The 70,764-nt window shown below is 38.3% G+C and overlaps 6 protein-coding genes and 1 pseudogene across 13 annotated transcripts; 5 read left to right on the top strand and 2 right to left on the bottom strand.

Moving 5' to 3' along the window:
* Positions 1–861: 861 nt before the first annotated feature.
* LOC137717361 (UDP-glycosyltransferase 73B4) lies at positions 862–2,974 on the bottom strand. Its single transcript, XM_068456706.2, has 2 exons — positions 1,866–2,974; positions 862–1,431 (listed from the first exon to the last, which is right to left on the bottom strand). Exons 1-2 carry the CDS (start codon positions 2,872–2,874, stop codon positions 1,010–1,012), a joined length of 1,431 nt encoding a protein of 476 aa, XP_068312807.2. The 5' UTR covers positions 2,875–2,974; the 3' UTR covers positions 862–1,009.
* An 11,098-nt stretch (positions 2,975–14,072) lies between these two features.
* On the top strand, positions 14,073–16,556 carry LOC137725940 (trifunctional UDP-glucose 4,6-dehydratase/UDP-4-keto-6-deoxy-D-glucose 3,5-epimerase/UDP-4-keto-L-rhamnose-reductase RHM1-like). The gene is made up of 2 exons (XM_068464819.2): positions 14,073–15,775; positions 15,956–16,556. The coding sequence occupies exons 1-2, from the start codon at positions 14,237–14,239 to the stop codon at positions 16,397–16,399; spliced, it is 1,983 nt and encodes a 660-aa protein (XP_068320920.2). The 5' UTR covers positions 14,073–14,236; the 3' UTR covers positions 16,400–16,556.
* Positions 16,557–22,755: 6,199 nt separating this feature from the next.
* Positions 22,756–24,229, top strand: LOC137713036 (putative sarcosine oxidase pseudogene; annotated as a pseudogene). The gene has a single exon (XR_015957355.1). The product of XR_015957355.1 is annotated as a putative sarcosine oxidase pseudogene (transcript).
* Positions 24,230–24,688: 459 nt separating this feature from the next.
* On the bottom strand, positions 24,689–36,242 carry LOC137728724 (uncharacterized). Of its 6 annotated transcripts, none has more exons than XM_068467477.2 (10): positions 35,976–36,242; positions 35,470–35,606; positions 34,579–35,200; positions 28,520–34,437; positions 26,914–27,808; positions 26,102–26,778; positions 25,858–25,999; positions 25,653–25,734; positions 25,416–25,551; positions 24,689–25,109 (listed from the first exon to the last, which is right to left on the bottom strand). In XM_068467477.2, the coding sequence occupies exons 2-9, from the start codon at positions 35,518–35,520 to the stop codon at positions 25,449–25,451; spliced, it is 8,490 nt and encodes a 2,829-aa protein (XP_068323578.2). In that variant the 5' UTR covers positions 35,521–35,606; positions 35,976–36,242; the 3' UTR covers positions 24,689–25,109; positions 25,416–25,448. The 6 variants fall into 6 exon arrangements, with proteins under 6 accessions (XP_068323578.2, XP_088543061.1, XP_068323602.2 ...); XM_088686935.1 differs by having other exon boundaries at positions 28,520–34,426; positions 34,583–35,200; XM_068467501.2 differs by having other exon boundaries at positions 28,520–34,426; positions 35,976–36,198.
* An 8,766-nt stretch (positions 36,243–45,008) lies between these two features.
* Positions 45,009–46,985, top strand: LOC137744923 (putative WRKY transcription factor 17). The gene is made up of 3 exons (XM_068484743.2): positions 45,009–45,925; positions 46,333–46,458; positions 46,575–46,985. Exons 1-3 carry the CDS (start codon positions 45,177–45,179, stop codon positions 46,723–46,725), a joined length of 1,026 nt encoding a protein of 341 aa, XP_068340844.2. The 5' UTR covers positions 45,009–45,176; the 3' UTR covers positions 46,726–46,985.
* Positions 46,986–49,475: 2,490 nt separating this feature from the next.
* On the top strand, positions 49,476–57,969 carry LOC137714953 (uncharacterized). 2 transcript variants are annotated; one of them, XM_088686180.1, is made up of 4 exons: positions 49,476–50,074; position 50,607; positions 55,034–57,355; positions 57,481–57,969. In XM_088686180.1, the coding sequence occupies exons 1-4, from the start codon at positions 49,712–49,714 to the stop codon at positions 57,843–57,845; spliced, it is 3,051 nt and encodes a 1,016-aa protein (XP_088542306.1). In that variant the 5' UTR covers positions 49,476–49,711; the 3' UTR covers positions 57,846–57,969. The 2 variants fall into 2 exon arrangements, with proteins under 2 accessions (XP_088542306.1, XP_068310233.2); XM_068454132.2 differs by lacking the exons at positions 49,476–50,074; position 50,607 and having other exon boundaries at positions 55,024–57,355.
* Positions 57,970–59,768: 1,799 nt separating this feature from the next.
* On the top strand, positions 59,769–63,214 carry LOC137743129 (exocyst complex component EXO70A1). Its single transcript, XM_068483032.2, has 2 exons — positions 59,769–60,249; positions 60,582–63,214. The coding sequence occupies exon 2, from the start codon at positions 60,589–60,591 to the stop codon at positions 62,620–62,622; it is 2,034 nt and encodes a 677-aa protein (XP_068339133.2). The 5' UTR covers positions 59,769–60,249; positions 60,582–60,588; the 3' UTR covers positions 62,623–63,214.
* Positions 63,215–70,764: the final 7,550 nt, after the last annotated feature.

The raw sequence follows: 70,764 nt of genomic DNA, 5'->3' as shown, positions 1-70,764 counted from the left end.
GGTAATAACTGGTCTTTAAATCGAATTAGCCTTTTTATAAACTTCTTTAAAAAATGATAAAATGAACAGTTTGAAATTCGATAAATGAAATAATTACACGTCAGAGAAAGAGAACTTCCCTTTTTAATTAGTAGGAATGATGAAAGTATTATCTAAAAATTATACAGAGTGCAGTACCCAAAAGCGTCTTTGCCAATGTCCACCTCTCACGGATCAACTACGATGGTGCTTTCGATGCGTGTTTGGGGATTAGGGGTGTTCGAGTGGTGGTAAGGGAACCGGAAGGGGAGTTCTCTGGCAGGCTTGTTGGTTTCGACAGATGTCCTCACTCGATCATGTTGAGACACCAGCATGTTCGGAAGGTTTGTGCTTAAAGGAGGACACTACAGATGGATTGTTACCAGTCAAGGCCCATAAGGGAGGACACTCCATTGTTGAGACACCCCCTTTTTTTTTTTATTATTAAAAATGAACTAGTTGGTAGCTTCGTTACGGCAATTCACTTTTTCAAGGCCAGGAAAGACTCACATAGGTATTTCAGTCTCTCTCTGGTCACCATTGTGCGATTCACCATTTCCAGGAGTTGAACCCAGGACGTGTCGTGTGGAATACAAGTCTGGAATTCACCTCCAACCATTGGGTCCCCGGGGTGGTTATTGTTGAGACACTCCTTTACTTTCTCCCATCCCTTGCAGAATGTACAAGTACAAAAGTTAAGATGGATAGCTTTAGTTAATTGCAAGTGGTGGATTGTTTGAGCTGATAGTTGGGTTTTTTTTTAATTCATTGTGTCTCGGAATTAGACTCTCCCTCTCATCTTTAACGTCGATTAATGTAAATATCATTTATACTAAAAATTACTTTATTGGCAATTCAAATTTCCAATCGAATAACATAAGAGAATCGAGAATCGTTTTAGTATGTTGCACACATGTGTACACTTCCATATCCTCTAATGAAGTTTTTTATTTCTCGGAATCGAGATTTGGATAAGACGAACTAATCTAACCTATTGAGCATAACATGCACATAGTTGGTCAATAAGCTTTTTTAGGGCTTGATTGGACGAACCACCTTCTTGAACCACACGCCAAGCTACTCTTCCCAAAGCTTGTGCTCTCTCCCTTGCATCCCTTCCCTTCTCTCCTCCCATCAATTCTCTCACTCCTTCACAAACTGCCTGCCTCGAAACCTCAATTCCTGACCCCAAATCATGGCTCTTTCTAATGCCAAGTCCAGCCCCAAGTCCTTCGGCAATAAGCTTAGCATTCAAAGACTGCTCAGCTATCATAGGCCAAGCCAAGATTGGCACTCCGGCAGATATACTTTCAAGCACTGAGTTCCAACCACAGTGACTAAAAAACCCTCCGACTGCTCGGTGTGATAGTATTTGGCGCTGGTCAACCCATTCCCTTACGATCAATCCCTTACCTTCAAAGTTAAGTTTTAAAATATTAACATAACATTAATGTAGGAAATTGTTATTGGCACTCCAAAAATCTCATTTTGCACTCTAAACTTTCTATAATTAGAAAGAAAAATACACTTGTGAGAAGTGCATAATGAAATTTTTAGAGTGCTAATAACAATTCTCTTAATGTATTGGATTCAAAATTATTGAGAAAAGTCACAAATATATCAAGATCAAACATATCAGAATTTTGGCATGTAGACTGAATAATCAAAAGAAAAAAAAATTCAAGAGATATAAATAAAAATAAAAAGGTGTGCGGAAATCATTTCTTTTAAATATACTTTAAAAACTATATCTAAAAAATATTCTATCTAATACCGTTGCTCTTTAAAAATACATGATTCGATATAATAAGGAGAATACTGAAATTTCATATCATAACAAGGCTTACCGTTCATCCTCTCTTCAAGTCCATTTGTTGGAGACCACGTGGTTGATCGAACCACCAATAAAAATGGAACCCCAGCCTCCTCCAAGCCCAAGCCGACTTCATCAAGTTGAGCATCTGACAAGTCTGCTTGCGTGCCGAACGAGACATATAGCACAGAGCCTAGAGTCACTTGGTCATTGAGCCATTGCATTAACTTGCTGGGTTGGTTGTGGCTGATGTGTTTCTCAACACCTTCAACTTTGTCATACAACAGCAAAGGTCCCAAACACCAAGCTCTAGCTCCATTTTCATAGAAAGCTTCAAATGAAGAAACAGTTCCGCTCTCTATCTCCTCAAAGCTGTTCACAATAACCCCCCAACTATTGATGTCAGCTTCTCCCACAGCGTCTATGAATTGAGAAAAAGGGTCCTTCTCATCAGTTGCTTGAATGAGTTGAGCAGGTAACTCCGAGACACTTAGATCAAAGGGAAGCTTGAGACCTGGCAACTCTATGGGGTCGAAAACCGACTTCCCCTTCGCGTGCGGCATGTGCACGCACACAGCTTTGCATATAGCCATTGATAAGACCCCCATGCCATGAAAAACCAACCTAGGGACCCCAAAGGATCTGCATGAAGAGAGAGTCCAACCCAAAAAGAAGTCAGAGATGACACAAATGGGAAGGGATTTGGATTCCCTCATTCCTTGTAGGACTTGTTCGAAAGGGGTTTGGAGTTTTTTGGTGGCCATGAGGAAAGGGACATAGAAAGCCATGGATGGAAGTTGGGAGGTGTTTTCACAACCTTGAGGAAGGCCATCGATGGTGGGAAATGGGATTTCAATCAAGTCTATATCTTGGTAGTTTGCTAGGTGTTGGGCAACTGATTTTGCATTTGATGGAGTTGTGATGATGGACACCTTGATTTTCCGGTGGGAGAGAGCTTTCGAGAGGTCCAGTAATGGAAGAGTGTGGCCGTAAGCCATGAAAGGGAAGATTACTACATGGGGAGTTGATGGTGCTGATGCCATGGTTTGATCTCTATTTAATTCTCTCTTACCAGAGGTTCTTGTATATGTAGCGTATATACATTTATAGATCTAGTAACTGCCGTAAGGTGTGTTATGCATATCATATCATTTATTCAATGCAGTTTATGGATTGCCCAAAAATATAATATTGCAGTTTATGGCTTGCCCAAAAATACAATATTGTAGTTTATGGCTTTATATGCACATGTATAGTTAATGGTAGCACATGTATACTTACATGGAACTCTATCCTCGTGATATCAAAATATAATTGAAAGGAGATTTAGTTACCAAAACGTTTAGGTCAACATATACTAATAGGATATCCTACTTAAATAATACGATAAAAGTTGATAGGAAGAATGACAATAATTCATAAAAGACACTTGTAAGTGAGAGGTCTTAGATTCGATTCTCACCAGAGACGAACTTAAACCACATTATTACTAGTCCATTATGAGGCTTATCGCATTCTTCCACTCCTAAGTATATATATTGTTTGTTAAAAAAAAAACACAGAATTGGATTGTTTAATTAGACCCCAAAAAGTGGAATTTGGGAGGCTGGTTTGCTTTTGTGGAAACAGTTTTGCTAAAAACGTTCTAGCCATAAGTGATTTTATTATAAAATGTCACAAATTTGATTGAAAATAAGTACTTTTCACGAAATCACTTGAAAGTGCTTCAATGACCCAAACTTTTTTTTTCTTTTTTCTGTTAAACGTAATCAGAATCACTTTTGGTTCTTAATAAGCATTTTAGCCCTTCCATAAGCAATTAATCTATAAAAAAAAAAACATTTAGCTTGGAATGTAAACGATGTAAGTGGTGGAGTTCCTTTGAGGTTAGGATCTTCTTCTTCAATCCATTACATCCATGTTCAAACTCTATTATTCATGTTTAATACATTTCAATCATTTGAAGGGAAAAGGAGAATTCGCGAGGCCAGCAGCGAAAGTTTTTTCAATTTTAATTACAGTCCAATATTGTATGTGGTCCTAGAAGACCCCTTCTTATGTAACTAAGACCATCTCCAACCGAAGGGTCCAGAGGGTTAGAGGGTTGAAAATAGCCAGAAAACCGTCTTCAACCGAGAGCCAGGCCAAATGGCTCGTGGGCCCCACTGGACAAAAAAGGGCCAAAGGGCCAACCGGCCGGCCCAAATGAGCTAGCTAGCAGGCCCCGGGCTGGGCTCCATTTTGAATCCCCAACAGTTACCTGACGCCAATTACCGTTGGTTTTTCATTATTTATTATTTTTTTGGGCCAATATATTTTTAAAAAATTCTAAAAAATTCTCATTTTTTCCTATAAATACCTAAGCCATTTCTACACCATTCCTCACAAATTTTTCACCATTCCTACACCATTTCAATTCTCATATTTTCTTACCTCTTCCAATAATATTTCCTTCAATTTTTTCAATAATTTTCAAATGGCCTCATCTGCAATGAAGGGTAGGGCTTGGACCCGAAACGAAGATGAAGCTCTTTGTAGGGCTTATAGATGGGTCTCAGAAGATAGTGTGAGGGGGAGTTCTCAAACAAGTGATGGTGTTTGGACTTGTGTGTCCAAAAAATACTTAGAGTTCTACGAAGGGATCACTCCACCGAATACCCAAAACCACGAGAGTTGTTCTTCAAGATGGAAGAAATATCTTTAGCCAAGTTTGAACAAATTGCATCAAGCACTGTTAGCAACTGCAAGTAGACATGAAATCAGCGCCAATTACTACAACGAAGTAAGTGTTTTCACAATTTATTTTAAATATTTAATTATATTACATTTAATTTCATAAATTAATTTCCTTTCATTTTTATACTTATATTTAATTATATTACATTTAATTTCATAAATTAATTTCCTTTATTTTTTGTAATTATATTTTCTAGATACGCCAAGTGGAGGAATTGTATATGGAGGGCAGCTCGAAACCCTTTCAGCATCACAGTTATTGGGAAATTTGTAAATGGTAGGTGTTATTTGAAGATCCACCTCAACATAAAGTAGGTCATACGATGGTGTTCAGAACTGCATCCTTAACTGTAAATATGGATGAAGATGGATCTCCTACCATTCAACAAACCAGGGTAGAAAATCCATCTTCGGGCGAAGGTTCCATACCTAGGGCTATGGGACGAAACAAGGCCCGAAGGTTGAAGGAAAAAGGTAAGGCAAATGATGACTACACTGTTCAATAGGAAGTGGCAGCCTCATTGCGATTAATGGCGAAGCAAAATGCCTTTGTCGCGGAAGAAATGAACCGTAGGCATGAAGAACAGGCCAAACAAATACAAGAAGAGATGAATGATAAGAATATGGAAATGAACACTTCGAATTACAGTCCAATGAGTAAGACCTATTTTGATAGAAAAGAAAAAGAAAAAGAAATTATGACCCGACGGCAGTTGTTTACCTCCGACTGTACTCCTATAATGGTGGATGATGAAGATCATGATGATTATAGATATTAAATTTAAGTTGTTGTAGTTTTTTGTTTTAAGTTGTTGTAGTTTTTAAATTTAAATAATAAATTATGTTTGGTCCCATGGCCTTTTGGTCCTCGGTTGGTGACGGTTTTTTATGACATGGCTAAAACAAGCCCTATAGCCCTTTGACCCTTAATTGAAGATAATCTAACTGTCTTAGAGTCATCAATGGGATGTGTCCTCGGGCAACATGATGGGTCAGGCAGGAAAGAAAGTCTACCACCTCAACAAGAAGTGCATGAATGTTTCGTCCAGCCCCCAACCCCAGAGATGCGCATCATGCATGCATGCATAGATGCATGGAAACCTCGTTAATGTTTACCCAAAAATATGTACAAAATCAAATAAAATGGTTGAACCACAAGCTAATGGCCTATTGGTAATAGACGAATTGCGAGACTTCCTTTAAATTAAAAACTGGAAGTCTTAGGTTCGAAATCCGCTTCTAGTATGGAAGCCAAACTTGTAGCTAGGGAGAGGCTGAAATGCCTTTGTGAGTTTTCCCAACCCTCAAAATGAATGTATAACCGTGACTTACCACCAGTTGTCCTCCTTTAAAAAAAATAAATAAATAAAATGGTTGATTTTGTGGCCAGATTTGCAAGTCAACGTAAATTAGTAAACGAATAATACAAGAATTAATGCCTTGGATGAATGAGAAATAAATGTTATTCTACAATGCCTTCATGACCCCGTTACTATAAAAACTTTGGAGTACCACTCTGTTTCTCTTTTCTTTTTCTTTTTTAATCATGAATAACAATGTCAAATAAAGGGTCTCAATTACGTCTTATGTAAATATTCACATACGTTTCACTAATAATATTTAATTTATCTACTATTTTTTCATCATGTAATAATTTATATAAATATAGAGAAAATGTTCTCATGTCAGTTGATACAAGATGTTCCCTTGTCAACAGATAGAATACGGGCACGTTTACTATGAATCGTAAATCTAAGTCGTGGATCAAGTTGATTTTGGTTAGATTTTCGTGGGCTAGATATTTATGTTAGGGGAAATAAATTAGTGGGGATTGAACGCACACCAATTTGCAGAACGGTTATGAGTGAGGATTGTAAATCTACAATACATATTCAAACAATAATGGACTAATGCAGGGAACAGCGTGGTATGAAAAAAAAAAAAAAAATGAATATATAGGATACATGGGTACGGTCCACCATTCCAACTGTAAAGAGAGAGGTTTGAAAACCCTAAAAAATTTGCTTCTAGCACCAGCTTACAACATAAACAACTAGAAAAACAAAGTAATAAACTCTTAAACAAAAGCAAGGCACCTTAAACAAGTTTACAACTCAAATTTCAATATGATAATTCAAACAACTTCTGCTCCTTGCATCATGAACTTAGTTTTCTAAATTTACAGTCTAATTTTCACAATAATGTATCATTGAATGGTTCGAAAAATCAACAGTTAAATTTTGCTTGCAACAGTTAGACTTAGGCTTGCAACAGTTAAGTTGTGCATAAAACTCGTAACACTGGATAGTATGTAACATTATAGCCGAACCCCTAATGTTATAAAACAACATTTTCATATATATTAAGCAAACGATAATTTCTTCCAAGAACGCAAGGCCGCCCTATAATTCAACTAGTTGGTTGTCCCTGTCTATAATTGACTAACTAAACAAAGTCAACTATTGATTTATTATTGAACACGTTACTCTACCTAGTGCTGTTGTCCCCATGGTTTGTATAGGGGTAAAGGCCAAAACCCCACTTGCTGTCTACACCACTGTCACCACATGATATGCAGCATGCTTAATCGACCGTTTACATACAAAGAATATTCAAACACATATATAACATAAATCACCACGAAATGACTCAGTAGTTGGAAACGAATTTTAAAGTTGTATTCTATTTGGTACGTCCTGAATTCAATTTATGACGCTGGTGAATCACATAATGATGGTCAGAGAGACTGAAATGCCTCGTCAGTCTTTCAAATCATTAAAAGAATAGACTGCTGTGGTAAAATTACTAGTTAATCTATTTTTGAAAAAAAATAAAACACATATCTAGCACAGTTGATCGTACCAAATAATTTAAGGGAGAGAAAAACCTTTAAAATGACCCTCCCTATTGTATACATATTTTGATTTCACGGTTGACCATTTCACATGGGACCAAAGCAGCTGGCCATCCTGCGCGACAAAATCCAACCACGCATATCTACGACAAAATAAAACACAACTTAAATTTGTTGTGGGTGTTTGTGTAGCTTCTGTGGGAGAGCACTTCGTGTGATAAAATAAACAGATTCAATTATGATATTTATAGAATTAAAATAAACTTTTTAGTTTAAAATGATATCTGAAATTTACACAATTCATTATTTTGGTTTGTGAGATTTAAAATTGATAGAAGTAATCTATGAGATTGTTCACCGTCAATCATTTTGGTCATTTCGTTAAAAATCTCTGTTAAATTGAAGTATTTTTGTCAAATTAACCTCTCCACTTGCATTCCAGCATGGGTTCGAACCTCCTAGGCTCCTTCAATCTAACATATATCACTAATGCTTATGTCAATCTTATTAACCATTTTGGCTAAAAAGTTATTAAATACGTTAATCACAGAAGTAAGTGGATAACAAGTACACCAATAAATAGACAAAAATATTGAACTGTGACTTCAATGCTGTGTAGCACTCAATTTTACAAGTATTTTAACTATTAAGTTCAATTTTCACAACTGTTAAATCTTTTATTTATGAATCATTTTTTTTTTTCCTAAATTACTTACCATTTAAAAAAAATTACAATTACAAACATGGTTCTATTTATTAGAACCGTACGCATTGACCAAAAAAAAGAACCGTCCGCAGCCTGCACGGCGGCGTCAAACGTCGAGAAGAAGCAGCACCCTTGTCATTTAGTTATCGATGGACAAAGCTTCAAGCTCTGCTTGAAACTTTGAATAGATCACGTATGACTTTGTCATATTTTACTTTTTCCTTTCTTCTCTATATTTAATTTTGAATAGCGAATTATTATTGGCATTTCAAAATTCTCATTTTACACTCTAAACTTTCTATATTTAAAAAGAGAAATACACTTGTGATGAATATAGAATGAGATTTTTGAAATGTCAATAACACTTTTATTTTGAATATTGAATTTTGATTAGTATCTAAAGTAATTGAAATACAGGAGCAATTTGAGTTGATCAATCCATGTTTTTTATCACCACGACACTGATAACGTGAGGGTAATCAATTCCTCTGTCTAAGGATGAGACAAAAGAACCAAAACATCCCTTGACCTGATACCTCTGAACCAAACCAACAACATCCATTTGTAAGCCAACCTGAAACCAACGCTACTTTGGAACATGGGCCTAGTGCGGTAGTTGGATCATGGGGTTTTTTTTGGAAACTTCGACGGGCAAGAGGCCCCAGATCCCTGAAGTATGCAAGTCAAATAAGAAAACAAAGAAAGGAGCTACTAACCCATGCTCTGGTGGCCCAGCCCGGCTTGACAGAATCCAGAGCGGGTCAAGCCGGGGAAAAAGTTGGCAGGACGTGGAGGAGGAAAGAAACCTGCTACCCCCTCTTTCTCTACCTTTGGTTGATGAAGGAAACCTAAGAGAGGTGGAAATTGTTGCCTCTGAACAGTTGCAAAATGTTGAAGGGAGAATCAAAGCTTTGGGTGAGGAGGAATGTACCGACCTCCTGGGTTGCGGTGGCTGGCCCCTTGCAGCCACACGGACGTCATGATTCAACTTGCATGGAACTGTCAAATTCTAGGAGAGCCTTGACAGTTTCTACGTTACGAGAGCTGATTCACTCTCATAATCCCTCTATGGTTTTTTTGATGGAGACCAAGCAAAATAGTCATAACATGAATCTGCTGAGAAAAAGTACGGGTTTTCATCCGGGTATCAATGCAGACCCTATTGGTGTGGCTGGTGGTCTAAGCCTATGGTGGAAACCTGATATCAGTGTTGAAGTGCTTTCGACTTCAAAGAATCTTCTTGATGTTTCTGTGAATTGTATTTTAGAAGGGTGGGCAGCTGGATGCTTCTTCTTTTATGGCCCTCCTTATAATGAAGAGAAGCCCTGTTTTTGGAATTCAGTGATGAGTATGGGTTTCAAGGGTCCAAGTTTTACATGGGTCAAAAGGGAGGATGGTGACATTGTTCTCCAAGAAAGATTGGATAGAGGTTTGGTGAGTGGTAGCTGAGTGGAAAAGTGGCCAGATACAAATGTCACCCATTGCACAAGAGTGGCGTCCGATCATTGCCCTCTTATTTTGGATACTCTCTCACGTTCAGAAAAATCCTAAAAAACTTTCAAATTTGAAGCTCAGTGGTTATCTCATCCAGAACGTGAGGAGATTATTGTTTCTAGTTGGGATGAAGGAACTGGACACTCTAATCTGAACAAGTGGAGTTCATGTTTACATCATTGTTGACGAAACTTGACGAAGTGAAGCACGGAAAAGTTCAAAAACAACAGAACCCAAATCAACACTCTCTTGGGAGAGTTGGATGAGATGCCATGTAATCAGAATATCTGTTTGGTCAGGGAGTTGGAGATTATTTCTCGACTCAGTGCCCTTTGGAAAACAAATTCTTTTGTTCCTGACAGACAAATTCAAGATAACATCCTTATAGCCCGTGAAGCTTTTCACTACCGGAGATTAAAAAGGAGGAGCAATTGTTTTGAGTTGGGGTTGAAGCTCGACATGAATAAGGCATACGACCGGGTTGAATGGGATTTTGTCGAGGAAACTTTGATGAGAATGGGGTTTAATCCAAGATGGGTGGGGCTGGTGATGAGTTGTATTACAACGGCTTCGTTGTCTGTAGTGATTAATGGCTCTAATCCCACAAGAGGGTTGAGACAAGGGGATCCCCTCTTCCCTTATCTCTTCCTACTAATTGTAAGTGAAGTGCTATCAAGGAGTGTAACTTATGCTAACTTAAGCAGAAGTGGTCCTCTAATCTCTCATATTTTATTCGCCGATGACTCATTATTTTTCTTGAGAGCCACGGAGGAGAATTGCAGGAAACTCATGGACTTGTTTGCTGACTATTGTGTGGCTTCAGTCGTTTTTCAATGCTGTCAGTTGGCGATAGGTTTCAAGGAAGACAAATAGAGCAGCTCATTAGGCTGCAGCTTTGGCTCCGTCGAGGGTGACAAACTACAGATGGGCGTCACAACCCCCTCCCTCGTTGGTTCTTGTTCTGTCTCGATACGGGCTTCCTTGCCCCCCTTGTAATTAGATTTTTTTCTGGATGGCTTAGCGCCATCCTTTTGTGCCTTTTGAGGCTTGATTGTGATTTCCTAGTTTTCCTGGGAGTTTAAACGTATTAACTCCCTGAACATGGGATATCATCGTCCGTTTTTGGTTATGTTTCTTGGAGTACTTGCTCTGTTTTAATTCAATGACCTCTTTCTGACCAAAAAAAGAAAAGAAAATCAATTAAAATAGTAAAAAGGAGTCATGCTGGCTCAAAATGTACTGCTTTTTTTTTGTTTTGTTTTGTTTTTTTTTTTTTTCTTTTTTAATCATCATAGGCATAGGCTGCTTTTGTTACACGTCAAGTAAGTTAAATCTTAGAGGGGCACTTTTGCCTAATTCTAGGCCTACGATTTAGAAAGTAGACGAGAAATGTCTCTCTAAGAATTCTTCAACGCATTCTTGTGCGATATGCGGGAGAACGGGTCTAAGGCATCCGAGGAGAAAACTTGAACACCATAGATTATCGTAAATATTCTTCCACCGACCGATAATTCTGAAATTTCCCCCTTAACAGACATGTCCACGACCATCCCAATAGCAACCGTCTCTACCTCCACCTTTCTAAAGCCTTGTTCAATGCACGATTATAAACTTGCCCTTATGTTTCATCCTAATACTAAATGGTTCTTTTAATTACAATAATTTTGCACAATGAACTTATAGCTCAAGTACAAAGATAAACGTTACTAATTATTTAAACTACAAATTCCTTGCGTTCTAAGTGTAGTTTTTAAATTACATTATAAAAGAAGAAGAAGAGGTTTGAACACAGGACGCTGTGAGTTGAGAAAAATGTCTTATGAAAACATTCCACCACCCACAACCTTCAATGTTTTTATTTTACAATAAACTTGACTCAACTCGAAAAAGAATTTATTTGCCTAAATCATGCCTAACTACCACATTTATTTAACAACTAAACAAAATCACGGAGAGGAGATCACCCTGATATTATGTAATTGGCCCTCATCATGAAAATTGACTATAATAGTAATGAATGAAGTTTAAACTGTATAAGACTGGTGATGGCATCATTATGTGTTTAATGAAGCAGTTAAATAAAGACAAATCAAGCCATGTTCTAACAAAGTCCACCATCAATTATTCAATTCATCACATCTTCTATTAAATTATGCCGACTTATCATCATGTAATTTTCCCATCTTAAAATGAAAAACGACTTATATGACATAAGTACAACGTCGTTGTAACACCATGTGCTAATGAAATTAGACATATAAATAAACCTTACACATAATGTTTGTTTTATTAGCATAAAACATCACCACAACAGTATAACCTTATCATTTAATTCCTTGGCACAACAAAGTATTGACTCCTGATGGCTGGACCAACACATTTAGATTCTTCACCTTGGCACAAGAAAGTATTGACTCCTCATGGCTGGACCAACCCTTACGACTCTCAATCTCACACACAATAAATCTCACTCAAGCTCATTCCCCTGCATTTCGATAAGCCTCACCCCCCACTTGGTCCCATCCTTTTGTGTCTTGTCCGGGCAGCCCACAGCTCTTGACCTAATTTATCCCTTCTAATCTTTTTATTCTAAAAGAAATTTTGAAATTTATAAGTTTTCTTAATGTGTAATTCATAATTCTATTCCTAGGTGTCATAATTTTATAATTTCTCTTTTCGGCTTGTCTTTAATTTAGTAGGTTATTCATTCTAGTCTAATCATGTGTATTAAAAGAGTCCATCACGAGAATTAAGGACAAAGGTAGGAGTTTTTTTTTCCTTTAAAAAGAAGATGAGTAGGTGGCTTCACCACGACAATCCACTGTCGAGAAGACTCACAGAAGCAGTTTAGCCTCTCACTGGCCATTATTGTGTGATTCACCAAGACCAAGAATTGAACCCAAGACATGTTGTGTGGATTACGTACCTAGCTAGAATTCGTCCCAACCACTGGATCATCCTGCGGTGGTTCAAAGGTAGGAGTTGGGAAGGGCAAAACGAAAGTACAAAAATATTAGGAAAACTAACGAAAAATCCTCAAAAATCTTAGTTTTAATAAAAATGACAAAATAAAGGTGTAAGTGAATAGTACAAGGAGTGACTTTTCAAGGTAAAAATATCATTTTCGTTAAAAATGAACAATACCAGGAGTGTTTCATTAAAATTTCTAAAAATATTTCCTTAACTAATTAATTACTTTGTGAATTTGAAATTTTCTTTTTGGTGATAAAATTTTATTGTTTTTTGAATCATATTCCACCAAAAGCTGGATTAGGATAAAACCCTAAACTGTTTACTGCAACACTGTGCGCATCAAGCACCACGTGACATGGACTGTAGCCTAGTAAGAGAGAGTCAAAGTCCAAGAGAGAGCCCTAGCGGCCGTTACGCATCTCCATTCTCTAATCTGCTGCCATGGTTTTGTTTCCTCATTAATCCATTTGTTTAATTTGCTCTCTATTCTTTGCTCTGGAGATTTTAGTGTTCATGGATAATCTTCCTACCTGCCATTTCTGATCATTTGTAAGTTTCTCTATGTGAAATTCAATCACTTATGCAATTTTTTTAGTGTATGTTTTCACATATTTTAACGGAAACTACTCAATAGGTTTGAATTTTTTTAGAGACGATTGTTGTTGTATAATATATCCAAACCAATCTTGATCAGACAATGTCGATCGACTGCGTTACTTAGGGCTGGTTTGGTATTGCTGTGCTTTGAAAAAAAGCTGATTCTGCTGTGTTGTGAGAATAAGCAGTTGTGAAATAAAGCAGCAGAGTGTTTGGTAAACTTTTTTGTAAAAGTGCTTTTGAAAACAAAAAAACAGTATTATAGTGTTTGGTAAACTTTTATGTAAAACAGATGTGAAAAAAAACCTGTTTTTCAAAGCTGGGTTTTGCAGCTTTTTGTTTTTGGCTTTTTTTCACCTAAAACTGTGAAAAAAAGCTGAAGCAGAATGTTTACCAAACACAAAAACAGCTCCCATCTTTTTTTTATACCAGCTTTTTTCAGAATCATCTCAGTACCAAACCAGGCCTTAATTTGATGGTTGAGATAAGTCTGGCGTTTAATTAAGAAGATTGACATTGGATTCTTATTTCTTAATTTTGAGTCTAGCTAGACTGAGGTAACAGTGTTTTTGGTTTATAAAAACATTTTGAATAACTGTCGGGAGAAGCATTCACTAAGCGTACTATGTGCATTTTCATGAAGCACTAAGATATTTTCTTCATACAATCTGCTTTTGACTACCTAAAAACTTAAAATGTTGGGTTGTAGAAATGCTTTCTAGAGTAACACTTGAATTTTTCTATAAAAATTCGACATATTTCTTGTAAAGTCACTTCTAGCACAAACATTTATGAGTATAATCATTCCTACATAAGTATTCTTTAAAAAAAACGTTTATGAGCAAAAATGCTTTATATGAAGGCACTCCTAGACTCGTCCTAAGTAAAGCGTTTTCGGATCTACATTTCAAAATATTGTGTCAGGCATATAACATGTTTGTATTGGTATGGTACTAATGGTCTTATGGCCTAATTTCTTTCATTGTGTTTTTGAATATTCGGTTCAGCGGTTGCAGAGGAATAACCAATTGAGAGGGCTATAAACATGGAATCTGAAGGTACGCCATATGCACCAAAGAACATCCTCATAACAGGAGCAGCAGGATTCATAGGCAGCCACGTGACCAATCGCCTAATAAAAAACTATCCCAGCTACAAAATCGTTGCTCTTGACAAGATAGACTACTGCTCTAGCTTCAAGAACCTCAGGCCTTGTCGTTCCTCCCCGAATTTCAAGTTTGTCAAGGGAGACATTGCCTGTGCTGATCTCATAAACCATCTCCTGATTGCCGATGAGATCGACACCATAATGCACTTCGCCGCACAAACCCACGTGGACAATTCGTTCGGAAACTCGTTCGATTTCACCAACAACAATGTCTACGGCACTCACGTCCTCCTCGAAGCATGCAAGGTCACGCAGCGAGTGAAACGCTTCATTCATGTGAGTACTGATGAAGTTTATGGAGAGACGGATATGGAGACCAATATTGGAAACCCTGAGGCCTCTCAGCTCCTCCCTACAAACCCTTACTCAGCCACAAAAGCTGGGGCTGAAATGTTGGTCATGGCATACCACAGATCCTATGGTTTGCCAACTATAACAACTAGAAGCAACAATGTGTACGGACCCCACCAGTATCCAGAAAAGCTTATCCCAAAATTTAGCCTTCTTGCAATGAAAGGTGAGAAATTACCAATCCATGGGAATGGATCAAATGTGAGAAGCTATTTGTATTGTGATGACGTGGCTGAGGCATTTGATGTGATACTTCACAAGGGAGTGATAGGGCATGTTTACAACATTGGCACCAAAAAAGAGAGGTCAGTTTTGAACGTGGCAGAAGATATTTGCAAAATGATTGGTTTGAATTCAAAGGAAGCTATAACTTTTGTGCATGATAGGCCTTTCAATGACCAAAGGTACTTTTTGGATGATCAAAAATTGAAAAAGCTAGGGTGGGATGTGAGGACTAGTTGGGAGGAAGGGCTCAAGCTGACGACACAATGGTACACGAAGCACGCGGATTGGTGGGGTGATGTGTCTGCTGCACTTCACCCACACCCGAGTTTCGCAGTGATTAGCCGACCGAATGATGATTCTTGGTTCTTCGAATATGGGTTCACAAGGCTGTCGAGAACATGCAGTGAGGGTAGCAATAGTTCTGCATTGAAGTTTCTGATATATGGAAGGACTGGATGGATTGGAGGGTTGTTGGGGAAGCTTTGTAAGGGTGAAGGAATTGAATTTGAGTATGGGAAGGGACGACTTGAGGATAGGAAGTCTCTGCTGGAGGATATCACAAGAGTACAACCAACCCATGTGTTCAATGCTGCTGGAGTTACAGGTCGGCCGAACGTTGATTGGTGTGAATCTCACAAGGCGCTAACAATTCGGACTAATGTAGTTGGCACACTTAATTTGGCTGATGTTTGCAAGGATCAAGGTCTGTTGATGATGAATTTTGCGACCGGATGCATTTTTGAGTATGACAAGGAGCATCCCCGAGGATCTGGTATTGGATTCAAGGAGGAGGACTACCCTAATTTCACCGGTTCCTTCTATTCGAAGACCAAAGCCATGGTAACACAATTTCAAACTTGTTTCGTTGATTTTTATTCAAAAAGTCATGGTATATATGCTACATTACCAAATGTTCAATTTATTTTTTTTTAAATCATGTGCACTTCTAATGGTTGTGGAGCCCTGTGGTGCAAGAAATTTAATACTGAAATTAGTCTTTAAATGTCAAATTATTTGCAGGTGGAGGAGCTGTTGAAGGAATATGACAATGTGTGCACCCTCAGAGTGAGAATGCCAATATCATCAGACCTCAGCAACCCTAGAAACTTCATCACAAAGATAGTACGCTACGACAAGGTTGTGAACATTCCCAACAGCATGACAGTCCTCGATGAGCTCCTACCGATCTCCATAGAGATGGCTCGGAGGAACTGCAGAGGAATATGGAACTTCACCAACCCAGGAGTCATATGCCACAACGAGATCCTAGAGATGTATAGGGATTACATTGATCCAAAGTTCAAGTGGCAAAATTTTGACCTAGAAGAACAGGCCAAGGTGATTGTCGCGCCAAGGAGCAACAATGAATTGGATGCTTCAAAGCTGAAGAAAGAGTTCCCCGAATTGCTTTCGATCAAAGACTCAATCGTAAAATATGTCTTTGAGCCCATCAAGAAGACTTGAACAGCATTTGGTTGTGTTAGAGACGAGTTGTGTAGATTTCTTATATTTACTTTTTCATCTTCATATTTTTCTTTCATTTACTTGATAGAATTTTTCGTAAACGAGAGCCATAAACTATTAAATCTTTCAAGTTTACAAAGACAAGAGTTCAATTTAATTTGCTGTCTATTTTATATTTTAAAATTTTTATTATTATTAAGGGGAGGGGGCTTCGAAACTACCATAAACTATTAAGTCTTTCAAGTTTACAAAGACAGGAGTTCGATTTAATTTGCTGTCTATTTTCTATTTAAATTTTTTTATTATTATTAAGGGAAGGGGGTACCGAAACTATTAATGTAATCAGTGTATTACTGTCACATCCCGGTTCAGATCCCCACCACATCTCGGGCTTCCACCACATTCGGGTTTGACTCTACCGTAGCACGATATTGTCCTCTTTGGGCCCCGACCACGCCCTCACGATTTTGTTTCTGGAAACTCAAACGAGAACTTCCTAGTGGGTCACCCATCCTGGGAATGCTCTCGCCCCAAACTCGCTTAACTTCGAAGTTCCGATGGAACCAGAAGCCAATGAGTTCCCAAAAGACCTCATGCTAGGTAGAGATGAGAATATACATATAAGGCTTACAAGATCCTCACCCCTGGGCGATGTGGGATGTTACAATCCACCCCCTTAGGGGCCCGACGTCGTCGTCGGCACACTTCAGGCCAGGAATTGGCTCTGATACCAAATTGTCACATCCCGACCTGAGCTCCCACCACATCCTAGGCTCGACTCTACCGTAGCACAATATTGTCCGTTTTGGGCCCTGACCACGCCCTCATGGTTTTGTTTCTGGGAACTCACACGAGAACTTCCAGTGGGTCACCCATCCTGCGAATGCTCTCGCCCGGAAATCGCTTAACTTCGGAGTTCCGATGGAACCAGAAGCTAGTGAGTTCCCAAAAAAAAGGTCTTGTGCTAGGTAGAGATAGGAATATACATATAAGGCTTACATGATCTTCATCCCTGGGCGATGTGGGATGTTGGACCCACTGGGAAGTTCTCGTGTGAGTTCCAAGAAACAAAACCATGAGGGCGTGGTCAGGGCCCAAAACGGACAATATCATGCTACGGCGGAATCGAGCCTAGAATGTGGTGGGGGCCCAGGCCGAGATGTGACAATTACATTGTGCAGAATCAGTGTACTGGGCATAATCAGTGTATAACATTGGGCATAATCAGTATATTACATTGTGCAGAATCAGTGTTTTACATTGTGCAAATCAGTTTATTACATGAATTTTTCTAACACCTTTCCTACTATTTGGGAATAATTAAAAAAAAAAAAAAAAAAAAAAAAGACTTAAGAAAGAGTAGAGCCCGGGGTGAGGCATGTTGGGGCCAACAACGATGTTGTGGCCAGTGTATATCTACTAACCATTGTAATCATTCATTGAGGAGAAGTTAATGAAGAAACCATTAATTAATTAAGTTTGCAACATGGTTTCAAAGGTGGTAATCGCCCATAAACTTAATTAAGCTAGAACTTCGAAGAATTTGGATTAAGCCAGTACTAAGAATTTGGAAAGTCGCACACAATCAAGTGTGGTTTTAGTTTAAACCGATTCATCTAACCATCGTAATTAGTTGATGAAAAACTTTTAAAATTCATCTTATAATTCTAATTGAATATGTCTGTATTTGAAAATCTATTAATATCCTATCAAATCTTAATTTGACTACACCGTTTGAAAACTCACACTCTTCACCTCCACTCTCTCTCTCTCAAATCCTAAACGCCGTTTCTCTGCCGCAGTCTCTTCTTTTCCGCCGTCGTCTATACGCCAACACAACCACGACGTCATTTCAGCTTCCGATTTCATAGTATTTGCCGAGATTTTCACCGATCTTCGTGGGAAAGAAAGGAGATACTTCGCAAGAGAATTATTGAGGGAATATGACAATGTGGGCACCCTCTAAGTGAGAATGCCAATATCATCAGACCCTCAGCAACCCTAGAAACTCCGTCATGAAGATAGCACGCTACGATAAGGTTGTGAACATTCCCAACAGCATGACAGTGCTCGATGAGCTCCTACCGATCTCCATTGAGATGGCTCGGAGGAACTGCAGAGGAATATGGAATTTCACCAACCCAGGAGTCATAAGCCGCAACGAGACCCTAGAGATGTTCAGGGATTACATTGATCCAAAGTTCAAGTGGAGAGGAGCAACAATGAATTGGATGCTTCAAAGCTGAAGAAAGAGTTCCCCGAATTGCTTTCGATTAAAGATTCAGTCATAAAAATGTCTTTGATCCCAACAAGAAGACTTGAACAGCATTTGGTTGCGTTTGAGACTAGAGGTGTAGATTTCTTATAATTATTTGTTCATCTTCATATTTTTCTTTCATTTACTCGATAGATTTTTTTCATATGCGAGAGCCATAGACTATTAAATCTTTCAAGTTTATGAAGAAAGGAGTTCAACTTAACTCGCTGTCTATTTTCTTATAGAACAATTGTTTGTCCATTTCACTTCAAACCGTTACCATTTCCCTCCTCTCTCAAACTAGCTACCCAAGATATAATATCTATCTTGAGTTATGCCCTCATGTGATTTGACTACATTTTTATGGGCGAATACACTTATTCTCTTTGTCCAAAAAAATTCCTACCTAGCAAATTAATGAAAACTGCACGTTTAGATATGCCCTGATGTGATTTAAGTACAGCACATATAATATTAGAAGGGAATACCACTTATATATTATTGGTGGAGGAGGGAGGCGTCCTAATTTCCTCTATTAATTAAGGGTGACACAAGGAAAAAAAAAGTCTTCAGGGCTGGATTTGTAGTATGGGTTGAGTGGTTCATTTGAGGCTCATGGAAATTTGGTACGCAATAGCAAGAAATAGAGAGAGTTTGGATGATAACCAAAAGAAGAGAAATGAAGTTCCCAAATTGAAACGTTGCTCAGGACCACAAACACTGACAGTCGAAGATTGTGGAAAACAACCATCTTTGGAGAGATGGGGGCAGGCCACCATCTTTGGAGAGGTGGAGCAAAAATAGCCAGAAGGGAGGGGGACATGAGAGAGAGAGAGATGAGGAGAAAGGTGGCAGGAGAGGACAGGTGGGGCTGCCGCCTAGCCATCAGTCCTCTGGAGCTTTTCTCTCTGGCTTTTTTGAATTTCATGCATTTGAGTGCTTTTAAATATGAGAAGCCATAAACTTGTTACTTTGGAGTCTAGAGCAAACAAACTCCTTTCTAGAAGTACTTATGTACTTAGTTTTGTTAATTAATGTACATTTTAATCACGTTCACTGAGGAACACGCCAATTTGATACGAGTTTGGTTGTTTTGGGGCTGGGGTTCAAAATATGGTAGTCCACTCCTTTCTTTTTACTTTTCATACTTCCTGCCTTTAGGCTGTGAGTTTAACTACTAATCTAATTTCAAAGCAGCATGTTAGACATTTGTAAGAAAGAAAAAAATAAAAAATTAATCCATCACGCACATATATACTCCTTTCATATAAATTTTTCTTGTATCAAACATAGGATAAAAATTTTACCCGTTGTAAAAATACTATCAAATTTTGTAATATTATGAGTGTCATGTGTAATACGTTGGTTGCTTTTACACATTATTCTCTTTGTTTTGTAGGATCAGAACAAACCACTGTAATGACCACTAAGTGCGTTTCATTCTCAAATCCTACGATAATAAATTATAGAATTTTATGAGTGTTTGACACATTACATTCCATGTGTATATATTACAAATATTTCTTCCAATTATTCGAAGATTCTAATTATTCCAAAAACAAAAGGAACAAAAGTTCATCAATCATCTTTGCGTCAATTGTCTATATAAAATTATGAAGTAATGAAAAATGACATCAACTTTCAAATCAACAAGAAGTTGGCTTTCCATTGTCTTTCAATATGCACAAGGGGCATGTATTTTACATATATTTTATCATGAACATTAACTTTCTACAGCACCATGTGAAGCCCGGCATTAGAGAAAAGAAAGAATTGTAGCATGAGATAATGGATCGTGACAGAAGAGAAGACAACAAAATATTCCATCACCCAAACCAATTACCAACCATACAATAATAAAGTAACAAAGCTGACTTGTTTAGAGGTTCCGAATGGCTTAACTCACTTTTCAAGCACAAGTCTCTGCCCCTGATATAAAAAATGACATCATTTTACCAAACAAAATATTCCATCACCCAAACCAATTACCAACCATACAATAATAAAGTAACAAAGCTGACTTGTTTAGAGGTTCCGAATGGCTTAACTCACTTTTCAAGCACAAGTCTCTGCCCCTGATATAAAAAATGACATCATTTTACCAAATTCAATCTTCATTGGGATAGTGTTAAGTGAGCATATCTACTTTTTATACTATATCAAGGATGTCATTATGCACTCGAAAAACGTAAGATAGAAATTGAAGAGTGCTAATAACGAATTTATGTATTAGATATCATTGTAATCAACTTAGTTACTTTTTTAAGTAGACTAAATTTTCTCCCTTAAGTGGACTAGGACTCAAAGGTTTGGTGTATAAGTGATTTTCTCTATTTCTTTTTTCTAAGGTATAAACAATAGAGAGACTAACTATCCAATTTCTTTATAAATTAGTAATATCTCAAACAAATTCAAAGTTTTGTGTTAGGAATTGCTGATTAAATACGGTTTTCTACATGGGAGAAGTGACCTTCCTTCCATGCACATCAAATTTGTGACTCTCCGTATGATGTCAGGAGGTTTTTTGAGATAAAATGTCCATTTAGCGTGAGAAGTTTGTAACTCAAATAGTTAAAATCACTTATCCGTGCACTCGAGGTTCTAGGTTCAATTCTCTATTCCTAAATATCACTTGTATCAAAAATTCCACAACTAGGTCAAGAGAAATTTGATATTAATTAAGCGTGAGATAGGAACCTTTTTTTATTTTTTTTCTTTATAAATTTCTGTAAGTTTATTTATTTTTTCATGAACAAACGATATTATATACACTAAAGAGAAGATGGTGAGCTTAGCCTCACAAATTTCTATAAGTCGTAAAGCATGATGTTTTATATTCAATACGTTAAAAGTGGCACAATTCGCATGATCATTGTCCAATTCTTTGATGCTTCTAGGTTACGTGCCACACAAGTCATAACAACTCACATCAATTATCATCAAATTAAGATTTCCATTTTTCATTAGAAGAAACATTAAGTTAAACATTTAGAATCTTGATGACACTATTCTTCCAACAAATGGCTACATAACGTTGTCTTATGCAAATATGCAAAGTGTGTGTGGAGAGGTGATGTACCAAAAAGCTACATAGAAAGAGCATATAACTAATCTATAATGAACACATTCACTTTTCATCATCATCACAAGATAAGTTTCAAACATGGGAGAAGCCATGTTGGCTCAAGCAATGTGCTCTTCCTTCTGCACTCAAGTTCAAATTTTTCTCAATTTTGGTTAAATTAGATTTTGATTTGAATAAAAACAAATCAATTATGTAAATAAAATCACACATTATAAACTTTATAGGCCCAATTTGGTCAAACACCAACATCACCGATATTGTTCCACCTTAACCACCTATTCTAGATGTTGGATTTTATCACAAAATGTCTTGGTGATATTAAGGGTGGGAATTCTCTGATGTGGAATCATATTCTCCAACATGCCCCCTCACAAGTGGCCCCACATGCGGTTACAAGAGAAACAAATTCCCACATCGAGAATTGGTCAAGTCATTATATACCTGAGCTAATACAACTATTTGAGAGTCCGATCATCATTCAGAGACTGGAGACAAAGCAATTTTTCAAGAACGTAAGCATTCGATATCCTGAAGCTAGAGCTAGCACAATTTTTTGAAAGCTCAACTTAAGGAGGCAAATTCCATCCATGGATGTGCAAAAAGAAAAGTATGTTCTCATACCATGATAAACTTTACAGTCCTAATATAGTCCGCCCCCAACATCATCGATATTGTCAAAACTTAAGTACCTATTACTAGGTGCCGGATATTATCATAAAAAACTTCGTTAATATTAAAAATGAAAATTATCATTTATTAATTATATATTATTTTATCATATGATTGATATGAAATCATAATCCCCCACCACACATGTATGCCTAACTGTACGTACAAAATTGTTGGTTTCTATTTTTTGTTGGTTAAATTCCAAGTCACTGTTTTTACAATTTACAGCAAAAAGTATCATTTACTCTCTCACCAAAATCAATCAGTGGCAATCTCGAAATTCAGAGCAAATATTTGGCTGGTTTCACCAAATCCTCACGTTAAAAACGAGCTCGCACACTCACTCGCACTCACCATCACAAGTTAGAGATCCAAAGCACCTAGCCAACCAAATCCCAAAACTCCCACAATCGCCTTTGTCCTCTTCCTCCTTCCCCACAACCCCCTGACAGTTTCCCAGAAATGGAATATTCCGGCGACGAGTACGACGTCATCGTAGTCGGAGCTGGCATCATGGGGAGCTCCACCGCCTACCAGACCGCCAAACGCGGCCAAAAGACCCTCCTCCTCGAGCAATTCGACTTCCTCCACCACCGCGGCTCCTCCCACGGCGAGTCCCGCACAATTCGCGCCACTTACCCGGAGGACTACTACACTCCGCTGGTCCTCGAGTCTTACAAGCTCTGGCAGCAAGCGGAATCCGAGATCGGCTACAATGTCTACTTCAAAGCCCACCAACTGGATATGGCTCCGGCGAACGACAAGGTTCTCCACGCCGTCGTCGAGAGCTGTCGGAAAAATTCTGTCACGTTTAGGGTCATGAACAGGGACCAGCTGGATCAGGAATTTTCGGGTCGGGTTATGATTCCGGAGGATTGGGTGGGTGTGGTGACAGAGCACGGCGGGGTTATTAAACCCACCAAGGCGGTGTCCATGTTTCAAACGCTCGCTTTGCAGAACGGCGCCGTTTTGAGGGATAACATGGAGGTGAAGGGTGTGGAGAGAGATAGGGTGAGAGGAGGGGTTTGGGTGTGCACAGCAAATGGGGAGAGGTTTTTGGGGAAAAAGTGTGTGGTGACGGTTGGCGCGTGGACGACAAAGTTAGTTAAAACGGTTGGTGGGGTCGAACTGCCCATACAGCCGCTGGAGACCACCGTGTGTTACTGGCGGATTAAGGAGGGGCACGAGGGTGGTTTTGCCATTGGAGGTGACTTCCCAACGTTTGCTAGCTACGGGAACCCTTACATTTATGGGACACCTTCTTTGGAGTATCCCGGTTTGATCAAGGTCGCCGTGCATGGCGGGTACCCGTGTGACCCGGATAAGAGGCCTTGGGGTCCCGGGAACCCGCTGGCTCCGTTGAAGGAGTGGATAGAGGGGAGGTTCTCTGGCGTAGTTGACTCCGGCGGGCCGGTGGCTACGCAGTTGTGCATGTACTCAATGACCCCGGATGAGGATTTTGTGATTGATTTCTTGGGTGGGGAGTTTGGGAAGGATGTGGTGGTGGGCGGGGGGTTTTCGGGTCACGGGTTCAAGATGTCGCCGGTGGTGGGGAGGATTTTGGCTGACCTTGCGCTTACTGGGGAGGCCCAAGGAGTGGAGCTAAAGCACTTTAGGATAGCAAGGTTTCAAGAGAATCCCAAAGGCAATGCCAAACACTTTCTGTAAATCTATGTAACAATCCTCTGCATGTTACCGTTCCTTTCTTGTCGTGATCCGTTATGGTTGCTCATGCAACAGCTGTTTGGGTTTTTTTTTGTTCAACAGAAATATTCCTCTGTTTTGTAAAAAGTAGAAAACTAATTTTCCTTTTGTTTGACCAGAGCGAATATTTATATTCCTGTGTTTTATATAAAGTAAAAAACTGATTTTCTTTTTGTTTGAGCAGAGCGTGTTAACGGGTTAAACAATTAGTTGTTAAAAAGAAGGAAAATTGGTGAGATTCCAAGTAGCATCATGGTACATAAGTATAATTAAAACCGATAAAAAAAATACCTAATTTTCGAAAGAGAGCATTTGTCTGAACTTTGACCCGATGAGAGAATTGGTCTCTAAACCATAAACCCGTGAGCATTGGTCCTTAAAACATTTCACATAATAGAACAATGGTCATTCTGCTTTTGACCTTTTAGAATCATGGCTCCACATTATAAAAAATTCACGGACATATACTCACAAAATTTTAGTTCCACGACAAAAGTCCTATTGGGTCAAAAGTCCTGAAACCAATACGCCAATTTCTCTTCTCGAACTATGAAATAGTCGAAATTCTAGAAAATTCAAGAACAAAAACATTAATACATGCCTGAAATCTTTTACATTACACGATGATATCGTCATCACAAAGAAAGTACTAGGTTGGAGCTTTTGGTTACACACTAAATTCTCTCTAGTTTATGTAGGGAAGTAATAACAGCAGCTAGGATGTACAACCTTTGGTTGGGTACCGAGTAAACAAATGAACTATGTTTGTTTCCCTATCATCAAACTTTCTTTTCTTATTAGATGCAACCAAGCTTCTGGGATTCTTTGACGTAAAAACTGCCAATCTGTGTCGCTCGGTTGCAGTGGAAAATAATAAATCGATCTAACCGCATCTAGGAAGAAGAAAAAATAGTAGATTTAAGCTTCCGACTTAATACCCAATCAAGCATAACCACCGTCGGGACACGGGACTCCAAGCCCTTCAAAATGTGAACCTGCAATGCAACACAAGTCAAATGTCTCGCATAAGTTTTGAGCTTCATAAATGTATTCAAACCAGAATTTCCCCAACCGAAAGACCTATAAAAAGAAACAGAGCAGTGACTTTCACGCTCCCGTTTTCTCCTTCTACACTCTATTCCTTACTTATGTCTCGTGATTCTCTTTTACTGTATTCAATCCAAAGACTAGGAAAAGGGAAGAGTGCAAGGGGAGAAAAGAGGAGTGCCAACATCGGAACAAAAAAAGAGCAACTAACGAAGAATATCCATAAAAGCAGTAAAACCGATATGCAACACCACCTGACAAGAGAATCTCTAACCACTTCTGGCTTTTCAGATTGCAAAAGTAGCAAGAAGCGCATGCAGTACAGCCCAATATAATATAATGCCAAGCCGTAAAACAGGTTTCCGCATTAGAGCTCGATCACAAGACATCCTGAATGGTTGTGTACAAGATGATTTAGTTATCACAAAATCTAGGTAAGTTTCAAATTGAAATATTACCAAGAAAAGAAAATAAGGACTGGTCATGCTTACCAAAGGCCATCGACCATGTCACTCACGGGTCTGGTAAATCTTGGAACAATTCTTGAAGTCGTGAGTGACTTGAAACCATGAACTACAGTCGAAGAAACAAACAAATGTTAAACCAGTAAGAAATGCCTTCAGTCACTTATCTGACTTGGTATTGAACGGGAAAGACCAGTAAAAGATGGCAGCAATTATATCAGCATAGGATTACCTTTATCATCCTCTTCATCTTCCAACCTACCACTGCTCCCAGAATCCATATCTATGGCAATCGCAACTTGGTCATTATTGCCTTTGCGCAAACTGCGGACTTGAGGTGCAACAGAGGTCCCAGCTACTGCCCAGTTGTTTTTCTATCAAAAATCCACAAAATAAAGTCATTAGTGACATTACAATACTCTGATAGAGGCCTCTAAAATGTGACTTTGTAAATAAATAACATATAAAAATCTCACCGCAGGCTCAACCTCAACAATTTCAGAGGTGCTGCTAGTTCCCCGGCCAGAATCTCCCACACTGTCAAGCAAATTTAGCCGTGATTCCTTCTCATGTAAATACTTCTCAAGAGTTTCTCCTTTGCGCGTTAATTCTTCTACCTTACTCCTTTCTACTTGCAACAGTGTATCCTTACTTTCAGCCACAGCTCGTAGATCCCCCAATTCTTGAATTATAAAATCAATCTTTTTCTTTAATATTTCCTTGTGGTCAGAAACTTGATCATTGTTCTGATCCCCATTGTGCATCCCGAACCAAGCAATATTCATATCAAACCATGTTAGTAACTCATGGATCTCTTCCGAATTTCTCTTGTTGCTGGTTTGTGATGCAACAAGAACATCATTCGTGCACCTAGTGATCTCTTGCCTTAAGAAGGATATCTCATCATCCCGTTCTTGCAACTGTGATTGGAGCTTTTCCACCTCAGTAAGGAGGCTTGCAGATAGATGATGTAGCTCATCAAACTTACTGACAGTGATGGAAAGCTTTTTCATAACCTTCCCGCGGGAAGTGTCAAGGTTCTCCAAATCTAGGTTCTTTTGTTCCACAACCTTTTCCAGTTCCTTAATCCTGGAAGTGTGACCTTGCATCTGCACCTCCTCATCATCAAGTGCTTGCATTAGGTCCTCAATCTCTGCAATCACAAGCAATTTTGATAATTGGTGCCAAAATAACCATTTTAAATTTCACTTAAAGAAAAAAATAATTATTTGAAAATGTGTTAAATTCAACAGCAGTAACTGAAACTATAGTAGATTCAATAACTGACCTTGATCTTTAGCAGCAATCACATCAGTCAGTGATCTGACCCTCTCTTGTAAGTCGGTAGAAGTAGCACAGCCATCTTCTAACTCATTCACTCTCTGCTCCAATAAGTTACGTTCGCCCTTCATCACTTCCACCCGTTTCTCCAAATCATGCACCAAAGATTTTGAAGATTGAAGCTCCGTTGAATAACTCGTTGCAGCTGCTTCAGCTTGCTTGATTTGACTTACAAGCTCCATGCAAATCCTTTCCTTTTGAATGTCCTTCTCCTGAAGCTCTTTCTGCAACTTTGAAATGGTAATCTTCAACTCCTTTTGGCCACCTTCCACAATTTCAGTTGTCAGAGAACCAAAATCACTCACAGTTGACAATAGCGTGTCTGTCATACTCCTGACATGTTCCTCAGAGCGAAACTGATCTTCTCCACTAAATGAAAGTCCATCCTCAGAAAGTTCTGCTAGCTTCAAAATCATCCCTTGTTCTCCAGCAGACCAACCATTTCCAACCAATTCAGCTTTTCTTCTACCCATTTCCATAACTGATTTAGTGCATGCTTCAAAAAGCAAGGCAATATTTCTGCGCAAAAGAAGAAGCTCATTGTCCTTTTCCTTTTCAACCATTTCCATATGCAACAAGTCTCTCTTCAAGGCTTCAAATGACTCATTTTTGGAAGTTAATTCTCCACGAACAATTGCCATTGATTTAGATATACTGCTAGCCTTTTCATGTAATGAAATTGAGTGTTCATCTAATTTTTCTTCAAGCAAACCAATCTCGATCTCCAGTTCTTGCAGATAATGCCTTACATAAGTAAAGATTTCAATTATAAAATTGTCATCATCATCATATTGACCATGCATGTTGGAGTCTGACCAAGAATTCGTCAAAATAAAGTTCTCCTGAACAGGGAAGCCAAAATTAACAGATGAGAAAATAATGAACGAAATGATACTAAATTAAAATAATAAGAGTGAAGAGTGCTTCACATCAAATTTAAAGACTATAATTGCCATACAAAATATAACAGTAAAATTATAAACAATTATGATACAAGAATAATAGTCCTTAGTGATGATGATAATAACAGTAAAGGTAATGATAAGATTATTACTATAATCCAAAGTGGCGTGACTGTATTTATTTCTTCATTCTTAATCCCACATACTGTACCATGAGTCCCAATTACTTTTAGCAAAGCTAATGCCATGCCATCTGTCACATCGCTTTCTAACCAATAAGTTGGAATTTATAAATAAAGCACAGACCTATAAAATAAATAGACCAGAGAGAAATACATATACATGAAATCAATTCTTCAATAATCATTTCTAACTTAAAGGGCTTCATTTCTATTTCTAACCAGCTCACTGCAGTCAACAAAGCATGCATTTTTTAAACAAAACCATTGCACTCGTTTGACTTTAAATGAAGTTTATTTGAATTTTCGGGCGCAGGGAAGGTACAACAGAGTTGAAACAAAGGCATACAAAATAAAGGACCTATAATTGCTAGAAAACGGCCTTTGACAAGCCATATAGAATGATAAGAATATTGAAATACGGCATATCATACTGGAACAAATAATCAAGCGTGCACATAAAAAAAAGTACCTTGTCTGATTTACTCGTGATGAATCCATCGCTTGTAGTGAAAAGGGGCACATCAACCACATCAGCAGCACTGCTTGATTTGAGGCAGGAACCAATACCAGACTCCAGGTTTTGCAAAAATACCAAGTCCTGGTGAAAAACAGCAGCCAATAAACTACTAACATCATGAAACCCCTTCCTGAGTTGATCTACACCAGACTTCAGTCCTGAAAATTCAGAAAATTGGTGTTTTCTTTCCTCAGAGTGAGCAGTAGAAACCATTTCAAGACGTGCAAGAGCTTCGAGTTTGGCGGCCTCTGCAAGATCCCTTTCCTTGGAGAGTATAGCAAGTTCACTCGCAGATTTTGCTAGCTCTTCCTGGAGACCATCATTTCTTTCTTGAACCTCATTCAGTTCTGCAAGGAGTAGCTCTGCTGCTCTTTTGGATTTCCTAGCTTCTTGTTCTGAAGAAGCCATATTCGCACGCATATCACAGCACATTTTCCCAATCTGTTCTAACTTCAAAACTGGATCACCAGAATTAGCATCCTCTGCAACATCAATGTTTCCTAGAATATTTATGATTAAGCTCAAAGTATTTCCTTTCTCCTGCAAATTGTTCTCAGTTTCTTTCAAACAATTCCGCAAGAATAAACTCTCAGACTGTAGGGCTTCTACCCTCCCTGGATAAGCGGACAAATCCCTGAACTTTTGTTCATATTCTGCAAGTTTACCTTCGCCTATCTTGATCTCAGATCTCAAGCGTTCCACCTCAGAATTGATCTCATCAATATTTTGTTTCAGACTGTCACGCTGTTGCACCAATTGCTTTCCTTTTCTAACTGCAACACTTAACTTCTCTCTAACAGAAGCTGACTTCTGCTCCTCCTGATTAAGAAGCCCTTGCAACTCATTCACTTTTTTATCTAGCACTTCTAGCTCACAAGCCAAAGACCGTTGCTTCTCCACATATCCATCTCTCTCCTCCTTCACATCAAAAATTTCACGTTGAACCTCCTCCAACTCTTTCTTCAAAGCAACTATATCTGATTCAGCAATATCAGGTGTACTTGTGCTTCTCGCTTCAACAACCATTGCTTCAGAAATTTCAGTACCATCAGCTGCAACCCCAAACACTGGTTTCTCGGAGGAAAGAGTTGCATAATTCTCTAAAAGCTTATTCAGTAACCCTTCCAAGCACTCAATGCTTCTTTCACCAGAATACTCAGACTTTGTTCCAGAATCCTGCAATGCATCAGTAACCAGACCCTGCAACCTTCTTATATCATCTTCTATGCTGAGAATTTGCTTCTCATTCCCTCGCAGCTTGGCTACATTCTCCTGCAAATCAGACACTTCCTCCTGCAGTTTTTCATTCTCAAGCTCAAACTCAGCTGCCTTTGCTGAAAATTTATCATGATCATTGCTCAGAAGCTCCAATCTTTGAGAAAGATTATTTCTCTCATCAATAAATGTCTGGAGGTCTTCCTCAAGGTCAGACGTCCTCCTTCTTGAGTCTTCCAAATCAGCAGTTAGCGATGCACAATGGCTCTCAAGGTTAACAATCTTCTGCTGGAGAGACACATTCTCACCCTGCACCTCCGAAAGTTCTTTTCTTAACCACTCAATCCTATCCTCAGGTTCCATGGACCGCAGATGCGATGGCATATCAATCCTGTCTAAAAGTTCCTCCCATCTCTGGACTAAGTTGTTCCTTTCCATTAAAGATTGCTCTAACATTTCATTCTGTTCGGCCAACCCGTAGAACTTACTTTGAAGTTCATCATATTTTCTTTTGAAATCATCACTGGAATCTGAACTTGGCTGTACATCATCTTTCCAGGAATCCATAACAACAAAACCAGCATCAGAATATGAACCTCCTCCAGCAGAACTCTTCTGATCTGAATCTGTCAGAGGAAAACTGTTTCTAGTAGCTGACCTAGCCAGCCAATCGATTTTTTCAATAATATCTCTCGAATGAAAATGCTCTGGCAGATCAAGGTCTTCTAAAATCTCTTCTATTCTCTGAAGGACAGAGTCTTTGAGAAGGAATGATTCTCTTAATGCAGTAGCAGAATTGCGAATGTATGAAAGCTCAGATTCCAGAGCTTCCACACGCTCACCAGCTTCTGAATATGCCTTGAGCTTTGTTTCAACCTCAAGAAACCTGGAATCTTTGAATTGCAGCTCCTGTAAGAATCTTTCCAGTTCACTAGATTTCTCTGTAAGGGACTGCTTGAGACCATCTCGCTGAACAATCAAGCCTTTCCCCTTGGAGACAGCAATGCTAAGCTTCTCTCTCAGGGAAGACACCCGTTGCTCTGATTGTTCAAGTTCATTTAGTTTCTCTTGTAACTCAGAACGGGCAACAAGAAGGGCTTCCTCAGCCTGACGTAAACTTTCCCTGAGAACAATGGTTTCGCTTTCAAGCTGGAAACACGAGGCATTTAACTGCTGTATTTCTTCCTGCATTGAAGTAGATTCCATCACCTTAGATTGAAAACCTTCTTTAGATAAGCCTACCTGCGCATCAGCCTCCTTGAACTTCTGAACAAGACACGATACCAATGATTCCAAGTGTGAAGCAAGCATTTTATCTTCTTGAAACTCAGTATGTTCCACTTCTAGAACACCTTCAATATCTTCTATTAACTTCTGAATAGCACTTGAATCCAGGCATCTTTGTCTCAGTTCCTCAAATTCTTCTGTTCTAACCATCAACTCTGAATTTAGCTTCTTGTTAACAGATTGGAGTTGCAATCCCTCACTCAGAAAATTCTCCAGCTGTTCTATGATGGTTTCATAAATACTGTAATCCAGAGGATCAGGAAGCTTTTCATTTTCCAGGTTCATCTCACTTTCATCTATAGACCCATGCAAAACTTTAAGAAGTTTTCTAAGGTTGCCATACAACTTGTGCAGCATTTCACCGGCCAATTCATTCTTTACATGGAGATCGTCACATTTCTCATTCACTTCTTTGTGTAAAATACATATAGCATCACGGTCTGTTTGAGAACTTTTAAGTTTCTCTGTCAGATCTTTAATAACAGTGATGGCATCATAAACAGAAGCAACGAAATGGCTTGTATCCAAACAATAATGAGACACTGGTGTAGTTGTGGTGAAACTCCCAATAGACTCACCAAGCTTTCCAATCGCTTCAACAACCGGAGCGAGAGTGGAATCCCAATGCTGCTCAAGTATCAAGACCCTCTCTGCCGCTTCCTTGTGAAAATTTTCTAATTGATCAGAGATCTGAGATACTGTGTCATTTGAACTCAGATGTAAATCATGCAATCGACTCTGCAATTGATTAATTCTTGATTCATACTTATGTAGCTTTCTTCCAACTTCCATGTTTTCTGCTTCGAGATTAGTAACTTGTAGTCTTAAGGACTCACAGAGAACTACAAGCTCACTGTTCCTTGTTTCAATGCTGACCCTATGTTGTTCTAAAGCTTCATATAGGACACCAAGCTCAATGTTGGTTGCTTCCAGTTTCTTGCTATGTTCCTCCAAGTCTTCATACTGAACTTTAAGCTCCCCGAATGTAGCATTAGCAGTTTTCCTACCATCTCGCTCCTCCTTGAGCAATTCACTGGCATTTGCAGCATCCAGGAGCAACTGCTCAAATAATGCTCTCAAGTTTCCAGTTTGCTCTCTTACTGATGCAATTGAATCTGCCGGAGATTGATTGTCAGTTAGCCCTCTTTCCTCCCCATCATGTTCATCAAGGTGCGCCTTTGACTCGAAGGCTTGAATCAGTTTCAAGACTGGAGGAGTGGAGACTTTATCACCTGACCTGTTCAACAATTCTGAACGAGAGCAGATGCCTTCAATCTCCTGTACAAGTTTATTCAACATTTTCTCTGCCTCTTCCACACGTCCCTTTAGTGCTACAAACCCAAAGGAATCTTCAAAAACTTCCCTCCCAAGATTCAGAACTGGTGAACCTCCTCCACTGCCATCAGATGAAGGTTTTTCCACCATAATAAAGGAGCCTTCACTATCTTGGTGATATTTTTCATTTTCAGTTTCAATTTCATGACTCCTACTCCGCACTTCTGAAAGTTCAACTTGATCCCCACCTTCACCAGCTTGGGATGCAATTTTGATTCCACTGTTATCAACCTCTCTTATCTTAGCTTTAAGTATGTCCAGACTGCTAGTAAGAAAGTTATTTTCTTCAGAGAGTTTTTCAAGGCGTGTTGTCGTTTCTTTTAAATCAACCTCCAACCTCTTATGTTCTTCATGTTCGGCAGATAACCGCTCTTGAAGAACAAGAATTTCCAAAGAAAGTTTCTCAATCTCGTGGGCAGAATAATCCTTCTCCTCCTCGAGCTTCTCTCTCTCCCCTGTAACCAAAGCAAGGCTTCCATTCAATTTTTCATTTTCTACCTGCAAATCCAGTATTAAATTCTTACTGGCAGCCAATTCTATTGCAAGTTTCTCATTCTCTGAGAAAATATGCTTTGTCTCTTCCTCAAGCTTCTTTCTCTCCTCTGTAACCAAAGAAAGGCTTCTATTCAAGTTGCCATTTTCTACCTGCAAAGCCAATACTGTGTTCTTACTCTCAGCCACTTCTATAGAAAGTTTGTCATTCTCAGAGGATAGATGCTCCTTCTCCTCCGCAAGCTTCTTTCTCTCTTCTGTTACTGAACCCAGACTCCCACTTAAGCTGGAAATTTGATCCTGTAGAGCTTCTACAGAACTTTTGCCATCAACTAACTCTGCTGAAAGCTTCTCCTTCTCATGAAGATAAAGATCATTTTGCTCGAGAAGTTTCTTTCTATCTTCATCCCACAAAGCAATACTCCCATTTAATTTCTCATTCTCCACCTGTAAAGCTGCCACCAAAGACTTGCAGTCAGCTAACTCAGCTGACAGGCTCACCAAATCCTGCTGTGACCTTTCTAGGCTACTAAGCGACTCAATTGCTCTAGCAGAAAATTCTTCAACCTCTGCCTTCGCCGTTTGAAGTCGGCCTTGGAACTCCTCCTTCCCACTAACAACAGCCTGGAGTTCACATCTGCACTCTGAAAGCTCTTCAGCAAGGCATTGGTTCTTCTCACGAACTTCTTGTAGTGAAGCACGAAGAAGAGATGTTTCATCGAGTAACTGATCGTGTTGGCAATCAAACTCCACTTGCATCTCAGACTGCTGCACAAGCTGCAAGGCACTGATATCTTTTGTCAAATGTGTGAGAACCAATTCTTCTTTAAGTCGCTCAAACATTTCCGGAAATACATGTTCTGGCACAATCAAATTAGTAGTCCCCTGAAATGCATTAGAAACTGATTCAATTGACTTCATAAGAACCCGGAACTCTTCTTCGCTGAGCCTCCTAACTACTTCTGTGAGCTGTGAGAGACTGATTGAGCTGACATCTGCAACAGGAGATGCAGTCCATTCTTTATCTGGAATCACCATATTGGCTTCTGGAGGCCTTTGAAGTCCTTTTTTCTGATGATGATCCTCCAAAAGGGCCCCATGTTCTTCCCCACCTGGAACATCTTCTGTTTCCTGGCGGTTTTCCATAGCAGCACTAACAACCAAAGATCTATCTGCCTCAGGTAGAGCTAAATCAGACACTGAGAGTCCACCAGACATGGTTGCACCAGTTGACAGAGATGCTTCATCTGCCTTGCCAGTCTGGTCATCTATGGAGGACTCAAGATCTGGGAAAGTTTCAGCAGTTCTATCAATCTCAGACAGAGCTACACTTTTATCTCCTGCAAGTTCCACTTCTCTATCAGATGCTTCATACAGTGTATCAGTTTGCTTGTCTAAGGAAGGTGCTTGCCCAGAGAAACTTTCAAAAGTTCTATCAAGCTCAGATGAAGAAATCCTGTCATCTCCTTTAAGCTCCATATCTGCTTCTTGACTAAGATTACAATTTTTTGCATCCAGACCATCAGCTTCCTGCATTGCCCCTACCCAGCAACAAATGAGATTCTAATTATACGTCAAACCCATCATTTTTCCTAACCTGCCCAATTAATTTCCCAAAGAATCCCAAAATAATCTATAATAGAAACTTAGAAAGTTAAATAACAAGAGGAGAAGAGCACAACCTACATCTGTTACCTGATCTTCCCTCTCCTGCACCAATGATGTATTAATATTCTGTGAGGGAGGCAAAGATTCCTCATCTCTACCCTTTGTTTGATCAGTATCATCAACTGAAGTAGGTTGTGCTAACACATCAACGGATATAGACATATTGGCATCTTTGGCTAGCACTCTAGAATCCATGACATGTGAAGAGTCCAATGAACTAACTCTTGCCAGCTCAGCATCAGTGCCCCCAGTATTATCCCCCACGTTCATGGTTGAAAAGTTAACATCATGCTTACTGAATCCCACCTCCTGTGATGCTGACTCAGCATTTTGGTAAATCAAAGTTTCAACTGCGTTTCTCTCATGTGTAATGGGAACCGCCGAGGGAGCAGCAGCATTAATGTCAGAAGCTGTAGAAATTTCCCCGGAATGTGACCCTGATGAGTTAATGTTTTCCAGATTAGCATCTACATGAGACTCAGTTTCTCCTTCAGGGGTCTGAGGCACCGCTGTAGGTTTAGTTGCACTAGAGACTACATCAGCATCAGCTTCATGCTTCTCTGATTTATCAGATGTCTTTGTGGATTTTCCGCTTCCACTGCCTTTACCATCTTTTTTCTGGCGAAATTGTTGAAGCTGCCGGCAAAGATACAAGACTATATATTATAATCCGACAACTCATTTGCATTCTCTGATTTATTACGAAGACAGTGAAGAAACAAAACAGAAAATAGAGCAGGAAACCTATAGGCACCTACTGTACAAAAAAGTTTTTCTAGTGAAAGGATACAGCTCAGACAAGTTACATTTTATCAGGAATCGAAAATTAGGGCATGAAATACATTGAATGAGCCAAAAACCCTAACGCTCTAGTTGCTGACAAAACAACCAAGAGCTCTGTGTACCTTTTTTCGTCCAGCTGCGAGCAGATCGGTACGGCTCTTGTTCTTGTCCATCCGATTCCGATCCACTCCGTTCTTGCTCCCCACTGTGAGTCCACGCCAATCACCGCGGCAACGTCTCACTCACCATTTAATCCTCCCTATCAACACCACCACACCATTACATTAAATTACATTGAATAAATACTCGTTTTGTTCGCTGAAAAATAACCGAAAAAATTCAAGCTAAAAACTCAAGTTTTATGCTGAATTCAGGCAAAAGAGGACCGCGCAAACACTAGTTCCAATTACACTACGTTCAATTTCTATTACAACGACATTCTCGTTCAATTTTCCTTTCTCAGCAACCAAACAGGATCCATAGCACATCAAAATCGGATTCGAAAAGATTCAGAACCTAATTCACTCACTACAAAACCAAAAACAAGAAAAAAGAAACGACGCAAACAGTACGATTCATGCACCATACAAACGAGATCGATTGAAAAACTAAGAGGAAGAAATCGCACCTGGATTTCGCGGCAGCTGGATCTGCAAGGCCGTCGCGGTTGATACGATTGTTTCGGTGGTCGCGAATGGAGGTTTGCTCTTCAATGGCGTCGTCTCAGTTTTTCTTCGTATCGGCGTCACTGTGTGTGTATGGGTTGGTCCCCTTGTCCCTTGGATCTAAAGTTTTAACGCAACCTTCGTTTTGCACCGTGTGTTGCCCTGTTTGATTTGCCTGCGTACATTGAAATGTTGATTGGGAAGAGAAAGCAAAACGTCGCTGTTTTGGTGGTTGGTTGGACTTGGGGCAACCGTTTCTTCTTTGCTAGAAAGCCCAATACGCGCCTTTTGAGGGCCGTTGTAAGATTTAATGGACCTCCATCTTGCTAAATGTTTTCGGCCCATTGAGCTCATCAAGAAAATTTATTTTTTCTGAGATACAACGATATTGGGGGGATTTTCTGATAAAATTGAGATGTTGGGGGGATTTTCCAATAAAATTGGAACGTTATTGGGAGGATTTGAGCTAATTACGTAATTACATAAATCGTCATTCATAAGAGTTAAACTTAAGATTTATCACCTACAATTATAGAAAGAAATATCACAATATTGTATTGCTAATGACAAACATACGCATTGAGAAAAGCTAACTTTTACATAATTTTAATCAGTTTTGATCTCATTTATTGGCATAGTTGTTTGTTTCATGGAGTATAATCATCACTTAAAAGCTTATTCCATGTGTTTCTAATTTCATATTGGTTACTGCTTAATTTTAGGCTCCAAATATTAATTTCCATATAACTGTGGATGGTGGTGATATTTGTCAAAGCCACATATCAACGCCGATCATGAGTGAATGGGGTTGATTGGGGAGAGTGGTTGAACCCATGATGAACTGCCTACATATCCCTAGGAAGGAGAACCAAATCGTGGGAGTAGTTTTAGAGAATGAGTGGTAGTGTGGTATGTGCTACATCGTGAATCATCCTTGGCGAATAGCCTATGACGGAGCGTTTAGAAGAAATGATTGTCCATGAATATGTCTACGCGTAGATGAACAGCATGTGGATTATATAAGCCTATGTTAGGCATGTATGGGATCGTTAGAGATATCTCATAATTGTTATTAGATGATCGTAAAGAATACCCAAGTTAGGGTTTATAACTTTATATAGAGATCTTGAGGGTTCTGATAGGGAGAGTAATTCCTATTAAAGCGGGAAAGTATATAGGCAAGTGAGATCTTTAATAGGCTTAAGCCTAATGTGCCCATATCGGATCACCTAACCCTTACACAATCCCGCCTAAGATGCTAGACACAACTGTGATCACGTGATGAGGGCATTCCAATCATTTCGACCACCCTACGCGCCATGTAGCATGGGCTTAGAAATTCATGGTCCCACCATTTATATCCTAAATAATCAACCTTGTGTCAATAAATGACGTAGAAATAGAAGAAAATTAGATGTAACTAAGGTATTCTCAAGCTCTTCTTGTCTTCATTCTAACATACACAATGCAATATTTACATATATTTAATACAATTACTATCTGACGGTCATATATATAATTAACGTGACATAAATGATTGTGTTTAACACAATCACCATTTGACCATCTAGACGATGATTGTACCACACACATACAAATATTGCAGTCAAATCCCAATATTTATGTCCTATGAATTTGGTTATTTTACAAAATCCATTTTAGTCAAGATACCAGAGTCCAATGGTAAGGGTAGATAGAATTATAGATAAGAGTAGAGTCATTAGTCAAACAGTCCATTACAACCAAGAAAATATCCATTCCGGCCCTCTTAACGAGCAAAAAAAATCGGTTTGAGACTAAAATAAAGGATTATGGAGTGCTTATTCCACTAATGGCCAGCTTTCACAAGGTGGTGAGGTTTGTCACAAAAATTATACAATATGATGCCGATCTGGAGAATTCAACGCCTACCAAGATGCTAAGAATCATATATTATTGTATAATTTGCACGACAATCAAATGTTATTTAAATTAATATATATCGACATGTTAAATGTCTTGAATTAATAAAAAAAATCAATATTTAATTCAATGTCCAATTCTGTGTGAACTATAATTCATATAAAAAATATAAACTCAAAGAATCAACTAGGATGTATTGACTCGTAATTATATTATTTATACAAAAGTCACATTGCTAGTTGGATGATATCTTCAAGTACTCCAAAGATAAAAGTTAAGAAGATTCTTTTAAAAGTCGAACTCTTCATAAATTTTCTATCATCTAATTTTTTTGATATACTATTTTATAATATTAGCACGAATGCTAACATTAAATATGAGGTACATAAAGAATTTTACTTTGCTTCCTAACTCTTGTTATAATCTATGGAAAAACCTTGTTATAATATATTATTATCCAAGACAACCCATTTTGTTTGACTTTTCTTTTCCTTCCCTTAAAATTATGGTATGGCGAATAAAATTATGGCACTATTACGTGTGCACTATCTCTTCGAGTGCGAGGAGCATCAAATATTGAAGAGATAAGAATTTGGGATTTTTTTTTTTTTTTTTTTTTTAATACTGGCAAAGAATCAAATCCTTTGCATATCAAACGTGTCCGCACTGAATTTTTTTTTTTTTTTTTTTAATACTAGCAAAGAATCAAATCCTTTGCATATCAAACGTGTCTGCACTGAATTTTTTTTCTTTTTCTTTTGGGTCGTCTTAATTGAATAATTTATATGCAAAAGTCAAATACAAGATGATCGATTCTGATTGAGGTTGAAGAAATTTTTTGGAGTTAATATGACATTAACTTTACTTCAAATGTTACTACTCATTTAGAGATTGTTTGTAAGTGATTTCAAATGACTGAAAATACTTTTGGTAATATTGATTTTGGATTTCAAAAACACATTAAGTATTTTTTGAAAGAAACATCAAATATATGTTTTTTGCATAAAGCACTTATTGTGTTTTTCTATGATCCGCTTGGATTTTTACTAAAGATTAATTTCAAAAATATTTTCACCAAAAGCACCTTCAGTCATTTTAAAAGCAATTCGAAACGATCACTAAATACATTCACAAATAAATTTCATAAAAGAATATTATATCTATATTTATTTTTAGGCTTGTTATATTAACACTCTATGTATTGTTGAATACACCCTACATACTTACTACACCTCATATTTGCGTTTTCAATTAAAATTTATCTTAATACACCCCATATAATTCATCATGATACCCTCACATCCTACACTCTAAACATACACTTTGTATTTTCTACACCCCACATTTTCTACATACACTTCACGCTCTTCACACGTAGGTGCAAGTGAAAGATCATGAAAGTATCCTTCTTGTTCCAAGATCATGATCTGTGTGCAGAGAGACATATGGAGAGAACCAGAAGGTATGTCTAGCTCTTGGGTGCCTATATTGCTTTAATAAACAGCTCACAAGAGACAAACGGAGCAGAACTAATTCGGTATTGTACAAGGTGGTTTAAATGTTAACAGTGCTCATTCATCACATAATTCAATGGTCATCCCTGGAAACATTTGAGTTAAACGTAATTCATGTTTGTCGTTTATTCAAGTAGCTGAGAGGTGTTCCTTGAACGATGAAACTTCAAACAGACAGGGCAATCTAACTGATCAAAGGACATTTGTTGATGCACAAAATCGGTGAGGACTTTGGTACAACAGAAAGTGTGAGGTTTATGACCTTCGCTAGGTTGCTCTGGTCATTAGTGTGGATAAGTATGTAAATGAATAGAGATAGGGAAGCAAACAACACAAGATGTACGTGGTTTACCCAGATTGGCTACGTCCACGGAGTAGATGAGTTCTCATTAGTTGTGAAGGGTTTACACAAATACATAGGTTCAATCTCTCTTTTAGTGAGTTCTAGTGAATAGTTTAGTACAAATAACATTAGGGATTATTGTGGGAGAATGATCCCCTTTTATAGAAGAGAGTTTCTATCTTTGTTCTGACATTGACACGTGTCGTGTTGTGATTGGCCTCTGATATCGACACGTGTTGCGCTGTGATTGGCCTCTGATACCGACATGTGCCGTGTTGTGATTGGCCTCCTGGTTAGAGGAAAAGTCTTGTGGGTCTTTGACGGTATGCTGTTGACCGGTGCTTAGCAGTTTCGGGATTGGTCAAGTATGATACAAACAACGTTGAAGATTCGAATCAAAATGAACCCTAATAACACATCTCGGAAGAATGTAGCAATATATAGTGGTCTTGGACTTGGCTATCCATCTTCATCTTTGGAGAACAGCCCTGAGGAAAGTAAGGAGATGTTTCCTCAATCTCAAGTGATTGTGGATGACTCTCCCACTAACATTAGTTAAGTAAAATATTTTAGTGCAGTTTCTATTGCTGCAAATGAATCTAAAATGATATGTTGCATTGATGGGCGCTGTTTATGTTTTGTAACAAGTTATGACTTTCTTCCATGTTTCTGGAGATGCATTAATATCATCACTTAATGGCAGTTTTCTTTGATTAATAAGAAAGTGAGAGCTTTACCAACAAAAACTAGCGCCTTCATCTAAAGGTCATCAAGAATATTCATCTTTTTCGGAGAGTATAAGAAGATAAATAATCTTGGGATATTGTTGACCTTAAAAATTACAAAGCCTACGTGGCGCGCAGGCCGAGTAACTAATAAGCTAACTACATTATTCGGTTGAATGCAGGGCGTGCCAACTCGTCGGCGGAGCTCGGCCGAGGAGTAAAATTTGTTGATGTTATGTTGAGTGCGTTGCTGACTTCTTTATCTTGCGACCGCAACCGAGGAAGGAACAAATCTCGGCTTTTGGATTCTCAAGCCTGAAGACAAGGCTGTTAGTTCTACGAAGTTCACAAATCGTCGATGCCGGATTCGATCACAATGATTATATTTGTGAGAGTATAAGCACATCGAATCGACACCAGACTGTACAGACATAAGTATTCAAAGGTGATGGTGAATGTGGTTCGGCCGTCAGAATGTCGAACTCTGAAACTCACTTGTGAGTATCCAATTATAAAATCACTCGGCGTTCAATGCGCCGAATGTCGTAACTCGTAACACCTTACTTCGCCAAAAAGGCTAATAAGATGACCTCTGCTAATAAGGATTCGGAAACCCTTCTCGACCGAGACTTTGATAGGTAATCAGTCGCCCTCAATGCAGTGCTATTTATTCAAACTGAAAATGCTCCTCAGTCGGCTGATTTTACGGCAGCAGTGTTGTTTATCCAAACTGAAGGTGTTCGCCGATTGCCTTCACAGTGCTGTTTATCCAAACTGAAGATGTGTCGGCGGGAAAAAGAAAATAAAAAATCTCAAGATGTTTGAGAGGTTTTGTGTAGGTCAATTATGTGTTGAATTGGAGGGCCCTTTTTCCGTTGCCATTGCATCTGTATTTATAGGAACGAACTGCCTCTCCCTCAAGTTATAGCCGCATCACACGATTCTTGGAATATTACTCCAGGTAAAATAATCATCACTTAATCACGCTGATTATCCTATACGTGCAATTGCATTAGGATAATTGTCCCTCATCACTCATCGCCCAACTAGAAGTCATCACATGCATCATCATAGAATTCTAAATTGCACGGAACGATAGATAGTCATTATCATCACCTCCACACGTTAGCCAAAGATAGAATCCTAATAGAACTCTATACTTGCTGCATGCAAAATTAAAAACCGCCACCTCATCCTCCATTGATAGTGATAATCCATGTGCATAGCAAGCCTGTAGGTCTTTGGCTAATCCCAAAAACCATTCTGACCACATCACCATTTCAATTTCATCTTTATCCCATGCATAGATTAATTGCATGAAATTAATCCAGTAGTAGATGCATTGCCGTATGCCGAATATCTCCAATTAATTTGAATTGTAGGTTAGAGATATTATTTGCATCACGTTTAACAAGAGAAAAACCAAGATAATTCACTATTAAAAAATAATCATAATATTATCTCTTAACAATAAAATTATCTTAATTTCTTCATATATATGACGGTGTGAAGCTATGGTCATTCAACGGCCTTAATTGCACGGGCCGATGGTGTAAATTTGGGTCCAAACAAATATATAAGTTAAAATGATTTGGAGAGTACTTATAAATTTTTTTTCTTTTTAAGGTTGAAATTATCATTGTGTAGTAGGTTAAATAAGTTATCTAGTATTAAATTTAATGTGAGATGTATTCAACAATATATGAGGTGCTAATAAAAAAAACCCTATTTTTATTGATTTTCCATCAATATCCATTACATTGTATGATAACTCAAGAAGGGTGCTTATTTAGATTTTGTATGATAAGATCAATATCTTAGAGGCCCTACATATTGGAGACCATATCAATCAATCGTGATGAACTAAAAAAACATATACCCATCACATGATATATTTCTGGCATGGACCCTTGAAATTGTATATACACTGCGTATGAATTATTTATAGATATCAGTTTTCTATGGTGTGGGAGTGTCACATGATTGGTTTTGGATCATAGTACTTATTTTTTCTTGTGTGAACATAAGAATTTAACGCGAATATATAGATTAATCAATAGACGCTAGCAAAATCTCAATACAATATACTAAATGAGCACGCATGGAATTATACATGTACAAGTAGTTAGTCAATTTTTTTTATACAATGATATTTGACATTAAAGAGTAGTGAATTTGGCTAAGTGACTTAATTTAGTATCAAATCATTATCTACTGAAGTTTAGCATGAGATTTATAAACCTCAGTATCAAAATGTTTTTCAAATGGAGCAAAAAATAATTATCAGAGAAAGAAGAGTAAAAGTCAATGAAATAAGGCCTAGTTTTAGCTACACCTCATGAAACTCCATTTTAATCTCGTTTTACTCATGTAACTTAAGTGTCGCAACTTTACTCCTTGAAACTTAAAATTTGTTTCACTTTGACTTGTGGACTCTCTCTTCTCCTTAAAACTTATAGGTCATCTCCTAATACATATGTGAGACCCAACACCCAATAAGACTATATCACATGTGTAAAAATTTGATTATAAATCTCCATTATGCGTTAAAATTCAACAATTAGAGAATGTTAAGTTTAAAAGGAATTGAAGACAAATAAAATAAAAAGATATTGACGAACGTAGCGCACCCAAATCAATCCCACATAAGAAATTAATAGATATAAGGCAATGTGGAACGAATTTTGAGTTTTATATAGACGATTTTTGAATTTCAGATAGCAAAGTGAGATCAAAAATCGAATTTCAAGAGCAAAATAGAACGAACTTTGAGTTTTAAGAAGTAAAATAATGACTTTTGAATTACACAAAATAAAGTTAGATTAAAATTGAATTCTAAAAGACGTAACTAAGCCATAAAAAAGAACTCAATGGAGTTTTCACGGAAAAAATAAAACTACTTGAAGTATTCGTCAACTCCTATACCATGCTTTGACCAAAAGAAATAAAAAAAAACTCCTATCCCTTGATTAAAACGTTAGACAGTTCAAAGAATAATGGGACGTGTCAAACACGAAATACCAGCAAAACAATTTTTATAAGAAAAGAAAACGATTAGTCAATGATTTTAAATAAAAGAGAAATATTTTAAATAAAAGAGAAATATAATCTCCACGTGGTCTTTGGTTCAAATTCCCGCTCCCTTAAGTTATGTTCATAACTAAATATGAGTTTGTGATTATAACTTTGATGGGATGTTTATTTAATTAAAAGAAATAATATGATTAAAAGTGGTCGTAGGTTTAATTTCTCGTCTTTTTAAATTATGTTCGTTTGTGGGATTGGTCTTTTGCAATTTCCAAGTTGTACTATTTAGGCATCAATATTTTTATGTTTGCATAATTTTGCAAAATATGTTGAATTCTTGGTCAAATCAACTATTTGAAGTAAATTGATTAGTGTTGGCTCAAGTTTTACCAATTCAAGGCACTAACAACATAAACATGTTATTCATTTTCCAAGAGTTGGACAATTAAGCTTTGATTGGTTTGACTTGAATATGCATATGGTCTAAAGTTTCTAGTAGGTACTTATAAATGGATCCCAAAAATGTAACTATGTTATGATGTCACAATCACACATGTAATAAGCTTGACAGTATAATTAATGTCCTAAATTACAACTATTAGGTTGGTACTATTTGCTCACCCTCTTTGTTTTCTTCCGTTAAATTTTTTATGTTATTCAATTTAGTAGTTAATAATAAACATGATATGTGGCTGTAAGAGAGATAAGACCTAACCGGATAAATGATTCTCTTTTTGGTACAAATCCGGATAACCCTTACGATAAAAATTGAGCCTACAATTGTTTCAAACATGAAGAGTTTTTGTCAATTCCTACTTGCATAACGACCTTTTGTAAAGTCTTAAACATTGTGAATAGAAATATACCAATAACAGTTATTACTTATAAAGAAAGTTATGAAATTTAAAGACTCCAATAAAATCAAAGTATTGACTTTATTTGTTATGGAAGACTTTTGAAGCATTCAAACATTGGGATTACACGTTTGATCTTCAAATCAACCAAACAGTACAAACTTTAGAAATCCAGGAAGATTTTCTTAAAATGAGATTATCTGTAATTCTCAATTATTTTAAGTTTTTTGCACATCGGTTTTTTTTATTTGAACAAATAATATTATGTACCTTAAAAAGAAGAAGTGGACTTAATATTACAATAAACTAGCAATAATATTGTTCAAATTCGTCAATATTAATAAGAAAAATATGCTAAGAACATTTAATGAAAAATGATCGATATAAAATCTAACTTTTAAAAGAATCTCCTTAATATTTTATGGCACAAACTTTATTTAACTCCAAACACTGTCAACCTTGGCCGTGGTTATTTTGGCCATCACGAGAAAATATAATACATAACAGTTCATAGTTGTCGATGACACGGCCACGCTGACATTTCCTCCCTCCGTCCCCACTCCCGGTCCCAAGTGTGTAGAAAATTATTTAGTTTAATCAAATCTCATCCCAAAAGAAATCTTCAAACCCCCCTCAGCCGTCCGATCTAAATAGCACTTTGACTCTCCCACCCTCCGCCTTTTATATGATCCCCACACCCCTCAACACCCAACCTCCCTCCCCCCAAATCTCAATTCCTCGCATGTCCTCTTGAGAGACCTCCCAACCTCGCCGGCCGGAGATTCTCGAAACCCTAACGATGACGTTGGAGCTGATGAACTTCCCGAAGATGGAGGATCAGAAGGCCATACAGGAAGCGGCATCGCAAGGATTGCAGAGCATGGAGCACCTGATCCGATTCCTCTCTTATCAGCAGCAACAGTCAAACAACCAATCGGCCCGCGTCGACTGTACGGACATCACCGATCACACCGTCTCCAAGTTCAAGAAGGTCATCTCCCTCCTCAATCGGACCGGCCACGCCCGGTTCCGACGCGGTCCGGTTCAGCCGATTCAGCCGGTTCACTTCCCCACTTCTGACCCCTTGTCTTCACAAACACTCAACTTAGCTTCGGCTCTAAATCTTACTCCGACTCCGGCGCCCGCTCAAGTGACTGTTCCGGCTATCGTCCCTCCGACTCCGATCGAGTCGAGTTTCGTCCAATCCCAGCCACACAGCATGACGCTCGACTTCACGAGGCCCAACGCCTTCGCGTCGAACCCGAAGAGCGCGGAGATTGAGTTCGCGAAGGAGAGCTTCAGTGTCTCGTCGAGCTCGTCGTTCATGTCGTCGGCGATCACCGGAGACGGCAGCGTTTCGAACGGGAAGCTCGGATCGTCGATCTTCTTGGCCCCCGCCCCGGCCGTTTCCGGTGCGAAGCCTCCCCTCTCCACGGCGCCATTTAAGAAGAGGTGCCACGAGCACGACCACTCCGACGACACGTCGTGCAAGTTTTCCGGCTCGGGATCTGCTTCCGGCTCCGGCAACTGCCATTGCTCCAAGAGAAGGTACGTGTAATTCATTACCCGCGCATTTTAGTTTACACTTCCTCTCTCCAGCTAAAATACGCCTCTCGCACGGTTACTGAGACGATAGGATTTGGCTGGTTTTTCCATTTGTCTCAACTAACCACGAGAAAATTGGTTGGACTATCCGAGGAAGCGAGTTGACTCGGACGACTCAACTCGGTTTTATTTAGTGGACCCGGCCCGTATCTGTGTCAACGGTTTAGGTTGCTGGGCCTTTAATGGTCGTAGCACGCGTTGACGCTGATACGATAAGATGTGCCTGGCGTATTGTTTTTCTCCGCGCGTGGGATTATTTAATTTTGACCGACGACTAAAGCCCCCTAAAATATTTTTTATATCTGAAATTTTAATAAATTAATTAATTGTCGTAATATTTGGTAATTCAGGAAAAATCGGGTGAAGAAAACGATTCGTGTGCCGGCGATAAGTTCAAAAATCGCGGATATTCCAGCGGACGAGTACTCCTGGAGAAAGTACGGTCAGAAGCCGATCAAGGGCTCACCTTACCCAAGGTACTTAATTTAAATCCGAGCCGTTGATTTGTAATCAAATGAAAAACCGTGAGGTGATATATGATCGGACGGTGAGAATTGAATCTGACGTTTGCTTAATTGTTTTTGTTGAACAGGGGATATTACAAGTGCAGTACGGTAAGAGGGTGCCCGGCGAGGAAACACGTGGAGCGCGCTCCGGATGATCCGGCGATGCTGATCGTAACGTACGAAGGGGAGCACCGGCATGCGCGGGAGAACGTGGGGTTGGTGTTTGAGTCAACGTGAGTGAAAGTGGGTAGAAAGAACAGAAAAGTGGGTAGAAAGAGGGATTTGTTACAGCAGTTTGAAGTAGTTGAAAAGAAGGTGGTGGAACTGGAATGGATGTAAATTTGTTTTTATTTTTAAATCTTGTAGTTTAATTAAGTGGATAATGGGAAACAAATTGAGGGAAGAATCTCAATCTGTCTCAGCTGTGTTTAATTTAACTAATTTTACTTCTTTCCAAATTATTTAATTAATTTTATTGTATTTCATTTGGTGGGAAACTGGAAATATTATTTATTTTATTGGTTAATTACACTAATATCTTACGAAGCTTATGGAGTTTTTCCAAGTCTTTTTTTACATTTAAACATTACGCTAAAAAAATTTCAAATTTTAATTTCCTTTAATGCAACTTTTTAGTAAAATATTTGCTCATAAATTTACTAATTTATTCTTATTAATTGCTTGAAACTAATTAAATAACTTTATAATTATTTATAAAGATTACAAAACATTAAACACTTAAAAAATAACAATACGGAAGCGATCCAAACATCAACCCAAGGGTTTTGATATTGTAGTTTTAATTTTACTGTTGATTCATCGGGGCCGTCTCAATGAAGCTCTTGAGTTTGTGGTCCTCGTTTTTCATTTGAGCTGTCGTATTTTAATTCATGATTTGTTTATGGGTTATGAAAGTCAAAAAAGTTGATACGTAATTAGAGGGAATCATGATGACTTAATTGAAATGGGGGACAGTTGGTGTTACAAGTCAAAAGCTCCCGTACCTTCCAAAGAAATTCTATTATTGTGGGAGGTAGTCATGAAGGCACTAAACTTTCGGATTATGTTGAAGTTTATGACGTGTTATTCAAGATTCATTTATTCCTTGATGTTCACCGTTTGAAATCATAGTTTGCTTTTTCCTTTATTAAGTTAGTACACATTGACGATTACATTATCACGTAGTGTTAATGGATCGGTTTTTTTGCCTCTAGCGACTTTTCTAGTCGGTTTGGTTCGGGCGATTTTATCTTAGTTGTTTAAAGTTGAACGCAAAATTTTACTATTTAACTATTTGAGTCGTAAACTCATTAAAATTAGAACGTAACTTGGTTGCTGAAAAATCAGCAGCAGTTCCTGCTCCTCACCAATCACAGATGGAGCAGGAATTGTTGCTGATTTTTCAGCAGCCAAGTTCTTTCCTTAAAATTATGCTTGGATGCAGTGACTTGCCCTTGCCCACCCCAAAGAATTAAAGAAAGAAGTTTTGGATGAAGAATCGGAGTAAAGCAAAGAGAGAGCTAAAGTTCATGATCACAAATATATTCATTTTAAATGTAGTTTTCTAAGGGACCAAATTGGCAACCGAATCGCCAAAGGTGGTTTGGTTTGGTTTCATAAACAGATTAATTTTGCCATGTGAAATATCAACCTAAACCATCTAATTGTTGCGATTGATTGATTTTTTTCGCGTTTTATTCAATATTTTGTCCACCCTAGGAGGTTTGAAGAGGCCATTTGAGAAGAATAGTGTCTATTTTTATTGACGATGGGTTAAATAGAAGTTGAAGCTTGTTACTGAAGCTGGGCTATATTCATGCTGGAAAAAAGAGCTGCATCGCAGACTACCAAATGGATGAAGATTAAGAAACATCTTGGGCATCATTTGGACTTCATCTAAATTAACATGAAAGGTGTCTTCTCAAGATGATGCGTAATGAAAGTTTGAAACGAAGGTTAAGGGGTGCGGCCGTAACTTTGAAAATTGCAAGGGGTGGATTGCCTCCGGTGAATAAGGCATTCATTTTCGATCTACTACACCTCAGGTTCAAAAAATCTCCCTTCTTTCAAGTAGATTAGAATAGTAATACCACAAGTAATTAAAAAAATAAAAATGATTGAGAAAATGTTTTTGAGGATGAGCTGATTCTTGATTCATGCCAATGGTGGAGCTTTTGTTGCTTATGTACTGAAATGAATGGTTTCTCCTATATATTTTCTTATAAAATAATTAAATGTGGATCTTGAAACACAAAATCGAGTGGCTGAAGAAGCTGTCAAATGAGCCTAGCCTTGTAGCGTGGGCTTATAAGTAAGCAAAGTATTAAAGTAATTAGTTGTATACAAAATTAAATCAAAATAGTGAGATATTCATTATCATCTCATACTAAACCCGAGCCCTCAGGTTAGTACTAGTATGGCACACCTATCTCTAATAGGTGCATAGCAAACCACAATTGTTGCTCAAATTAACAAAAAAAAAAGTTCCCAAACAGTGTTTGAGCTTTGCTAAATACAGTTAAGAACGAGTACATGTATGATATATTCCTTTTTTTTCTTATTATTTAAGAAAGAACCTCGAAGGTGTAGAAGTAAATGCTCGTAACAGTTTGAATTACACAACCTTTGTTCAGTCAATTGCAACCATGCATTTCACCTTCAATCGCAACAAGAAAGTCAAAAAGATTAGGTTGAGGACTTGATAGGCCAAGCTATGCCTTGAAGACAACGAACAAGCAGCAATCCTTGACTACATTCTCATTTTTTAGGAAATTTTAACGAAACGCTTTTGGTACTGTTCACTTTAACGAAAAACCACATTTTTACACTAAAAAGTCAATCCTGATACTATTCACTTCACTTTTTATTTTGTCTTTATCATTAAAATTCAAAATTTTCACACCATTTTTATTAGTTTTCCTCATTTTTTACCTTATAAATTGACCAGAGGTCAGTTTTTCATGCCTCAAAACGAAACTCACTACCCAATTTCACAACCCACTTCTCAGAAACTCTAATACTGGTTACCCAAACAACTGGAAGCAATCGATCGTCGCCAATTCGACACACTCATTCTTCGTCCTCGAAGAAACACAATTGGAGGTACGTACGTAGTTTATCAGATCAAAATTTGTAACACATGTTATGTTTTAACTAAAGTGTAGATACGTGGTAGGGATATAGTTCTAACTCAAGTCTTTTCTCGAACTTGGGAGCTCAAAATATGGGAGTGCTGGCTGTGAGATTGATCTTAGTATATACAATTTTGAATGCATTTATGTGCTGCTTGGAAGGAAATGAGAGAGATCAGCTTGCATTACTAGCCATCAAAGCTCAAATACAGCAAGACCCTCATCAAGTGTTGAGTTCTTGGAACGAATCCGTTCACTTTTGCAAGTGGTACGGTGTAACTTGCAGTCGAAGACATCGTGAGAGGGTCACCGTGCTCAACTTAGGGTCCCAAAACCTGGAGGGTTCCGTATCTCCCCACATTGGAAACCTAAGCTTCCTAAGGGAACTCCGCCTCGGAAACAATAGCTTTACACATCAAATCCCTGCTGAAATCGGGCGGTTGCATAGGTTGCAAGTATTATTGAATCTCAGCTTTCAAGAACTCAGAGATGTAAAAAATATCTTCTTCTCATTTCATAAAAGCTCCTGAACAATACATTTACATCAGAATATATAGAGACAATTCTATTGACAAAACTGACCTCAACATACATCAATTAATTACACATCTACCCTTGTCTAACTAACTCCAACTATACAATTACTACTAGACTCTTTACACCCCCTCAAGCTGAGACTGGGGACAGGAAAAGTGCCAAGAAGAAGCTTGGATTGCAGAAAACAGAATATGTGTTTTGATAGAGATTTGGTATGAATATCAGCTAATTGATCTTGGCTGCAGACATAAAGAACTTTAATTAAATGTGCCAAGACTAGCTCCCGATTGTAATGATAATCCACTTCGACATGCTTTGTCCGAGCATGAAACACAGGATTGGAGGCAAAAGAAATAGTGGAAATGTTATCACACCAAAGAGTGGGAACTTTAGACAAAGGAAAGTTGATATCAGAAAAAACTTTGCAAATCCAAGTGATTTCAGCTGTAGTGTGGGCTAAAGCTCGATATTCAGCTTCGGTAGAAGATCTGGCAACAGTGGGTTGCTTTTTAGCAGTCCAACTAACCAGATTTGGACCCAGAAAAACACAGAAACCAGTAGTAGACCTTCTATCAAAGGTACAACCTGCCTAGTCAGCATCAGAGTAAGCCGTGAGATCAAGAGAACCCTTTTTAAACCAAAGACCTTGTGTAAGGGTGCCTTTTAAAAACCGAAGAATGCGTTTGACAGCCTGCATGTGTTGGTCCCGTGGGGAATGCATAAACTGACACACTTGGTTTACAGCAAAAGAGAGATCAGGCCTCGTCCAAGTAAGATACTGTAAGCCACCCACTAGAGATCGATATGCAGTGGGGTCAGAGAGTAAAGAACCACTGTGATCAAGTTTAGTGGTACCAAAGGGAGTGACACACGGTTTGGCACCTGCCATGTTTGCCTTGTTAAGAAGATCAAGGGAGTATTTACTTTGATGCATGAAGAGACCATCAGAAGTTCTTTGCACCTCCAATCCCAAGAAGTAATGGAGGGGCCCCAAATCCTTAACAGGAAAAGCTTGACTGAGTGTGTGAATAAAACGTTGACAGACAGTGGCATTAGGTCCGGTGACAAGAATGTCATCGACATAGACCAAAACAAGAACAGGAACCGAAGCTTGAAGAACAAAGAGAGAAGCATCGGATGAAGACTGCTGGAACCCAAGAGTGCACAGAACGTGGAACAGTTTATCAAACCAAGCCCGAGGGGCTTGTTTTAAGCCATACAGAGATTTCTTGAGTTGGCAGACATAACTAGGAAGATTGGAATCAGTGAAACCAGGTGGCTGAGTCATAAAAACATCTTCCTTGAGATCTCCATGTAAGAAGGCATTACTAATGTCCAATTGATGCAGAAACCAGTCATACTGCACAGCCAAGGTTAATAAAACTCGAATGGTGACGGGCTTAGCTACGGGACTGAAAATGTCTTGATAGTCAACGCCCTCTTTTGATGAAATCCTTTGGCCACTAACCGAGCCTTGTACCGATCCACTGTACCATCAGGTTTCCTCTTAATGCGAAACACCCATTTGCAGCCAACAATGTTTTGAGACGGAGAGTGAGGAACCAATGTCCAAGTACCAGTAAGTTGAAGAGCATTAAACTCTTCCTGCATAGCCTGTCTCCAATGTGCATACTTAGAGGCTTGCAAGTATGTGGAAGGGACAAAATCAACATCAACAGGTAAGGGATGTTTTGTGGCAGAATAGGCTTTGGGTTTAAAAATGCCGGCTTTGGATCGAGTAAGCATAGGATGGGTGTTAGGGGCGGTATAAGTGGATGCAGGAGCGGATAATAAAGGTGGAGAGGAAACAGGCGCATTGGAAGGTGCAGGGGATTGTACTGGAGGATTGAGAGGAGAAGTGGAGGCCGGAGAGGATGAAATAGGAATCTGGGGAAAGGAGAAGTGCAAATCAATAGGGGAAGGTGGAGAAGGAGAGTCCGGAGAAACAGCCTTAGAAGAAGAACGAAGAAATGGGAACTGTGTCTCATTGAATTGGACATGGCGTGAAATATATATACGCTGATTAGTAGGATCAAGGCACCGATAGCCCTTATGCTGCAAACTATAGCCCAGAAACACACATTCTGTACTCTTCCCTTCTAACTTGGAGTGAATATACGACTTTAACCAGGGATAACAGGAGCAACCAAAAACCTTCAGCTTGGAGTAATCGGGAATGGATTTGAATAAGATTTCCCATGGAGAATGATGCAAGCGGGAAATAGACAGGCGATTTATCAGATAAACAGCAGTAGAGAAGGCTTCGACCCAATACAGATGAGGGACTTTGGAAGCAACCAAGAGAGTCCGTGCGGTCTCAACCAAATGCCTATGTTTCCGTTCAACACAGCCATTTTGTTCCGGTGTATGTGGACAGCTGAGTTGATGAGAGATACCATGACCTTGAAGAAAGGATTTAAACTGATTACTTGTAAATTCACCCCTGAAGAAAGGATTTAAACTGATTACTTGTAAATTCACCCCCTGAATCGGACCTCAAACATTTGATTTTATTACCAACAGAATTTTCAACATAGTTCTTGAATACAACAAAAGTGGAAAATACATCAGATTTGGCCTTTAAAGGAAAGAACCAAGAGTACTTGCTGTAATCATCAACTATTAAAAGATAGTACTTATAGCCATAAGCAGAAACCACAGGAGCAGGGCCCCAAACATCACAATGTAACAAATGGAGACTAGTAGGAGAAACAGAACTAGAGTGCTGAAATGGTAGCTTGTGATTCTTAGCAATTGCACAGTTCGAGCAGAAGAAATCAACAGAGTGCTTTCCTTGCAGTGCAAGTTTATTGGCAGACATAACGCGCCTGAAGATAGCAGTAGAAGGATGCCCCAAGCAACTGTGCCAAATAGTCATAGGGGCTTTAGTACCGACTAAAGCATGATGGGAGGAACAAGATGGAGATAAAGAAGCAGGGATACCTTGAAAGGTGTAGAAACCATTATTAACCGGTCCCTGCAAAAGCATCTTCCCCGTAGAACGATCCTTAACAACAGAACCATTGGAATGCAAAGTCAAAGAACAGTAGTTATCCTTGAGAAATTGGTATGCAGAGAGTAAATTGTGCTTCATTGTCAGAACATGTAACACATTGTTCAATTCAAAAGAAGCATGAGTAGTATTTAACAATGTACTGCCAGTATGATGAATGGACAAACCTTTACCATCGCCGATATACACCTTGTCTTCACCAGTGTAAGGAGTAGGAGAAGGGAGATTGGAGATGTCATGAGTAACATGGGAGGTAGCACCAGAATCTAGAATCCAAGAAGGAGAAGGCTTGGTAGCATAATGAGTGTACAGAGCAGCAAGTTTAGTAGGAGGTACTTTCCCAAAGATATCTGGATTCATTCGGTCATAGCAATCAATAGCTTCATGACTTGATGATCCGCAGATTTGACAATTTGTACGACCACCAAAAGTATTAGGAGAATGAAAGCCTTGATGGTGGTACCTTTGGAAACCAGAATTAGAGTGAGAACCCCGATTGTTGCCATGATAGTTACGATTGCCTCTGTTGTTGTGAAAACGAGGATTGTTCCGGCCACGATTAGAGTTGTAGCGAGAAGAATTCTGCATAGGTTGATGCTGAGCTGCATAAGCCTGAGAAGAATGTGGTGTAGGAAGGAGAGGTGGTTGATTCTGAGCTGCATAAGCATGAAACGGTTCAGTAGCAACCGATTTCTTTCGACGAGCCATTGACAATTCCTTTGTAAGAAGAAGACCATGCAGTTCATCCAAAGTAGTAGATGAGAGACAAAGAGTAATAGAATCAACAAATGAGTCAAATTCCTCTGGTAAACCATGTAATGTAGCAGCAATCAAATCACGATCAGACACAGACGCACCAGCAGCGGTTAAAGAATCAGAAATGGCTTTAATTTGCTGGAGGTACTCAGAGATCGATTGAGAGCCTTTCTGAAGAGATTGAAGACGAGATCTAAGCTGATGAATATGAGCATCAGAGATGCCACCAAACCGCTGTTCCAATTTAAGCCAGAGATCACGAGAAGAAGAAACCCCAACTGTGAAAGGAATAATCTCCTCAGAGAGAGTTGAATTCAACCAGATCAATAGATTTTGATCTTTTTCATACCATTGTTCAAACAGAGGATTGACAGAACGATTAGACAAGAGAGGAGAGGGACAAGGTTCAGATCCATCAATAACACCGAGAAGTTTATAACGACGAAGAATGGGAGCAAAGAGTGCTCGCCATGGAAGGTAATTCGAGCTCTTAAGTTTGATCGGGACCATACTTCCAATGTTCTGAATTGTGAGAGAGGTATAGCTTTGCACCAAATTAGGGTTTGAAGAAGAAGTTGGGAGAGAAGATGACGAATCGGACGCCATGATGGATGCAAAAAGCAAGATGCAACCAAAGAACCACACAAATTACAGAGACGGAAGAGAAAAAGCACCAGGGATCGGAGCGGAGAAGCCGTGAGACGGTGGGAGAAGAAACACCAGAGATCGGAGCAGAGAATCCGTGAGGCGGTGGAAATCGAAGATCCACCAAGATTGCGAGGAACGAAGAGTCACCAAAACCTGGAGACGATGACGACAGTGACGAGAACAAGCAAAGAACCGTGAGGCGGTGACAAGAACGATCGAAGATTCACCATGGCCGTGAGGCGGTGGCGATTGATACCATATTGAATCTCAGCTTTCAAGAACTCAGAGATGTAAAAATTATCTTCTTCTCATTTCATAAAAGCTCCTGAACAATACATTTACATCAGAATATACAGAGACAATTCTATTGACAAAACTGACCTCAACATACATCAATTAATTACACATCTACCCTTGTCTAACTAACTCCAACTATACAATTACTACTAGACTCTTTAAGTATTACTTCTACACAACAACAGACTCAGTGGCCCTATTCCGACCAACATATCTAATTGCTTCAACCTCATCACTATTCATTTTGGTTACAATAACTTAGTGGGTAAAATTCCTTCACAAATCGGCTCATTGTCCAAGCTTCAAACACTTGTTTTAGAGTTTAATTGCTTAACCGGAGAGATCCCTCATTCCTTGGGAAACCTTTCTGCTCTTGAGATGCTTGCTGCATATAATAACAGCTTGTCCGGAAGCATCCCTAGTTCTTTAGGCCAATTGAAAAAACTAACCTTCTTTTCGTTGGATTTGAATCGATTGTCTGGCATGATCCCTCCTTCCATCTACAACCTCTCTAGTATTGTTACGTTTTCTATGTCGATAAACCAAATTCAAGGGAGTCTTCCCTCAAACTTGGGAATAACTCTTCCCAATCTCCAAAACTTTCACATTTTTACAAACCAATTTACCGGAGCAATTCCAATGTCAATATCCAACATCACAAGTCTGGCCAGATTCATTGTTGCAGAGAACAATCTATCGGGGCCAGTTCCGAGTTTGCGAAACCTTCATAACCTCCAACACTTCGCCATTAACCAAAACAATCTTGGAAGTCGTGGTTACAGTGACTTGAGTTTTATCTCAGACTTGATAAATGCCACAGAGTTAGGGCACTTGTTTTTAGGCACCAACGATTTTGGTGGGACTCTTCCCTCATCAATTTCCAATCTCACAACAAAGCTTAAAATGTTTGGGGTGCAAGAAAACCAACTAAATAGAAACATTCCATTTGGGTTTGGGAACCTGATCAGCTTGGAAGCATTGAGTTTGAGGAATAACCACTTCACAGGTAACATCCCCAATGACATTGGAAGGTTATCTAGTCTAGGGTTATTGCCTCTTGGGCAAAACGCATTATCCGGGAGCATTCCTTCCTCTCTAGGAAATTTAACCATGCTAACCACGCTCCAATTGCAAGGAAATAACCTTAATGGCAGCATCCCTCGGAGCCTAGGGGAATGCCGTCAGCTGGTCCAATTGAATCTTTCCCGAAATAACCTTGACGGCGTGATACCTGATCCAGTTCTTGGCCTCCCTTCCTTGTCCAAACATTTAGACTTGTCTAAAAACCGTTTTATTGGTTCCCTTCCCATGGAAGTTGGAAAGTTGAAAAGTCTAGGTGTGCTGGATGTTTCTGATAACATGTTATCCGGAGAACTTCCTAGCGCCCTTGGTAGTTGTTTGGGTTTAGAAGTCCTACACTTGCAAGGTAACTACTTCAATGGGACAATACCTTCATCTATGGTTTCACTGAGAGGAGTTCAAGATTTAGACCTTTCTCGCAACAATTTCTCGGGTGAAATTCCACAATTTTTTGAAAGATTTGACTTCCTGAGGAATTTGAACCTGTCTTTCAATGATTTTTGGGGAAGGGTACCAACTCAAGGTGTTTTTAAGAATGCAAGTGCAAGTTCAGTTGTCGGAAACGCCAATCTCTGCGGCGGTGTTGCTGATTTCCATCTGCCCAAGTGCATCTCGAAAAATTCCAAGGGGAGAGGACTGTCCTCTAGATTGAAATTAATACTCTCCATAGTCCCTGCCTTTATAGGAATAGCTATGGTGTTGTTCTTTCTAACTCTCTGTCTGTTAAGGAAGAGAAGCAAAAAAATTGCATTACCCAGCATCAACTTGACGAACTCTATTTTGCAAGTGTCATATAGTACCCTCCTCAAAGCTACCGATGGGTTTTCTTTAACGAATCTGATTGGTTCGGGTAGCTTTGGATCTGTGTACAAAGGAACTCTTGATGCTGCTGACGGATCACCTCAGCTTGTCGCCGTGAAGGTGTTTAACATGTTACATCAAGGAGCTTCTAAGAGCTTCCTAGCCGAATGTGAGGCACTAAAAAATATTAGGCATCGGAATCTTGTCAAGATTATAACAGCATGTTCAAGTGTTGATTTTCACGGTCATGATTTCAAGGCTTTGGTTTACGAGTTCATGGACAATGGAAACTTGGATGAGTGGTTGCATCCAACTTCTGGTACACAAGAGGATACACACGCTCCCAAATATCTTAATCTTATTCAGAGGCTAGACGTTGCGATTGATGTTGCTTGTGCGTTGGACTATCTTCACAATCATTGTGAGACGCCAATTGTTCATTGTGACCTCAAACCAAGTAATGTTCTGTTGGATAATGATTTGACTGCGCATGTTTCTGACTTTGGACTAGCAAGATTTGTCTTAAAACCAACTGATAACGCGCTAACAAATCATCAAACAAGTTCAATTGGGATAAGAGGATCAGTTGGTTATGCTGCTCCAGGTAAATATTCTCATCCCTTGTGCTTCACAGTTCCCTTCACTTCTTTCTTACTCTAAAGTAACTCAAAGAGAGCTCTATTCTATTTACATTTGAAGTGATAATTGTGATGTCTGATTGAATTGTAGAGTATGGTATGGGAAGTGAGGTTTCAACATACGGAGATGTCTACAACTTTGGCATTCTTTTATTAGAGATGTTCACTGGGAAGAGACCTACCGACAACATGTTTAGTGACGACTTCAACCTTCATAACTTTGTGAAGACGGCTTACCTGGAGCGAGCTACAGAGATTGCAGATCTGCTACTTCAAGGAGGTGCCAAGGACACTCCCAACGATCAATGCAGCTCGATAGCTCAAAAACTCGAGCAGTGCTTGAGTTCAACATTCGGAATTGGGATTGCTTGTTCTGCTGAATCCCCAACAAACCGAAAGGATATCAGTGGCGTCGCATCTGAATTGCGATCCATTAGGAACAACCTTCCTGCATAAGAAGTTTTGTTTTATATGTTCTGCATGAGATCTGTTGCTAGATATATTCATAAGGGGTCAAGCTGCTTGAACATATGTTGTGTTTACTTTCATATGAGCTTAGTAAGTTTAATACCTTAAATTATGTATATAGCAAAGTTTCATTAACTGAGAAACAATTTAGTATTAGCTGGTTTTGACTTTGTTGCACAAGCAAGAAGAAGCATAAAATGAGACAGTGCAATTATATGGTTTAGTAAGTTGGCCAGCTAACAGATGCTTGTGTTGAAGGCGGTTGACTGCCCTCGTGGTTAGAATATTTCTCTTCAAACTATTGTGTTTCGCATTCAAATCCTTTCTTGATGTAGAACAAATGCCTGAGTGGATTGAACATGAAATTGACTGTCAGGAGACAAAAGGACGCAGTGGGAATTTGCAGATTTGGGGTCTGATCTTCGATTTGGGCCATGATACATTTTCGGAAAGAGAACAACGTCGCGGTTTCAACACACAACTGCGTAGTGAAATATAATGGATTTTAGGTATCTGAGGTCGTTTAGGATTTCAAAGCTGCATTTAAATTCCTGTAATAAAAAACGACCTTTTGAGTTGTCCAAAGATGTTGTAAACTGCTTGTTTAAGTCGTGTCTGTTATCCAATGCACTCATCAATTAATCAAATTATCCTTTTATATTTTTATCAAACTGGTGGACTCCAATAACTTTGGTTCTTCAAAGATTTACGTTGGTAATCCTTTTGCTTCGTGCTGCGTCATTTCTCCTCTATTCAGCCTAGATGACTAGTGTAAAAAATAGGGAGTTTTAACGAAAAGCTCACGGTACTGTTCACTTTAACGAAAAACCACATTTTTACACTAAAAAAGTCAATCTTGATACTATTCACTTTACCCTTTATTTTGTCCTTATCGTTGAAACTCAAAGTTTTTAAGTCATTTTCATTAGTTTTTCTTAAAAAATATCGTTTGTAATAATAATTATATAAAAAAAATATTAAAATTGAAAAGACTGTAATGTTTGTAGGTAAACAATACAATTGACGTGTATCACATCTTGTGAAAAAATAATCAAACAAGAATTATTACACAAAAATGAATCTTGCAGGAATTTGTAAGTAGCATATTCTATAACAAGCATTTTGAACAATTTTTCATGTACTAACGTGACAAGAAAAAAAAAAGTTGATAAAAAAAGTAGAATATTCTTCTTGTCTTTCACATCTAGTACACTTTTCTTGGGTTCTCTCAATTATTATATTTACCATCTATGCGGTGTGGAGGTTGGGTTAATAACCATCCAACATTAAAACTTATTAAAAATGGTCATTTGAAAGTTTCAAAGATCGTGACCACATGGAAAGATAACACAAAACTTGCACCATAAGAAAAAGAAAATAAGAAAACAATACAATGAAAAGTTTGGACAAATTTCCCAATTTCCAACTCCCACCCACTCATATTAAACAAATTTATTCATTTTTATGACATCCATCCCTTTTTAGAAACACGGCATTTAGACACCAAATGGTTAATTACATGTAAGAAATTGTTTTCCGTTACATACAAATTTTAGTCGCATACATAAGCAAAAGTAGAAATTTAAAAATAAAATAAAAGAGTAACTTATAAGATCACAGAGAGAAAAAGTTTATAGACACTAGTTAAACTGTCATTTGTATTAATTAATGGAGTATTTTTCATGGCATCCTATTTTATAATTTCATCATGTCCTACCCAACGGATTTGGATCTCATCAGGATTCAAATTATGAGGCTCAAATCTTAGTTATTCATCGTACATCATGAGATCAGAAATTATTTAATTTTTTTTATTAAAAATTAAATATAAATAGTACATGACGAAAGGTAATCGCATAATTTACAATAAATGACTAGAATATAAGAATTCTTGTGATCCTCACAAAGTGAATGATACTCTTCCCTACGCAACTAGCCAACTCTCCCCATAAATCAAGAATTAATGATTTCTCAAATCATGTAGAATTTTTAACTTTTGAATGAGTTTGATGCCCTTGGATGCTGGTATTTGTGTGCAAAGTGAGTTTTCAACGTTCAGAGATCGGAAGAAGAGAAGAGGAGGCTGAAAGTTACGGCCTTTAAGCAAAGAAAAAAAAGTAAGCAAATCGCAGAGGAGAGAGAGAGAGAGAGAGGAGAGAGGGGCTAAAAGCCTAAAACGAGCTTAACAACAAAGCAAAGAGAGAGAAGGAGGGTTTGAGGTTTTGCCCTACTGTCATGCACTTTGTCATCACTCTCGTCGGATGCGATTTATAGAACTCTGCAAATAGTGGTCTTTCTCTATCACTACATTCTTGATTAGGGCTTCTTTGCGTCACGGGTTCACAAGCCGATTCGACTCGGCCGGGTGAACTGGATCTCTCTCCAACTTCAAGTGAGTATACCTTCTCGTTCGTTCCTTGTATGTCTTAACTCATGAAAATCTGGGTTTGCTTTGCTTTTGCTTTTGCTTTTGTGGGTTCAGTGAGATTTCTCTGTTCTTTCTTAGCTTGTGGGTTTCGATTGGTGAGGACCCAGATGAGATTTTTTCGATAATTCCTAGAGAAATTGAGAAAATTTCACTTTATAAAAGAATATAAGAAAAGCCCAATTTCGATTTTATTGCATTTAGCTGCTTAAAGTTGCTGTTTTCTTTTTGCTCCCATTTTGTGTGAGACTTGTAGTTTTGCAGCTTTTGATTTTTGGGGTTTTTTTGTGTGATATTAGGATTTGAATGGCGCATTCCGTGAATGATAATAGCATTGAGAGTTTGATATCTGCAAGCAAGGCATTGAGGCTAAGCTTACAGAAATCACAGAGCATAGGGTCGGCTCTGGAGAAAGCCGGAAACCGATTTGAAGAGATTAACCACAGATTACCTTCTCTTGAAGCTGCAGTTCGACCCATTCGTGCAGACAAGGAAGCCCTTGCTGCTGTTGGTGGTCATATTAACCGCGCTGTTGGCCCTGCTGCAGCTGTGCTTAAAGTTTTCGATGCTGTTCATGGACTCGAGAAGTCTCTATTGTCAGATCCGCATAGTGATCTGCCTGGTTACTTATCAGTGTTGAAACGTCTGCAAGAGGCTCTGAGATTTCTGGGTGACAATTGTGGATTGGCAATTCAGTGGTTGGAGGATATAGTAGAGTACTTGGAGGATAATGCGGTTGCGGATGAGAGGTACCTTTCAAATTTGAAGAAATCATTGAAAAGTCTCCGAGAAATGCAGAGTGAGGAGGAAAAGGCCAACCTCGATGGAGGGCTTCTGGAGGCTGCTCTGGAAAAATTAGAAAATGAGTTCAGGAGGCTCCTCACAGAACATAGCGTGCCACTTCCAATGTCATCACCTTCATCTCTTGGAGAACAAGCATGCATTGCGCCATCACCCTTACCTGTTCTGGTAATCCAAAAGTTGCAAGCTATACTTGGAAGATTGATTGCTAATAACAGACTTGAGAAGTGTATATCTATTTATGTTGAAGTTCGAAGTTCGAATGTAAGGGCAAGTTTACAAGCTCTCAATTTGGATTACCTTGAGATATCAATTGCAGAGTTTAATGATGTGCAGAGCATAGAGGGATATATATCACAGTGGGGAAAGCATTTGGAGTTTGCGGTGAAACACTTGTTTGAGGCGGAGTATAAGTTGTGTAATGATGTTTTTGAGAGGATTGGATTGGGTGTGTGGATGGGTTGCTTTGCAAAGATAGCTGCTCAGGCTGGTATTCTTGCATTCCTACAATTTGGTAAGACTGTTACAGAGAGCAAAAAAGATCCGATAAAGCTTTTGAAGTTGTTGGACATATTTGCATCTTTAAACAAATTGAGACTGGACTTCAACCGGCTTTTTGGTGGACCAGCATGTCTTGAAATCCAAATCCTGACAAGGGATCTCATTAAGAGTGTCATTGATGGAGCAGCTGAAATTTTCTGGGAGCTTCTTCTTCAGGTGAAACTGCAAAGGCAGAACCCGCCTCCTCAAGATGGGAGTGTTCCGAAATTGGTCAGTTTTATTACGGATTATTGTAATAAACTGCTTGGGGATGATTATAAGCCAATCTTAACTCAGGTTCTCATCATTTATCGAAGTTGGAAGCATGAGAAATTCCAAGAAGGGCTCCTTATAAATGAGGTTTTAGAAATTGTTAAAGCCATTGAGCTAAATTTGGAGGCGTGGATAAAGGCTTATGAGGATACCAGCTTGGCCAACCTTTTTGCAATGAACAACCATTGGCATTTGTACAAGCACCTGAAGGGAACTAAACTGGGGGTTCTGCTGGGGGATGCTTGGTTACGAGAACATGAACAGTACAAAGACTATTATTCCACAGTTTTCTTGAGAGATAGTTGGGGGAAACTTCCGGGTCATTTAAGTAGAGAAGGTCTGATTCTGTTCTCAGGTGGTCGTGCCACTGCCCGTGATCTTGTCAAGAAGAGGCTTAAAAGCTTCAATGAAGCGTTCGATGACATGTATAAGAAGCAATCGAGTTGGATAATGTCAGATAAAGATCTAAGGGAGAAGACCTGCCAGCTCATAGTGCAGGCTGTTGTGCCTGTTTACAGAAGTTACATGCAGAATTATGGGCCCTTGGTCGAGCAAGATGCAAGTTCAAGCAAGTATGCAAAGTACTCTGTGCACACTTTTGAAAAAATGCTCATGTCTCTTTTTCAGCCAAAGCCGGTTAGATATGGCAGTTTCAAAGGTAGGCAAATGAGCGGGAAATTCAATGGAGTAGCAGATCTCCGCCGTACTACCTCTGCGGTTGTGTGATTGTCGAACTATGTGCATTGTAGAATCACATGGCGGGACTATCCTCCCCTCTACATGATTGGCCTTTCATCTTGTATATGACGACATTCTCAGGAGCCTGGAACTGAATACTGCTGTCCCATTGCCTGAGATTCCAAGATATGGCATCCCTGTAACTCATCTGAATGCTATGAAGAGTTGAACACTGTTTCCATTGCGTGCGAGTTCTAGGCCATGGGGTCTCCAATTCCATGCATGATGGTGAACAATTATATAACCCAGTTGGACCCCAGCGTAGATAATATATTCAGGTATAGCTATCTTTTTTCTTTGATCTCAGACTCATTGATTAAGTTATATTAGGTTAGGCAGCCGGAGAAACGTAATAGCTTTGCTAGATTCTGTGTACAATTCTTTCGTATAAAGTGCATCAAAGAGGTCTACCTAGGATTGAATTAATTACTTGTAAGAACATGGGAAAGCTTATAATTTAGGGACCTTCATGAGATGCTAGTTTTTGTGCTCCGAAATGGCATTGTTGAGAACTTTCAAAATGCCTAAGAGCCAAGTGCTGTCGGAATACTGTTGAGAATAAAGTGCCTACTCGTTTTGATGGACCTGTGTACTTTAGCCTTCATTAATTTGTCAATGGCGCTTCTCTTTTCGTTTCACTTTTCTGCCTTTGATTCCAACTTTTCCGCTTTGACTCGAAACTTTTCTGCTTATGCTCGGTGTATCTGTTCGTTCTTCTTAGACTTGCTGGGCAAGACATGAGTTGCTGTGTGCTCTACAAGTTTTAAGAAAAGAAGAGTAGGTTGCTTTGTAGGCAAACCTGAGGCCTTTGTGTTACAAAGCCCTTTTCTGGATAACAAAACCGGCGGCAGCGTCACTGGCATCTTTATTGTTTTATTCCAGTTGATAAAATCTTGTTCATTTGGCCGGCCATGGTGCAACACTTATACATCGTTTACATGAAAGTCTTAATTGTAGCAGTGGTCCTGAACTTGTACGAATTATATTTGGTACCTCAAACTCCACTTAATGTCGCATAATTGGTCCTTTTGTTAACTCTTGTTAGTTTTTCTGTCAAATACGGGGAGAGGGAGGGAGTTGGAGCTATTAATCAAGTTGAGGTCAAGTTGAGGGACCAAAATGTAACTCATGCAAAATATGAGGGACCTTTTCTATAATTATGGCAGGAGCGCAACGATCTAGCCCAATCAATTTTCTTTCCTTCAGTTATTGCCTTCCCGTATCCTAGTCCATTAATAACAAAACTGATTCTTTACTTTTAACTTTTTTTTTCCATTCGAACTTCTTTTTTTTTTTTTTTTTTTCTTCATACAAGCGTAAATGTTAAGAAATAAGAAAGGGTTTTGTGCTTTTTTACAAGAGGACTCCTCGTCTCTTCCTAGTAAGAAGGTATTGCTGACCTGTAAATCATAGTTTGATACGCATACATAAACGACTCACGTCTCGTAACTTTTCAAACCGAATAATTCCATTAGGGACAAATCAGAAACTATTTCCATTCCAAAAATTCAAACATTTCTGCACAAATGTTTCTTATATGGAGACCAGACCAGGCCCACGGAAGAATTAAAATTTATCATCAATGGAAGTCTGTTCTCTTGGTTTATCTTCTTCCTATTTTTCTCTAATCTCTTGTCAACATAACTAATCATCGAAATTACTTGACGGAAAAGAAACGTAAAGTTATTAACAAACAAGGTTTTACAGTGTCTTACGCTAAACCAAGATTAGTGATGTTAACTACACAAGTTTTCTTGTTTACTTTCCTTAATCTGGCCTGCATTATCTATAAACAATTGTCACCAGAAATTGGAAACCCTAATTTCCCAATATCAAAGTTTGTGGTGAACACGATGGATATATAGTAGTTTTCTTCCACTTTCCCTAACGTGACAGCAAGCTTGCAAATAGGGACCAGTTTGCAGGCACATTGGATTCACATAAGGACTAGTCAATGTCAACCCCATGGGAAGGAAGCCCTAAGCCACTTTGATATTTTGTGGTTGTGAACTTAGGGTTTGTAACATGGGAACATTGGAAATTTCTTTTTAATCTGTAAAATTTAGTAAAATATGGATGGTATTTTTAGGTCGTATGAAAGTAAGATTATGTTGAAAAGAAAAACGAGAATACCACATTTAAAAGAAGAGTTACAACTACTTTCTACATTTTTTATCATCATTCATGCTCCAATGGATGTCAGAAAAGGAAGCGAGAATAACACGTATATCTTGCTGAAGTTGAGATCCAAAACATTCTACACCTCCATTTCTCGTATTTAGATTCAGCCTTTCTTAAAATAACATGTTACGTTTCGATATTGACCTAATTGTCAGGTGTTGATGTATGAAAATTTTGATTAATAAGCAAGCGACACATCACCAACACATGATTATTCAAAAAACGACCAATTAATCATCTTTCATTTTGTCAAGGTTTAGGTTGCAGCATTCAACGTTCGGATATGGAGGAGGAAAAATAGATGATCATGATGGATGATGAGGACCACAACAATAACGATAAGAGTTGCCAATAATGATTTGACACTGAAACACGGTGATTCATTGCATTGTTGAAGTCCTTTTTTGTTCCCTTACATCGGAGGAGGAAGGTGAGAATTGAGACATGTTTGTGCTGTGTTTCACTCAATCTGGTCATGCCTCGTTCCAACAACACTCGTTCTTCAAATGTCTAGAAACATATGACAAGTTAAAAAGACACTGAAAATTACATTTTTTTTTTTTTTTTTACTTTTTCCAATCCATAAAACTGTAAAAGTACTGTTGTGAATAATGTTTTAACTATCAATTAGTATTGCGGTTTGTGGTATTTTTTTTTCTTCGAAAGTAAGAGTGTTTTTTGGAAGCATCTCATTGGAAACAACGTTTTCATTTTCCGTTCTAAAATTTCAGAATCATATATCAGATCAGAAAAATAATATAATTAAAAATTCCCTGTGATTCTCATACAAGAAAAAAAACACTCATAAATCAAGGTAACACGGCGTTCAAAAAAAAAAAAAAAAATCAAGGTAACACTACAAAGAAGAAGATGAGGAGAGAAGAAATAGGAGAGAGAGAAGGAGTGAGAGAGCAAGAAACAGGTAGGAAGGAGGAGAAAGAAAGAGAAAAGTAACGAAGAAAAAAGATGAGAGAGAAATGAAGAGATAAAAACTCATCCTTAAACATAGAAATAATCATGACATCACTTGTCACATGGATAAGTTTTGTCTATCCATGAAATAATAAAAAATGTTGTCTCTCTCCAAGTAAGTCTTGAAATCTTTAAATGCATTTCAATTTTCATTTCATTTTTTGAAAAAACTCGGATTCAAAAATTTTACTATTGTAATTGCCGTTGCATTCCAACTTACACCTCTAGTGAGAGATTTCAGATTAGAATATCAAAATGATGAGTTTGAAACCAATTTATTTTGTATTTTTTATTGTAGATAGATAATTGTATCACAAAATAATGCTTTGAGTCACTTTAAATTTTGAATGGTATCTGAGATGTGAACCATATTGTTTTACCAACTGGGGGATATATGCTCTAGATATATTATTACCTTTGTCACTTACACGAATAAGCCATTATTATAATTATTAATCATTATTAAAGGTTGGGGATCTTGCAAGGGATTTCTACACATGCAGTGGATATGCCCTTCTATGAATTTTAAAGGGGCCTTTAGATTTTAGTCTACTCAACGCAATAAATTTTTTTTTTTTTAACAAACAATATTATTTATATTAGTTTGATTTAATGGATAATAAAGTTCTTTTCTCTTCTTATGTGTGACAATATTTATTTATATACATTGATTCTCTCTAGCTTTGCTCAAGCTTAAAGCAAAAAATAAACATAGTTGTGCATCGAGAAAAAAAGAATGTGAAAATTACTTTGTGAAAAGAGTTATTACTACAACTCTTAAATAGTTATCTTACACTAAATATAGTTCAGATGACTATTTTGAAGTAAAAAATATATATTATTATGAGAAATGCTAAGCAAATTCTCTCAAAGTGAGGTTCTCCATCGTCTTATATTTTTGGTACAAGATTTTTTAATGTAGGTACGAAAATTAATATTGAACTGTAAAGTGTCAGAAAGCAAAGTTCCGCTTTGAGAAATTAAGTCACTTAGCATTTTTCTATTATTATACATCATATGGCATATCCCCATAAGCAAACTAGTTTACCATTATCGAATCTTTAATTAATAAACTAATTATTGTTTATGAAATTAATTAACTGGTTTGTCTAAAGAGATAAGGTAGGCTTGCAAATGGCTAAACCATTGGTCACCCTCCTCACCTTGACCTCGTACCCTCCAATCAAATAATTTTTCGAATTGAAAATAATTTTCCATATATTAGATTAATAGATGTGTTTATAGAAGGCTAGGTTAGAATATCTGTCTGCCAATAAGGCAAGTCCACCTTAATAACCAATTTCTTTATTTGCTTAAACAAATAAATAAAATCTTATATGCTTTTGAAAAATCCAGATCTCTCTGCCTAAATATTATTCAAGTAAATAATTAAGTTTCCAAATTTTGCAACTGGATCTGTATACCAACAACCTATATATTATTCAATCTACCCAAAAAAAAAAAAAAAAGCTATATATTATTCTATTTAGCATGCATGGCTGGTCCAAGATAATTAGTGATGGTGCTCTTTTTATGGGTAAGTATTTTTGCTCCAATCCTTTCTCATGTAACTATTTTTTGAGGAAGCATTTGAAATTTTTAAAGCTCTCGACGTGTTTCTAAAAAAAATCATTTATAGCAACAAAAGCTAATGAACAGAAGTGTTGTTTTACACAATCACTTATAAACATGCCCTAAAGTTGATCGATCTTGCATTGATCAAGATGTAGCTAATGATGACATCTACATGTTAACCTCCGAAGTGACTATTTTCCTATCAATAGCGCTATTAGAAACACAAAATTAATCATGTTGCTCTCATCATTTCTAACAAACATTACCCGATTACTGTATATAAAATCCACCCATATTAGAAGGCGAGTTAAACATTATTCTTTTCGTAATGATCAAAACAAAAAAAAAATAAAACTCCAACAACCATAAAAATGGACAGTTGGGTCGTGACCCCTTCCCAATTAAAGTATAGCTAGTGTGTCCTGTCAATAATCTCTTTGCTTAATCAAAGTTTTCTCAAATATTCGGACCGTACTGATATTTTTTGATAAAATATGGCCCTCCTAACTTTAAATTCAAATTTTTACCCTTAAATCAAATTCTACTTTTTCCAATAGTTACTTGGAACAAAATGTATTGCGTGTGCCTTATTGGTTCATCCAAAATTTGACAAGATTTGAGTGAAATGATTATGTTGGTAATATTGCTAACTACCTTATCATCAACGTTCACCATCCATAAATGGTGTGTATGAGATTACTTTTTCAAGGGTTAAAAATTTACGACATTATAAAATATTTATAACAATGTTGGACATAAAAATCTAAAAAAGAGTTATGGGTTGTTGAAGTGTTTTTTATTTTTTTCTTTTTTCTTTTTTTTTTTAAAAAAAAGCAACCGTTACAGACGTTGTTAACCAAAATAAACCGAATTCATGTGCTTTTTTTTAAAAAATCACTTACAGCATAAACGTATTTACCAAAGTCCTAATCAAACTCTTAGACATATGAGTCATTGTTCACTATTAAAATTTAAGATTTGGGACAAGTTAATGTGGACCCAAATCCCTTGGGTTTTTCAAAATCTTATCTTGCTTTAAATATTCCCTCCTCGGCATTATTTTAAACTAATCCAAAACCTAACCAATGTGTGGTGCTCTGCTCCCAACGTACTAGTTTTATGTTTTATGTTAGAGTGGCGACTCGATCTAGTTGTACAATTATTGGGACACCATCCCAGATATTGATATGACTTTTGAGGTGGAGGGCAAATCGCAATGGAAGGATAAATTTTGGGTGTAAAATATGGACCCGGCTTCACTGTCCGCTTTTATCTTTTTTTATTTTATACGGTCACGGTTAGATCATGTTAACATTTTATTAATTTTTTTTATAGATATAATAAGATAAAAAGTAATAGTAATATAAAATTTTGACGTGACTTAACCGTGACTACATAAATATGAGAAGATGAGAGTGTTTAGGAACTAGGAAGGCAGAGAAGCCAGGTCTGTAAAATATTTATGCTTTTTTTTTTTCATACATCACGTCAATTTAAAAGTTGAGAGCAAGAGGTTGTTACCCTATATTTTCACCATTAGAAATAAAGGAATCTAATGAAAATAATTTGAAAACTTTGAGTTTAATGATAATGACAAAATAAAGGGTAAAGTAAATAGTACCATGATTTACTTTTTAGTTAAAATGAACAATACCGTGAGCTTTTCGTTAAAACTCCCTATAAATAAAATTGTTTCACATTGGAAAGTTGATTATTCGTATTTGAGGTGCATATCATCGCACTTCATAATATTGTGGGTGCGATAAGAACAGAGGAGTAGAACACATGAGAGCAACTCCACCCCTATCCACTTTGTGCCAGCACCCAGCCCATTTATCCACTTAATTGAACAGTAACAGACTCAATGAACAGTAATAGGCCAAAGCATCTCCACCAAAAAAAAAAATGTGCTGGCATCTAGTCTAAAAATGCGCTGGCACAAACGATCTCCACCCCTACAAAATGCGCTGGCACCCAATCCATTTAAAATATTAAATAATTTTTTTATAAAATAATAAAAAAAAATAGTTTTAATTTCGGATAGGATTTTTAACCAATCTCGTCACGCCACGTGTCATTATCCGAACGTACTATTTTTTGAATAGATTTCCGCTAAGATTTTCAACCAATCCCGACAACCCACGTGTCACTTCCTGTTTACAATAATTTAGGCAAGATTTCGATAAGATTTTTAACCAATCTCGTCACGCCACGTGTCATTATCCGAACGTACTATTTTTTGAATAGATTTCCGCTAAGATTTTCAACCAATCACGTAGTGCCACGTGGCATTGTCCAGAACCTCATCTTCTTTTTTTTTGTCCATATAAACCCTACATCCCTACATCCATCATCACGCTAAACTCAATCCTTCTTTTTAGCTCAGAATTCTTCTTTATCGTTTTCAAATCTTGAGTTCTTACAATGTCTTCTTCAAGGAGAGCGTATAAACAATTGCAAGAGCAGCAGAAAAGGTTGTTGGCACAACAGGAAGAATTGGTCAATCTTGACCAAGATGGAGGTGGAGATGAGGTCTTCGCAATGGAGGAGGATGAGGATGATCACCATAGAAGGTGGAGGGCCTCACATTCCCGCCGTATCATGCAAGCTATGGGTCAGATAGCCAAACCCGAACGTGCGGCAAACATCGATAGAAGAAGGGAAAGACGAGGTAAAGATCTCTTGGAAGATTATTTTATTCCCAACAGCGTTTACCCTGATCATGTTTTTAGACGTCGTTTTAGAATGCAACGAAGTTTGTTCGCTAAAATCATGAGTGATGTTTGCAACCATGATCCATATTTTGTGCAAAAAGAGGATGCTTTTCATGTGCTAGGTCTTCTTCCTGAGCAAAAAATTACGGCTGCCTTGCGAATGCTTGCATATGGAGCATCTGCAGATCAAGTGGATGAGATCGCAAGGATGGGAAAAACAACAGTTCTGGAGTCCCTGATGCGGTTTTGCTCTGCAATTGAAGCCCTCTACACCAATGAGTACCTTCGGCAACCCACGCCAAGGGACATGCGAAGGCTTCTGAGGAAGGGTGAGATGCGAGGCTTCCCTGGCATGATTGGAAGCATCGACTGCATGCACTGGACATGGAAAAACTGTCCAAGTGCGTGGCAAGGAGCTTATGGCGACAGAAAAGGAGCCAAAAGCATCATTTTGGAAGCGGTGGCTTCTTTTGATACATGGATTTGGCATGCTTTTTTTGGTGTTCCAGGAGCTCAGAATGACCTAAATGTCCTTGCCCAATCTCCAGTGTTTGACGAACTGCTACAAGGGCGTGGGCCGAGATGCACATATTGGGTTAATGGTACTAAATACGAGGGACCATACTACCTTGCAGATGGTATTTACCCAAGGTGGTCAACATTTGTCAAAACAGTGCCACACCCGCAG

The sequence above is a fragment of the Pyrus communis genome, chromosome 15 (assembly GCF_041283825.1).
Source record: "Pyrus communis isolate YQ-2024b chromosome 15, ASM4128382v1, whole genome shotgun sequence".
Lineage (NCBI taxonomy): Eukaryota > Viridiplantae > Streptophyta > Magnoliopsida > Rosales > Rosaceae > Pyrus > Pyrus communis.
The sequence above is the reverse complement of the archived record's forward strand: the minus strand, read 5'-3'. Positions and strand labels throughout refer to the sequence as shown.

Coding starts and splice junctions, on each gene's coding strand:
- LOC137725940 (XM_068464819.2), top strand. CDS start 14,237: ATGGAATCTGAAGGTACGCCATATGCACCAAAGAACATCCTCATAACA. Junction 15,776..15,955: donor ATTCGAAGACCAAAGCCATG/GTAACACAATTT, acceptor AATTATTTGCAG/GTGGAGGAGCTGTTGAAGGA.
- LOC137728724 (XM_068467477.2), bottom strand. CDS start 35,520: ATGGACAAGAACAAGAGCCGTACCGATCTGCTCGCAGCTGGACGAAAA. Junction 27,809..28,519: donor TCACGAGTAAATCAGACAAG/GTACTTTTTTTT, acceptor TTCCCTGTTCAG/GAGAACTTTATTTTGACGAA. Junction 25,552..25,652: donor GACATGGTCGATGGCCTTTG/GTAAGCATGACC, acceptor ACAACCATTCAG/GATGTCTTGTGATCGAGCTC.
- LOC137744923 (XM_068484743.2), top strand. CDS start 45,177: ATGACGTTGGAGCTGATGAACTTCCCGAAGATGGAGGATCAGAAGGCC. Junction 45,926..46,332: donor TGCCATTGCTCCAAGAGAAG/GTACGTGTAATT, acceptor TTGGTAATTCAG/GAAAAATCGGGTGAAGAAAA. Junction 46,459..46,574: donor AAGGGCTCACCTTACCCAAG/GTACTTAATTTA, acceptor TTTGTTGAACAG/GGGATATTACAAGTGCAGTA.
- LOC137743129 (XM_068483032.2), top strand. CDS start 60,589: ATGGCGCATTCCGTGAATGATAATAGCATTGAGAGTTTGATATCTGCA.
- LOC137714953 (XM_088686180.1), top strand. CDS start 49,712: ATGGGAGTGCTGGCTGTGAGATTGATCTTAGTATATACAATTTTGAAT. Junction 57,356..57,480: donor AGTTGGTTATGCTGCTCCAG/GTAAATATTCTC, acceptor ATTGAATTGTAG/AGTATGGTATGGGAAGTGAG.
- LOC137717361 (XM_068456706.2), bottom strand. CDS start 2,874: ATGGCATCAGCACCATCAACTCCCCATGTAGTAATCTTCCCTTTCATG. Junction 1,432..1,865: donor ACTTGAAGAGAGGATGAACG/GTAAGCCTTGTT, acceptor TTAACTTTGAAG/GTAAGGGATTGATCGTAAGG.